Source organism: Lissotriton vulgaris, chromosome 6 (assembly GCF_964263255.1).
Source record: "Lissotriton vulgaris chromosome 6, aLisVul1.2, whole genome shotgun sequence".
Lineage (NCBI taxonomy): Eukaryota > Metazoa > Chordata > Amphibia > Caudata > Salamandridae > Lissotriton > Lissotriton vulgaris.
The window spans coordinates 625,179,455-625,251,543 of NC_141694.1; positions in this window are offsets into that span (position 1 = coordinate 625,179,455).

Here is a 72,089-nt window from a genome sequence, read left to right on the forward strand (position 1 = left end):
TGATTTTTCTGGACTTCCCCTTTGAGTTTCTATTTTGCTCAATAAAGCATGGTTGTTATCCTTGTGAATTTGATTTAGCTGTACATGATGTTGATGATGTTTACCATGAACTTGATGTTATGATGCAGGGTTTCCAATGTTGAATACTGAGGTGTTGATGTGATGTACTCCATGTGGTCCATGAGATATGTATCCTGTTCTGGGCAGTATCCATGTCATCCTTTGCAGCTAACTGGGTGTGTCACGATTAACTAATTTTGCATAGGGATGTTAAAATGCCATTTGCATGGTCACATCTGTGGCTTGCACCCATGCACATATGATGTGCTTCCCATTGTCCAATTTGTCTATTTCCCTGACTGTGGGCCCATCTCCACTGGACATGCAGGTGTGGGAATCATTGGTGTAGGAGCCAACTGTGTCCTCTATGCAACTAGCTAGACATATGTATTGAGTATGTTCAGAGGACTTAAGGCACACTACCATACCCAGGCTGATGTGACTAGTGCCTACATTGGGTGGTAAATGATGGTTGACTGAACAAGTGTTGTGCTGACATGACTGTGACCTGCTGGAACTGTGTTTGGCACAGCTGTGCTTCCACGGGAGTTGAGTCCCTTCAGGTTAGTGTGTTGTTCCGTGATATTGCCTGGGCCCAGGGTGTGTGTTGTGTGGGCATGTCTGTGTGTGTTCCTATCTCTTTCTCAACACAGGCTGTGTTCCCTTGATATGTTTGTGTTGGTGATGCTTGCTGAGTTGTCCTGTGTTGATCACAAATCTTTTTCCGGGGCTTCCAGATATGTGGGTGGATGACACACTTCTGTTCATGTGTGTGTCATCATTGGGATTTGTCAGTTATGAGTGGTGGTGATGATGTGGTCAGACTCAGATGGTACACAGTCAGGGCTCCACAGGGCACTTGTTTGTTAGCAATATCAAGTAGTTGTCCATAGGTGATTGGGAAATGTGTATGTGTGTGTGACTGCTCCCATTCATCAGGTTCAAAGGTGTAATGTTGGCAGGTTTCAGCGTGTGTGCCTTGTGGTGCTCCTTGGCTTCTGCATTGTCCTGGGACTGTGGCAGGGATTCAAAAGTTTACTTGAGATTTTCATGTCCATGTACCGCATACTGTGCAGTATGTCTGTCATTGACCGTGGTTGTAGACAGTCCTTGTGTGATGGGTCTGTGCACCTTAGACAGCCGCGGACGGTAGTAGGAGTTCCTGCAGGGCAGTAATGTGGGGAAGGGGAGGGGCAAGGTGGGGGGTAGTTATGTATAGATTATGGAGTTTAACAGGTAAGTAAACATATAAATGAATAAAATGAATTGCATTGAGTGCACTGCATCGCATTTGGTGATGCAGTGCGCGCAACAAATTTCGTTTTGTTTATTTATATGTTTACTTACCTGTTAAACTCCGTAATCCATACATTACTACCCCCCATCCTGCCCCTCCCCTCCCACGTCACCACCCTGCAGAAACTCCTACTACCGACCGCGGCTGACCTTAGATCTTCCCAACATCACTGTGTTTATCATGGGTGCCTGTGCAATGTTACCCGTCCATGTGGGCTTCACTTATATATACATTGGTGCAGTTCAGGGTGTGTGGTGTTGAGGGAGGACAGATGTTAATGTTTTCATGCCTGGGTCCCTACCTCCCTTTTGTCCCTGATTGATGGGCCATGCTAAGTGATTTGTGTTTGTGTAGGTGTGATGTACATTAGTGGCATAGCACACATGTCTGATTTTCCCAGTTTTAACGACATCTACCTTTGTCATCACAGTGGACGTTTCATGCAGGCTTGTTTCACCCCAATGTATGGTCGCTGGGGGGAGTGCTGTTGTGGCTCTGTCTCTTGATGTTTTAGTTGCTGTTCATTCCGGCTTGTGTCACATATGTCTGTTGGGATCCCTCTCATCTTAAAATGCCTGATTGACCACTGAGTGATGCCCAATCTGTGGGTTACTTTTGTATGGCACTGTGTCCACATATGTGTCATTGTGGTTCTGCCCCCCTCATGTGTTGTGTAGTTGCCTGTGAATACTGAGACACACACATACACATGTTGTGTGAGATGTGCAGTGTGAGGTTGGCTCTTTGTGTTTGTGCATCTGCACCACTGCATTAGTATTGCTGTTGTAGGCAATTGTCTGGATGTTGTTTGGGTGATTTTCCCTGCTGTCCCTGTGAGTCATGTCTCATCATTCTGCACATTGATCCTGGTTGTTAGGTCCCGTTGCTGCCATGGAATGGGATTCTGTGACCTGACACCTACAGTCTACACAGGATGTATTGATTTGTGTGTCTATTTCTGAGATGTGTGTATGCATTATGATGGTCACCTCTGCTTTTGTGTCATTGAACACTGTATGCAATGTCAGCCCCCATGGGTGGTGCTTGTCTGTACATGGGCGATAGTATGTTTTGTTTTCACAGCACTGCTTGCCTCACCACATTTCTGTGGGTATGTGACACAACCATTTCTTTGCCACAAAAGTGTTTCATGTGTTGGGACCAGGAATCATATATGCTGTTTGACATTTGCTGCTTTTACCATGTTGACACTTACCTTTTGGTTACTGTTAGCCCTATTACCACAATCTCAACTTTTGCTGCAGTTTGTAATCACACAACTTACATTAGATCTACACAGTGAGGGGGGTAGAGCACATTGACACAGTGCTATTGTGATGCTTGACTTTTGGTCACACATGTGTTGGTAGTTACAATGTATGCTCTAACTCAATTTTCAATTTCAAAAGCTTTTATTCGATTCGATATGCTCTAACTCATAATCACTGTTGGGGGCATTTGTCAAAGACTACACACTGTTGTCAAGATGTAAGGGGGGATGTATTTTGGTGGCATACCTGAGGTTGATGTATGATGGATGTGTGGCGCATCACCCATCCTATGGGTGGGGGTGTTGATATTGATAATCACACAGCCCTCTATGAGTGGAGGTGGCAGTAGTGAAAGGCAACATTGCCACCTATGGGTGGGGGTGGCAGTAGTGATAGGCAACATTGCCATCTATAGATGGGGGTGGCAGTAGTGATAGGCATCATAACCCCATATGGGTGGGGGTGGCAGTAGTAATAGGCAACATTGCCACCTATGGGTGGGGGTGGCAGTAGTGATAGACAACATAACCCCATATGGGTGGGGTGGCAGTAGTGATAGGCAACATGCCCCATATGGGTGGGGGTGGCAGTAGTGATAGGCAACATTGCCACCTATTGGTGGGGGTGCCAGTAGTGATAGACAACGTTGCCACTTATGGGTGGGGGTGGCAGTAGTGATAGGCAACGCTGCCACCTATGGGTGTGGGTGTCAGTTGTGATGGGAAACATAAGCCTTATGGGTGGGGGTGGCAGTAGTGATAGGCAACATTGCTCCTATGGTTGGGGGTGGTTGTGGTGATAGCCATGCAACCCCTATAGTGGCCTGTTGCTAGTGGCCAGAATATGGACCCCTGGTTGTGTGTGACTTTCACAGGTACGTGTCGTTTATTTGTGTGGTGGGTGTCTGACTTACCATCTGCGCCGTCCGTATCTGTTCCTGATCCGGTCAAAGATGTACAGTACTGGTATGACCTGCACAATGGAATTCATGATGCATTCATCTCGTACACGCTGCTTGTTGCTCTGTCTCGTACCCGTTGCTAGCTGGTCCATCTCATAGCTGTGTATTGTGTTCTGGCACGAATCGTATCTGATATGCTGCTTTCTTGGATGCTGTGATGTGCTGTACGTGGCAACCCGTCCGGCGTGTAGGAAGTACGCATCGAACTTGACCGGCCGGAAATTGCAGTGATAATGGTACTGTGCGACTCGAATTATGCGTTTACGGATCAGGCTCGTACGGAAATTGTGGATGGAGTCGGTGCCTACGTGTCGTTTGGGAATTTGGCACTTTTCCGCATCGTACTTCTTCGCCCGGGCGGTACGGCTCCTTGAACGTTTCGGTCGTGAGGTAAGGCTACGGACAGCTCTCGATGAGCTGTCCGCCTGAGATCAGAATCCGCCCCTAAATGGAGCAGATTACTCAAACCTTGATCCTGTACAAAGTTTAGAAATGGGATTTACTTTCCTGTGCAAATCTTTTTCTCCACTGGGGTGTCTAAATTTATGCAGAGTTGTTCTTGTGCTCCATTGCGTCAGGGTGGGATTCAATGGGTGGGACATGGGCAAACCCATGCAAATACACATGGTTTTTGAAGCAATGCACTAACAATGGTAGTCAGGGCCATGCGCCAAAATAATATGTTATCACAAAACATGCATTAAAAATGAGAAAAAAAATATTTCTCCAAACTTTTCACGCAATGCATTTGTTGCACTGTACAGTACACATATGACAAAAATGTAATGTACGCCTTAGCATAGTATTTTGTACTGGCAGGGTAAACTATGCTAGATAGCATGCATCCACGTTTGAACTATGGTGCAAAGGTGTGTTCGTGGTGCGAGGCAGCTAGTTTGTGCAACGGGGCTCAGGAAAAGAGCAAGAGACCCATATCTTTGTAGATATGGTGGTGTCTTGCTCTCTCTCCTTCGTGCAACACGGCACAGCAACTTTGGTTGGTGCATTGCATGAGAACTTAAATTCTGCCCCATAATCTCTCTGCACATTTTGAGGCTGCCTATCTTATACTGTGCATATTACAATTATACAATTATAAATTGCATGGTCACAATGATTCTGTCACAGGGTAGGACCTCATAGCACAATAAATAAATGTCACTATTCCATATTGCACAAACCAAAATTCAGTTCTGCGACTGTCCAGTTACACACAGAGACATCCTCAATGAACACATTAACCAAGTGTGATGTCTTAACATTAAATATGCACTCCCCATGATTGCTTTAAAAGCATTATATTTAATATGTATATATCTGAATTCAAAAGGCCAACAAACATTGTATTTTTGCTGTTTTGAATAGCACAAAGATGTCCCAATTGCATGAGAACAATAACATGAACAGCTTAAGAACCAGATTAGGATCCCCAGTTGCAAACTCGACAGCTCTGGTCTGTAGGCAACATCCCTGAGTTACAGAATCTATTGTTTTTTCCAAGCCACTAGCCGCGTCCGCTGCAGCTAAGCAAGGTGGGGTGGTGGGGCTGGGTGAGGGGTATTTCTACAGACGACCACGAGGAAAAATTAAATAAATAATTAATTTTCCCTTTTGGTCATCTCTCGAAACCCCCCTTCACCCGGCCCCACTGCTCTTACCTGCAGCGGCCGCGGCTGCAAGCCAACACTTTGTCTTCGGCCTGGTTGTACTCAGGATCGCAGCTGCGTTACTTTATTTATGCACTTCACCTTCTTGATTGACCTGTGAATTACTTCCTTTGAGGCTTTCATTGAGACCCCATCTCCAGTGTAGCCCAGAACACAGGAAGTAACGAAAGGTGAGTGTCTGGGAAGCTGTGGCAGCCTGGGCTATGTCACGCAATGGGGTGATAAGGGGGATTTGTCTAAAGTCCTTTTAGCCCAATGGGCATTGTACGCTGGACTAGGGGAGTATGTGCAGGGTGTGTAGTCTGTCTTTTTTAAAGGGGCTTTTGGATACCTTGGCAGTATGCATTTCAAGTGAATCCTGTTTAAGAACAATACTTTTTCTATTTGTTTGTAACAAAACATGTCTTTAGGGACTCCTTGCCTACAAGGCCCTTGTCATGGCCTCGTCCCATGAGCAACATTTGTTATCTGTTTTTGGCAAAACAAATATTTCTGTGCATTGAGTGACAGAATTGACTGACCATGCTAGAGGATTCATCCTTTTTTTAAAAAAAAAACTATTAAAGCTACTGAAGTTGAAATTGTTAGACTGTTGAGTCACAACTTCCTAACATCTGTGAGGTAGCTAACTCTAACATTTTATTATCACAGAGTTTAATGTTAGAGACTGGACCCAATTTTACTGTGAGTAAGTATGATTATACATTGTAGTATTCCTGACTTACTCCTGCATTCTAAGATTTAGACAAGTGTAGTCCTGGCGTGCATTTGGATTTCAGCAGTAAGGTAAAAGTACTCCATGAATAAGTCATGCCTACTTACAGCAAAAATATTTGTGAACCATGCTCAGTAAATTTAAACGCTGCTTCATATATAATGTATTCTTGCTCAAACTGCACATATGAGCTTCTAGTTTATCGTACCTATTTATTGCAACCATTTATGAATGAATTTATGCCAGAGCAGGCATAGGTCAACTACTGGTGGTTGCTTCACCCAATTTCGACACCACCTTGCAGAGATTGACAGTCTTGCATACTTAAGGGAGAGATAGACTGAAAGCACCAATGACAATGTGTTGGACCTGGCCCTTTTTGCAGGGTTAGCCCCAAATTCTTTGCCTTCTTCCCCCCATTTCTCTGGTCTTCTTTGTGTTGGCTTTAGGAATCTGGGCACTTTACCACTGTTAATCAGTAATAAAGTGCATGTGCTCTCTCCTTTAAACATGGTAGGATTGGTTTTCACCTGTTTGGCATATTTGATTTACCTTGTAAAATGGTATACCATAATCCCAAGGACCTGCAAATTAAATGCTATTAGTGGGCCTCCAGCGCTGCTTCAACCACCCAGAGAAGTAACGTCTCAAACCTGTCTGCATCGCCTGCATGCACAGTGTAGTGTCAATGTGAATTCACATTTAAAATTACTTGCCAAGCCTTAAACACCCCTTTTACTACATATAGGTCACCCCTAAGTAGGCCCTAGACAGCCCGATGGGCAGGGTGCTGGGTAAGTAAAAGGTAGGCCATGTGCCTTTATTGTGTGGCATGTCCTAGTTGTGAAAACTGACCATTTTGTTTCTCATTACTGTGAGACCTACTCCTCTCATAGGCTAGCACTGGTAATTCCCCTATATATTTTTAAGTGGTAAATCCTGGTCTAAAAGGAGCAGAATTGCCATGTTTGCTATGTTTAGAATGGTAGTGAGAAATCCTTAATTGTGCAGTTGGATTTTACATTAATATTTTAGAAATGTCACTTTTAGAAAGTGGTACAAAAGGGGGTGGTGATAGACCGGGCATCTGAACCAATCAAACACTCACACCCAGTCAACAGATCTGGGTTTAATCCATCCCCGTTCTTTAGCCCACTCTGCCACCCCAGTTCAGACATGGCCATATGCAAACCAGTGTGACCCTGTGCCTCATGGGAACAGTCCAGCCCGAACTGCCAAAGCATGCCTTCTCTGGACCGGAACCAAGCTTCCTATGACCGGTTTCTGGCATTACAGCCGTCTTCAGCCTGGCTTGCTTGAATCCAGTGGCAAAGTGAGCAAGGGGCTCACGTCTGAGCATACCCAGCCAATTTATGGCGAACAAAGCGGTACAAAAAGGGGGTGGTGATGGACATGGCATCGGAACCAATCAAACACTCACACCCAGTCAACAGATCTGGGTTTAATCCATCACGGTTCTTTAGCCCACTCTGCCACCCCAGTTCAGCCATGGCCATATGCAAATCAGTCTGACCCTGTGCCTCATGGGAACAGTCCAAACAGAAAGTGGGCATTTCTCTGTGCTAATAATTCTAATGTTTTGCAGCCTAACACGTTTAGGGCAGAGTGACAATTACACTATGTGCAGACTTTCTAGCAGCTACAACACAGGGAGGGCTGATGGTGAAAGGAGAGGCATCCGCATCCATCTGCATACTGATACTCTTTCTGGGCTGGGAGAGAGAGAGGTGGGACACACTTACATTATTATAGGCTGTATTCTGCTTTCACACAGAGGGCTGATTTGCCCCTACTGTACGTCTGTAGCCAGAGCTGAGTTAAAAGGGGGGTTGTGCAGCGCTAAAGGTTCTTTGAAGTCACCTCTACATCACAGACATTTGAAGTATAAGTACAGGGGCTCTGATCCCATGCTTTTAGAGCGCTTTTGGGACTGGGACTGAATCTCTGCCTCGGGGATTGCACAAAGGACTCATCTGGTCTGCTCTTCTGCTGTTGCCCTGCTGCCTGCTACTTGCTGGGTGGCCGAACGGACTCACTGGATTGCTTTTCTGTGTGTTCCCTTGTTGCCAGCTGCTCCCCGACTCTGTCCTACCAAGGCACTGGGGTGTTGTAAGGAGGAACTGCCATATAAACTCATTGCTCATTGTGTGCTGGCCAATATACTTGCCCTGTGCCCCCAAGTGTCCTCCAAGAAGTGCTGGTGTATGGAAATTTTCCCGGTCAGGTCAGAGCATGATGGGCACTACATGAGTCCCATTATGTATTCAAACATCGTTTGTCAAGCGCTTGGTACTTTCCTGCACCTCAGCACATGGTGAGTCTTCTAAATCCAAAGGATTTCTTTGCCCCATAAAGCCTCAAAAAGGCTTATTGAGCGCTTGCTTTTAAACCTCAAACCAAAGCGGTCCCCTGTTATCCGGATCGAGCCCCACTAGACAGGAGACTGTTACACATAACACGCTTGAGAGGAGTGCCATGTCGAAGACATTGCTACCCCTGCACCTCACCATGTAGCAGCCGGTGAGAACTCCTTGGTGGGGTCCCCCTTCACCACAAGAAACGTGGAAGGCAGGAAAAATGTCCAATGGCCTGGCACCCACGAAGGTACTGTGGGGCTGGTTGGGCCCAGAAGAGGTGGAAAACCATATTGTGCTCCTTCGGGTGCGGCTCTGTGTGCTGTACTCAGAGTTGTGTCCGAGTAGCTCCGTAGTTCAGTGATGGAGGTCACAAGGGCTACGGGCTCATCAGTTTGATACCGTGCACTCCCAAGTATATGTGCTTGGAGATACAGGGTACTTTTGCTACCAGTCCTGGGAGAAATCGTGATTGCCAGTACTGAGTGCCTTCCAATTGCTGGGCTTTGCATCCTACTGGTTGGGTGAAGCCTGCACCAAAGTCCCTGACTTGGAGTGCTCGTTTCTGCACTCCCTCAACCCATCACTGTACCTTGTGAATGAAGTGTGCAGGTGGTCCTGCATCCTGCAGGTTATTCCTGCATTAATCCGCACAGGGATTCACCATTTTACTGATTAACATATATTAGAGGCACAGGTGCACTACAACTATGTGTTGACTAAGCATGGGCGGAAAATCCGTTCCGCTCGCGGATTTTGCGGATTTTCTGTAAATTCGCAATCCGCGAGATTTGCGAATTTCCCGGAAAATCCGCAAATTCGCATTCAGCGGATTTTTTTTTTCTTGGTGATACAATTTTGCGGCGCGCGGCGTTTACTTCCCGTCATTCATCGTTTGCCGAGTTATTTTTCTTGATATTTTGCGAGTGCTGCGCCATTTTGGATCTTGCTGCGGGATCCCGCGTGAATTTGGCAAGCGCGATTACGTAATCGCGGCTTGCCAACTTTTACAGCGAGAGTTTGTCAACGCGAGTACGCCGTGATCACGTATCGCGGTACTTCGCAATTGCGAGCTTGGAGATGCGGCGAGCAGCAACCATCTCGCACTCGCGAAAATATAAAATTTGCAATTCTGCACAAGAAATCCACCAGCAAGCAGCATAAACCTTCTGGAAATGATGATTTTTATCTGAATAACTCCTCAGGTTGACATTTGCCTGCACTTTTTTTGCGAGGAGTCCATTTTGGGGAGGGGGGGGTGGGAGGAAGGAAGTGCCCCACAGTCTTCAACTTCCTGTTCCTGTCCAGCAGGCTCCTCCCAGTGCTTTGTCCATCTCCTGGTCACTTTTCATTTGGATCTGGAGCTGGAAGGATTACTTTTTGTGGATGCTGCTGGATATTTGGATTTGAGGCCTTTTTGACTTTCTTTGGATCACTTTTGGATTAGAAATTTCACAAGTAAGTTTGTTTGGGGCATTACAGTTGCTGCAACTACAGTTTTGGAATTTTCGATTTTTGGGCTGTTTTGGGGCCTTTTGCCCAGGGGTACTCAGTGGTGGGTGCACTGAGTCTTTCTGTGGGGTGTTTTGAATTTAAACATCATGGAGGGGCTGGATGGCTTTGGATTGTGCTCATTTTTCTGTGATTTTTGTTTTTTTGGCCTGTTGTGGCCTTTTCACCCGGGGTAGTGCATGGGCCTAGTCTTTCTGTGGGTTGTCTTGAATTTAAACATCATGGAGTGGCTGGATGGCTTGGGATTGTGCTGATTTTTCTGTGATTTTCGTTTTTTTGGCCTGTTGTAAACAGACCATGTGGTTGGGGGCCATTTTGAGTGCTGCTACAGGCCCTGGCCATGTGCTGTGATGGAGGGGGCCATTTTGAATGCAGGCAGTGTTCTCAGGCCTGCACCCATTTTGCCTAGCTTTCATCCATTATGCCCAAGGGTAGTGAGTGGTGCATGTGCCTAGTCTTTCTGTGTTTTGTCTTGAATTTAAACATCATGGAGGGGCTGGATGGCTTGGGATTGTGCTGATTTTTCTGCGATTTTCGTTTTTTTGGCCTGTTGTGGACAGGCCATTTGGTTGGGGGCCATTTTGAGTGCTGCCACAGGCCCTGGCCATGTGCTGTGATGGAGGGGGCCATTTTGAATGCAGACAGTGTTCTCAGGCCTGCACCCATTTTGCCTAGCTTTCATCCATTATGCCCAGGGGTAGTGAGTGGTGCATGTGCCTAGTCTTTCTGTGGGTTGTCTTGAATTTAAACATCATGGAGGTACTGGATGGCTTGGGATTGTGCTGATTTTTCTGTGATTTTCGTTTTTTTGGCCTGTTGTGGACAGGCCATGTGGTTGGGGGCCATTTTGAGTGCTGCTACAGGCCCTGGCCATGTGCTGTGTTGGAGGGGGGCATTTTGAATGCAGGCAGTGTTCTCAGGCCTGCACCCATTTTGCCTAGCTTTCATCCATTATGCCCAGGGGTAGTGAGTGGTGCATGTGCCTAGTCTTTCTGTGGGTTGTCTTGAATTTAAACATCATGGAGGTGCTGGATGGCTTGGGATTGTGCTGATTTTTCTGTGATTTTCGTTTTTTTGGCCTGTTGTGGACAGGCCATGTGGTTGGGGGCCATTTTGAGTGCTGCTACAGGCCCTGGCCATGTGCTGTGTTGGAGGGGGGCATTTTGAATGCAGGCAGTGTTCTCAGGCCTGCACCCATTTTGCCTAGCTTTCATCCATTATGCCCAGGGGTAGTGAGTGGTGCATGTGCCTAGTCTTTCTGTGTTTTGTCTTGAATTTAAACATCATGGAGGGGCTGGATGGCTTGGGACTGTGCTGATTTTTCAGTGATTTTCGTTTTTTTGGCCTGTTGTGGACAGGCCATGTGGTTGGGGGCCATTTTGAGTGCTGCTACAGGCCCTGGCCATGTGCTGTGATGGAGGGGGCCATTTTGGATGCAGGCAGTGTTCTCAGGCCTGCACCCATTTTGCCTAGCTTTCATCCATTATGCCCAGGGGTAGTGAGTGGTGCATGTGCCTAGTCTTTCTGTGTTTTGTCTTGAATTTAAACATCATGGAGGGGCTGGATGGCTTGGGATTGTGCTGATTTTTCTGCGATTTTCGTTTTTTTGGCCTTTTGTGGACAGGCCATGTGGTTGGTGGCCATTTTGAGTGCAGCTACAGGCCCTGGCCATGTACTGTGATGGAGGGGGCCATTTTGAATGCAGGCAGTGTTCTCAGGCCTGCACCCATTTTGCCTAGCTTTCATCCATTATGCCCAGGGGTAGTGAGTGGTGCATGTGCCTAGTCTTTCTGTGGGTTGTCTTGAATTTAAACATCATGGAGGGGCTGGATGGCTTGGGATTGTGCTGATGTTTCTGTGATTTTTGGTTTTTTGGCCTGTTGTGGACAGGCCATGTGGTTGGGGGCCATTTTGAGTGCTGCTACAGGCCCTGGCCATGTGCTGTGATGGAGGGGGCCATTTTGAATGCAGGCAGTGTTCTCAGGCCTGCACCCATTTTGCCTAGCTTTCATCCATTATGCCCAGGGGTAGTGAGTGGTGCATGTGCCTAGTCTTTCTGTGGGTTGTCTTGAATTTAAACATCATGGAGGGGCTGGATGACTTGGGATTGTGCTGATTTTTCTGCGATTTTCGTTTTTTTGCCCTGTTGTGGCCTTTTCACCAGGGGGTAGTGAGTGGTGCATGTGCCTAGTCTTTCTGTGGGTTGTCGTGAATTTAAACATCATGGAGGGGCTGGATGGCTTGGGATTGTGCTGATTTTTCTGTAATTTTCGTTTTTTTGGCCTGTTGTGGACAGGCCATGGGGTTGGGGGCCATTTTGAGTGCTGCTACAGGCCCAGGCCATGTGCTGTGATGGAGGGGGCCATTTTGAATGCAGGCAGTGTTCTCAGGCCTGCACCCATTTTGCCTATCTTTCATCCATTATGCCCAGGGGTAGTGAGTGGTGCATGTGCCTAGTCTTTCTGTGGGTTGTCTTGAATTTAAACATCATGGAGGGGCTGTATGGCTTGGGATTGTGCTGATTTCTCTGTGATTTTCGTTTTTTTGGCCTGTTGTTGTGGCCTTTTCACCAGGGGTAGTGACTAGTGAGTGTTGCATGTGCCTAGTCTTTCTGTGGGGTGTCTTGAATGTAAGCATCATGGAGGGCATGGGATTGTGCTGATTTTTCTGTTTTGTTCGATTTTTTTGGGGTGTATAACTGAACTGATGTTCCTCTGTCTTCCATTGCTTTTAGGTGCACAAGACTCAAGAGAACCACCAGTGCCAGGAAGAAGTCCTGCAGCGGTGTGTGTGTGCAGCATAACGTCACGCGATGTCACGTCTAGCCTCAGACAACTCTGCAATTCGTGCAACTGCGGCCTGCTGTCTGACCTGCTCTGAAGAAGATGGCCCCAAAAAAAGGTCTCCGTAGCTCCTCTAGCAAGAAAGTTGCTAGTAAGGAGCAGAAGAGGCAAGTTACCAAGGAGGCTGGTGTGCCGGCCGCCACGTTTTTTGGGAGCAAAAAAAAAAGTACGCCTGCAGCAGCAACGGGATCTGCTGGGGACCAAGCTGGGAGCAGCATCCCCGCTCCATTGGGTTCAGTGCCTCCACCACCACCATACCAACTTAAGTCAAAGCCCTTGAGTGCTTCAGAGGCAGTCAGTGTACTTCTTCAATCACCATCGACCAGTGATGTTGGCTCATCGCAAGAAAGTAGCAGCAATGTCCCTGAATCAACACAGGTTGTTGTAACTCATCCGACAAGTGTTGAACAACCACAGCCGCAACAACAACACCATGTGCAAGTACAAGCCCAAGTACATGTGGAAGGAGAGGCAGCGCAAGGAGATGCGCAAGAAGAGGTGCATGGAGGGTCACAAGTGCCCACAATAGTTGTTCCTCCCGAAGTAGGGGCACATCAGGAAATTGACAATCAAACCGAGGTATCATCTGAGGAAGCCACTCCTCCTGATGATCATTCATTGTCTTCCACATCCCTAGCAAGGAAAAGATCAAGGGGGGTGTCTATATCTTCTTCAAGCCCACCTCCTTCTGATGATCTTAATCTGGATGAAGATTGGGAACCATCATCACGGCAGTCTGAGAGTGAGGCACACCATGATCTGACAAAGATACCTAAGCGTAAAAGGAAGGTCGTCAAAAAACTCATAGCTATGGAGTGTGATGATGAGGCTCAACAAGAAGTGATGGATACTGCTGCTGATGAAGCCTCTCACGACGACGAGCCAGTCATCATAAAGGTCACTGCAGCCCCAGCGGGCATGCAGCAAAGAGACATTTTGACCCTATCCCGAAAAGCTGCTGAGCGTGATGATGATGTCGACGAGGAGGCAATGGAAACACAACAATCATTGGATTTGGAGTTAACTAGTACACCAACACCTACCGCTTCCATATTTCTTCCTCGCAAGAAGGGACCTCCATCCACCTCGACCTCAATTAGTGGTGGTGAAGGTGCAAAACGTACTGAAGTTCGGCAATCCACATCCTCCACTTCATCTGGCATTTGCAGCAGGACCCCCACCACTACCAGTATCGCCGCCTCCTCCGGCCCCCAAAGACATTTCAAGTCTGCAGTTTGGGACTTCTTTAGTGTTTGCCTAAAAAAGGAAAACGTAGCCATTTGTAGCATTTGTAAGCTTCGAGTTAGTAGTGGTAAGTTTGTTACCAACTATGGTACCGAAGGCCAGAGAGGTCATCTTAGGAGAACGCACACTGTCCAATGGTTTGCGCACCTAGAGGCGATCAAGGAAGCCCGAATTGCACGTAATGAAAACGTTGATGTTTCATCTGATGATGACGAGGAGGAAGAAGAAGACGTGTCAAACACTTCACTTACACCCAGTACCCCTGTCAGCAGCACACCCCATGTGAGCCACACTAAGAGTGTGGGAGAGAGTGAGACACCAATGCGAAAAAGTTCATCAGCGAGCGTAACTGGGTCGAAGATATCATAATTATCATCCCGTAAATCCTTGGTCCAGGGCAACATTAAAAAGATGTTGTTTACAGAAGCGCAATATAAAGGCAACCACCCACTGACGCGTCTGTATAACACTAAGCTGGCTAAAATGCTAGCTCTGGACCTTCTCCCTTTTTCTTTTGTAGAAGGGGTTGGTTTTCTAAAATTAGTGGCAGCGCTCTGCCCTAAATGGAAGGTTCCTAGCCGGTTCTATTTTGCCCATGTTGCGGTTCCAGCACTACATGAAGATGTTCTGGAGGTGATTGGGGCAGCTTTGCAGAAGAGTGCTGTTCACACTATACATCTGACAACAGACATGTGGACCAGTGGCGCAGGTGCTGATTACATGTGCATCACTGCACACTGGGTCTCTTTTTCAGGGGTTAAAGCAAAGCTAAACGCAGGTTTTGACCCGGACCAAGTTTTTAAAGCTGCTCGGAAACATGCAACACTAGCCATGTTTGGTTTGGAGAAACGTCACACAGCACAAAACATTTAGGATGTGTTTAACACAAAGGTCCTTGACTGGCTGTCCCCAAAAAAACGCCAGGTTGGTTATGTTTCCACGGATAATGGCGCCAATGTAGTTAAGGCCATGCAGCTGGGTGACTATTTCAGAGTGCCGTGTTTGGCGCACTGTATAAACCTGGTTGTCAAAAAATTCTTGAGTGATAAAGACAGTGCAGCGTACAGGGTAGTGGACACCTGCCGAAAAATGTGCAACCATTTCAGCCATTCTTTTAAGGCCCGGAAGCATCTGAGGAGCCTGCTATATGAACGTCAAATGCCAGTGAAAGCACTCATCCAGGAGGTGGCAACACGTTGGAACTCAACCTTCTACATGCTTGAGCGTCTGTATGAGCAGTATACGGTACTCGATCACTATTTCTTAACACAGAGTACAGCTCAGAAGGAGGACCTGAGGATGGGTGCGGCGCAATGGGACATAGTTAAAAGCCTGACACGCATGCTTCGTACTTTTGAGTTCTTCACGCGTGCAGTCAGCAAGGAGGACTGTAATTTGGGAAAAGCTATGCCATTGTTATACATGCTGGAGCACCAACTGAAGGAGGTGTGTTCTGTGTTTGAAAAAGATGAAGAAAAACAAGACCCTTTTGTTCTGGCGGAGAAATTATTAGAGCACCTACAAGGTGATGACGGTCTTAAAATTATCCACTCAAACCAGCATTACATTTGTGCTACTATTCTGGATCCACGCTACAAAAAGCCGCTGCCAGGCCAAGCATTCTTTCCTTTTGCTGATGAAGATGTTACTAAGTGCAAACAGTGGCTAGCCTCCTCAGCCAAGAGGTTTGAAAGAGAACGGCAGCAAATTGAAGGAAAAGGCAGTACATCAGCATCAGCAGGCCATCCCCAGTCACAACAATCCACTTCTGCACCTGTGGCTGCGGCACAAGTGACCTCTCAGCCGTTAAAGAGACCGGCAACCGGATCATCTGCTCCACCAGACACAACAGTAACATTGGAGGCTGAAGAGGATTGGCTAGCTCGGCTTGGGTTTGGTTCTCAAAAGGTCACAGCAACAGCTAAGCAAAGTGGAGGAACCTTGGAGGAGAACCTTTAGTCGATGGTGAAGGACTATCTGAATGACTCAACAGAGGTCTATGTTAATGCTGACCCATTGGCATATTGGCATGGGAAAAAAGAATTGTGGCCACAGCTCTCCAACCTGGCTTTAAACTACTTGTCTTGCCCACTCGCAAGCGTGTCTTCTAAACGTGTTTTCAGTGCTGCTGGTGGCATTGTGACTTCCAAACGGAGCCGCCTCTCGCCCAAAAATGTGGAGAGGTTAACAATGATCAAGATGAATCAGCACCTCATACCACCAGATTACAGAGTACGAGAAAGCGCGCCGGATGAAGACGAGGTGGACAGCAACATAGATGAGGGAATTTCTTCTCTGTCAGGTGACACTGAGCTCACCCTGCCTGAATTCGCAGAGTATGATGATGAAGCCTTATTCTTATTCGTGGACCGTGACACCGAGCCCTGAAAATGAGACAATGAATCAATAACTTTCTTTTTCGTCCTTATTCACTTTTATTCCTGTGTGTCTGTCTTTCTTTGTTGTGCACAGTTAATATAATTCAAACTTTAATCACCTAATCACAAAAACAAGCCCATCAGCAGAACTGTCTTCACTTGTTTGCTTATTGATTTGAAGGTGCCGCAGTCTGCATTCCTCAAGTTCACAAGTTCAGAAGAACATGCTCCTCTATCCTCCTCCTCCAGACTCCTATTTCCATCAAAGCAGAGGGCTGGTTTACGCCCAATGAAGAAAGACTCAGCACTTGTGGGGGTGTTGTTCTACCTCTTTGCGGGTGAGTTGACGGCTCTGGGGGCATTGCTGGGAAGCTCTAATACCGGATAAAAGTGGTTTGGACCAAATCCGAGGCAGAATTTTTTTTGTGTTTTTGCTGACTTGCTTGCCTTTGAGGTGCTCTTAGGGGGGGTTCCGGCTGTTTGTGGGTGAGTTTGGGGATCTGTGAGCACTGCTGGGACACTCTAATCTTGATTGCATTTGCTTTTCAGGAAATCCGTGGTGGTAAACCGGACTTATGGCCTAGCTACACAGCGCGTTTGGACCGAAGGCCGAGAAATATTGTAAGTATGAGTTTTTTACTTTTGGAGGTGTTATGCTTTTTGGCGGGTGGGTTGGCGGGTCTTGGGGCATTCCTGGGAAGGTCTAATACCGGATAGAAGTGGTTGGGACAAAATCCACGCCGATTTTTTGTTGTTGCTATTTCTGACATTTTGCTCAATGTAGCGTTTTCGGGGGCCTGTTTGGGGGGCTTCCTGGTGTTTGTGGGTGGTTTTCGGGGTCTGGGAGCACTGCTGGGACACTCTAATCTTGATTGCATTTGCATTTCAGGAAATCCGTGGTGGTAAACTGGACTTATGGCCTAGCTACACAGCGCGTTTGGACCGAAGGCCGAGAAATATTGTAAGTAGGAGATTATGCTTTTGGCCTGTTTGGGGGTGTTATGCTTTTTGGTGGGTGGGTTGGCGGGTCTTGGGGCATTCCTGGGAAGGTCTAATACCGGGTAGAAGTGGTTGGGACAAAATCCACGCGGAAAAGCCTTTTGGCACTTTCTGTAACTTAGGGTTTGTTAGGGTTAGCGCATGTGTTTGAGTGGGGGGGTTTTCGAGTCTTGGAGCGATGCTGGCTATGGATACTTTTGCTTGGTTGCTTGCAAGTGGTTTGAATACGATCCACGGTGGGTAAGGGGGTATTTGGGCCTACTTTTACTTTCAAAGTACGTTTTGTCACCAGTTTTCTGCTAGGCCTGGTTTTTTGAGATTTGATTGGGGGTCTTCTACATTTTTGCGACTGGCTTTAGTAAGGGTCTGGGTGGGAGCACTGCTGGGAAGATCTAATTTTGTTCTAAAACACAGTTTACAGTACACCTAGCTTGAGGGGAAAGATCCGCTACATTAATTTGCCCATACTTATTTATCCTTCAAAAGGTGACTCAGACAGAGTACGCACTTTCAAAAATATTGTACTGTCTACTAGGAAAATCAAAGTGTGACTTTTTGCACTCCACAGCCTACATACCTTATATTTATTTATCAGTGGTGTTGTAATATTATATTACTTCCTGTTTTTCGTTGAATAATTACAGGCCGGGTTTCAGTCTGTGCAATGGGGAAAAAAGGATGGAGTCAGGCTTCACATTAGCGAGCCGCAATTCAGCATCCGCCAGGCAGGCAGTGGACAGGGTGTCTTCTGGTCACCAACATTGATGGACGAAGCGTCAGATGGAATGGAGGAGTGCCGCTAATAAGAGGAATTTTTTTCTGCATGCAACTTACTTTCCAAATTCAACAGGACAACTACAACAACATACAGAATAGATACAGTATCCATTGGTTTTTTCTATGACTGTGACTGCATTTCTTGGATCTCTCTCTGCTTCTAAATTGATCCCTTAACACATCACTTAGTCCACTCCACTATCACATCTGCACCACACATAGTCATTTGTAAGTGCTCCTACGTAATTCACAAGTCGCAGCACGCCCCAGCCCGTAGAGGACTGGGATGGCCCCAATGATGAAGCATGTCACCAAGGGGCAACCCTGGTGAGTGAGGGGACACCTAGAAAAAGAGCAATTTCTCCTTTTCTATCTACTATACCTTCCAGACCAACCCCATTGAGTGTTGTGAATGGATTTATAGTGACCAGCAAGGCTCTCAGGTATCTGGCACCAGAGACCTTATGTTGAATATAGTTATCAATATTTCCACACACGCCCTGTACTGTCGCATTCTTTTTTCCACAGTTGTCGAAAGTACTACTTACTTTTCACTGACATGCATGCAGTAGTGCATGCACTTTCAAAGATTGATGGATAGGTTTGTACCCAAAGATTTGTTTATGTTCAATTGTTTGTCCATGCTGTGCTTTTTTTACAGGGTGTCTTCTGGTGACCAACATTGATGGACGAAGCGTCAGCTGCAATGGAGGAGTGCCGCTAATAAGAGGAATTTTTTTCTGCATGCAACTTATTTACCAATTTCAACAGGACAACTACAACAACATACAGATACAGTATCCATTGTTTCTTTCTATGACTGTGACTGCATTTCTTGGATCTCTCTCTGCTTCTAAATTGATCCCTTAACACATCACTTAGTCCACTCCACTATCACATCTGCACCACACATAGTCATTTGTAAGTGCTCCTACGTAATTCGCAAGTCGCAGCACGCCCCAGCCCGTAGAGGACTGGGATGGCCCCAATGATGAAGCATGTCACCAAGGGGCAACCCTGGTGAGTGAGGGGACACCTAGAAAAAGAGCAATTTCTCCTTTTCTATCTACTATACCTTCCAGACCAACCCCATTGAGTGTTGTGAATGGATTTATAGTGACCAGCAAGGCTCTCAGGTATCTGGCAACAGAGACCTTATGTTGAATATAGTTATCAATATTTCCACACACGCCCTGTACTGTCGCATTCTTTCTTCCACAGTTGTCGAAAGTACTACTTACTTTTCACTGACATGCATGCAGTAGTGCATGCACTTTCAAAGATTGATGGATAGGGTTGTACCCAAAGATTTGTTTATGTTCACAATTGTTTGTCCATGCTGTGCTATTTTTTCTTGTCTCCCAAAACCTTTCCCAAAAACCCCCGTACCCATCCATTTTTCAAACCCTAACCCTCTTCCCCCGGGCTGTGTGGTTTTGATTGATGTGTGACTAAATTACAGCAATAAATCCACACACTTGCTAGGGAGGATAAGGTGATAGCAACAGGCTGGTGAAGAAATCCGAGGATATATTCTTACTCTGCTTGACAAAGACCCATGGCTAATGTCAAAGAACTTCAACCGAATTAGTAGTTATACTTTACCATTTGTTAGGCTACAATGTGGCGCTGATCTAGTGTACTGTCACCTGCTATATTCTCTATTGTACCGTTGTATTGCTCAGGAGGACAAACCAGATTTCATTTTCTTTTTTTTCATAGGCATGCAACTGCCACTGTGTCACACCACTAGTACCAACGCTATGAGGAAATTGTATCCGCCCAGGATTGCCAACCTTATTCGCTGTTTCCCGTGGAGCCAGCCCTGGGTCTAGCCTTACTTTCAAACACAAATTACAGGTAAGATAAGCGTTTGGTGGGAGGGAGTATAATGGAGTATTAGGAGAGACGATAGACTGACGGTAGTACTACTAAAGTCCTAGGACTCTTGAATTCACTTCACTTACTCTGTGAGAGGCACTTAGTGTTGAAAACATTTGAGCATTTACACTTACAGGAAGAAAATGGAACTAAACTTTCAGGAAAACAAAGTTACTGTTAAACCCCCACCCACCAGGCAAGCAGTAAAAAAAAAGTATGCTCAGATAAAGTTTGAAAAAGTATATTTATATCCCTAACAAAATAATCTCCCGCAAGACCCTCCCTAACCCCAACGATTGTCCTTCAAAAGTCCCCAAAAACCCAACTCCCAATTCCCACCCCCCAAAAGTCTCTAAAAAAGGGGCAAGGGACACTATGGGTGGATGCTGTTTACTTTTTGGGCCAGGGCATCATACTCCTGGCGGAGCAAGGTGTGCTCTACGCGGAGCCCCTCCAACACGTTTGTAAAGTGGTGGAGCTCCTGCTGAAGGCGGGACACCCTCAGGGTACTGCGGCGCAGGCGTGCCTTGCAGGTGCAATGGCTGTGAGAGGCAGCTGTTGTCCTTGCTGCTCGGCGTTGGCGTTTGGCTTTGGCAGCCCGGCTCAGTCTGGCTGGAGCACTGTGCTGGGTGGCAGCCGGTGGGGGCACGGAGGCCGATGCAGACGACGTTCTTGTCGTGGTCGACTGCACACTTTCGTCGTCCTCCAGGGCCACCAGCCGCCGATATTCTGCAACAGTAGCATCGATCCTCCGTTGCTGGGCCGCTCTAGCCAGCTCCTTCCTCCTTGTTGGTTTGGAAGGAGCATCTATATGAAGAAAGAAAGACATAGTCTGTAACCAATGTTCTTTAAGATTAACTCAATCATTCAGCAGAAATTTGTGTTGCAGTACAACTAGCAACTTGCAAGCGCATTACATAACTATTGAGGCCAGTATCTATCTAACCTCCCACTTCTTCATCCTTGCTCTAACATTAGTGGGAGTTTAAGGAACAAATTCTACGAGCACTATGGACTTCCATTGGAGTCGACTATGAAAGTACACCAGTCTTATTCTTCTTCTTGTCTCTTGTTTAGGAAAATTGGTACGTTATCTTCTGCAAGCCGGCATAATGCGAGCGCAGTGAACTTGCACCCGAGAAAAAGAGACGCACGCCATGATGAGTGACCTAGACTTGCGTTACTGTACCGGTCCAGTACATGCAGGTGGTGAAGCTCTTACTTTTCTATTACGGGTGGCACTGAGAATACTCTGTTACAAGGGCTACTGCTTAATTAATTTAACTTTCACCCTACAGTGCAAATGAGTACTAGAAATGGAAAAATGAAGAAGATAAATAATCTGATTATCTATCACTTCACATGGGATGTTTTTGCTTACATATGGGATGACTTTAGGTGCTTTGCTTTTTATTGAGTGACCAGTGATACATCCACACATGAATGACTGAGTACTACTAAACTTATTAAGAGGGGTAGGGAGTGGCCACCGTAATAACCGGATCTATGCTGTGCTTGCAATACAAACTACTGCTACTATTGATGGTAGTATTTGGACAAAATTACAACTTCTTTTCCTTGCCTTTCTTACACTGGAACGGACGTGCGGGTGCAGTGTTACATGCTCTTCAAAGTTACACTTAGTTCATCCACTGACCGTCTACTCTCTCTAGATCATGGGTACTCACAAACTTTCTCTCAGGGGCTAAATTTACTGTGTAGTTTGTGGCCGAGGGCCGCACTGGTGGGGGCGGAGTCAGAGGGGGCAGGGCGAAAGCAAAACGAAAACTTGTGACCATGAGGTTGCACACAGGTCCCTGCAGCAGATGCCTTCATCCACTGAGCCACCAGACCCAGCATTTACATACATCTCTCTCCCTCCTGCTCTCCCTCCTGCCCTCCGTCTCCATCTCTCTCTCCCTCCTGCCCTCCCTCTCCCTCCCCCTCTGTCATCTCACTGTGTGTGTGTCTGTCTGTGTCAGCCTTCAGCCCGGGCTGAGACAGCTTCCTCAACGCGCACACACAGACAGCCACACCAAAGTACTTAACAGGTCTTTAAAAGACCATTAACATATTATTGAGGCTTTGTTTGTTGTAGCGCCCCTGCATCTCCACCCTGACAATCACTGCTTGCCCGGCCCCACAGAGCAGAGGCTTTGTTCTATTTCACCTCTTTGTGGCCCTGCATCTCCACTCTGCTCTGTGGGGGCCGGGGGAGCAGTGATTGTCATGCATGGTCTGCGCACCGCCAAGGAAGGCTTGCCGGGCCGCCACCGGCCCGCGGGCCGTACTACGAGTACCCCTGCTCCAGATACACATATGCTATCTAAGAGTCAGATAGTAGCATGATCCAGGTATATGGACACATACAGTTTCTGTGTCACCCACCCAGGCTGTTGTCCTTCCACCAATCATTGCTTCATCATTCACCCAGCCATGCATCTCATATTCTTTCCTTCCCAGCCACGTCTTCAATCTCAATAAGTAAGGAATATATAAGAGCTTACCTCTGCCCGCCACCACCACCGTCTCAACTCTCACAGCCGGCACTGCAGGCGCCGCCTCCTCCCCTGAAGAATTGCCCTCCGCCTCCGTGTCGAGCACCACCACCTCCGCGTTGGCCTCGCCACCACATGTTCCACCTACAAAGTACATTTAAGAATGTTAGAATAAACCACTCACTAGTATTTGGTCTAGGAATGAAGACATGTGAAAACAATGTAATTTGTGACTGTGTACTCTAAAGTAAAAAAAATGTCCCTTTTTCCAGGGAAGGGTGTTGTCTTGCTGCACTTTTTGGCACAACTGATGAAGGCTGGCTTTTTAACACGCACCATTTTTCTCCACACAGACAGAAGATGGACTTCTAAGATCAAGTTGAAACAAGGTGAGAGCTCGGCTCGACCACAAGAAATGTCTTCAATTAATCGTCAGCACTAACCACTTTTCCATTCTCAGTTAAACGTTTAGATTTTTTATTATGACTTCATTTTAATAAATGTGTTTACTTTTAATAAAGCTTTTAAACTTAAATAGACTCTGTGTTTTTTAGTCCAGACTAGAGAGACTGAGCGAAAGGTTTTGCAATTTTTGCAAGCATGAGTCCGTACCTCTGACACTTCTTGACTCTAACTCCGTACTCTTGAGCTACGTTGGATAATCATCATTGGGGATCAATCATCGATGAATTCGGGAGGTAAATGACTGTGCCACACTATGTAGTCAGTCAGTAAGGACATTGGGGGCTCAAAGTCTGTTATCACAGAGGTATGTGGAAACTCTAACAGCGCCTATTATAATTGATAAGCAATGCACTATTTATTGTCCATAGTTGTTTCTGCAGAAGAATTGTCCCCGCAACAGTAGTGGTATGGATTGTCCTCCTATCCAAACCAAAAGGTAGTATCTTATTCTTTCTTGGTGGTCATTCACATTTTATAGTTGGGAATTTCCAAAGCAGATAGAACACGTCAAAAGACATTATGGACAATCCCAGAGGTCTGCACTAAGTTGATAGACCTATTGCTGACTAGAATGGGAGTTTCGCCAACCGTGCAATCTTAGTTACCTACACAGACAGACTAATAAGAATAATCTAGTAATACCACAGGGAGTCATAGAAGAGGCAGGATAAGAATTTAGATACAGTCTACAAGAAGATCAAAGAAGATTTTGAAAAAAATCAAATGAGGAACGCTAGAAAAAATAGGTACTAGTCGAAAATGAAAACTTACTGGGGCCAGCAAAGGAGCCTTCACCTGCCCGATCCTGGCCCTGTTCAACAGCATCCGCCGCCGCCTGCTGCTCCTGTGTCCCCTGGCCCCTGGGGGGAGCTGACGTGCAACATCAAAGAAAGAACAGAAAACATGGATGATTGTTGCTTGTCAATGTCAACCAAATCAAACATTTCAAAACAACAATAACAAAATATTTCCGTGAAATTATATTGATTAGGGTTAGTTTTCATTGATTTGCGGACCTGCGACTTCGAAAGTCACGTAACTCACTAAACAAAGTACTGAAAGGTTCACCTAAGACTGGCAGGCAGCAGTCCGCAGGCAAGACGCAAAGTGACAGACAAACTCCATTGTAATTTCAGTCAGATCAGTGACAACACTAACAGTTGCCTGCTACATAACCAGTCATTTAAATAGTCAAACTATCAATCCACCACCTCTATTTTTCTTATTGTCAGGGGTACAAAGGAAGGGGCAGATTTAAGCCCCTTGCAGCTCTTTTGCTCCGTTCTTGCGTGACTTTTGTGACGCAGCAGCTAAACAAAAGAGGCGCCATGGTGCGGCGTATAATATTATAACAACGTGACGCATTTGGGAGATGCATCCCGTTATAAAGCCCTGCGCCATCAGGGGGCGTTCCGGCACAAGGGAGGGCATTCCTGCGCTGGAACACATCCTAAAAGTGGCTGAGGGAAATCTACAAAATTTCAATCAGTCACCTTTAGGACATTGATGCTCACACAAACCCTGCACCTGCTTGAAGCAGACGTACGGCTTGACCCAGCATTGGGGAGATAGGGTACCCCAGAGCATTGCTGGAGCTGCGCCATCATTGCGACGCAACTCCAGCAGTAAAGCTTCGGTGACGTTTTGGGCCCATGGTGCGCCGCATTGCAAATACGGCGCACCATGTTTGGTGGTGGTAACGGGCCGCACAATTACTGGCGCATCCCTGCTACTTTGCAGGGATGCAACGGTAATTGCAATTCTGCCCCTTAGGGGCATACTTACTTACGCGTTCTGGCGCATCTCCAGAGATGCACCAGATCAAATGCGTCACGCAAAACTACCCTTGCGACACGGCGGATGCGCCTCATTTACAATGCGGCACTCCCTGGCGCAAGGGTAGGCACTTGCGTGACGCATCTCATCACGTAAGAGCGGCGCATCGCTGGAGTCACGTCGCCAACGCAATGCAACTCCAGTAATACTCAGGGCCACCCAATACTTAACATGCTGTGTCAGTCCTAACGCCTGCTTCAAGCAGGCATAAGGAATTGAATTGACGTAGCAGCGTCGCAGAAGTGCCTGCGTTAAATCTTGTAGATTTCACGCAGGCACTTTTGCGAGGCGCACAGCCGCCGGACCGCCCACCCTGCGTACTAGGAACGCACCCATTGTGGCGCAGGCCCATGGCTTTATAACGTGACGCATCTCCCTAGATGCGTCACGCTGTAAATGACTCGCAGGGATGCGCCACGTTTACGCCGCTGTTGCGTCACGCAAGGCAACGTAAGCGTGGCGCAAGGGGCTTGTAAATGTAATCTGCCCCCTAGTGTCTAGCATTACGCAGTTCTGTAAAGTACACTCATACATAATAGTTACTCAGCCAATGAGACCACGAAATAGAAAACAAATAAGCATAGTAGCAACGCCACTGAGAAGGAGAGCAGTGCACCTGAAATGCACAGAAGATTTTGAAATATAATTTAACTACAATGTAATCGTCAGCAGCATTATTGGCTTGCTCCATGTAAAAAACAAATATTTGCAATACAACAACACAGAGCAGGAGAAAACATAGTAGTGAGTGATGAAATAGCTACTACTACTCACCGAGCCCGGGGATCTCCAAGCCGAGTTGGTCCTGCAGGTCGCGCTCCCGATCCAGGAGGTCCGTCCAGCGGTGGGTGACCTGGCTGTAGGTGCGCTGGACCCCGGAGAGTTGGGACATGGCCCAGCACACCTTCTGCCACCGCTTCTGGCGCTCCCGGATGTTGTAGCCGCCGGCCGCGATCCTGCCGCCTCCCGCGATGGTCCTGGGCAGGCGGCGCTGGACGAAGTAGACCAGCGCGCCCACTTCCTCCGGGCTGAAGATCTCCCGTCGCGTCACCTGCTCCCCCCTCAATCGCCCGCATGCTGTCCTGGCACAGGGTCCAGGACTCCTCCTCCCCGCCTCCGCTGCGGCCCTCAAGTGCCTGGGCAGCTTCACGGCGCCTGGCTTCACCATGGTCTGGGCAGGTAAGGTAGGAAGTAGAAAATTAAGAAAGAATAGGATAGGGAAGAAGAAAAGAAAAGAGTTTAAAAAAGTAGTTTAAAAGTAAACAAAAATAGCAGAAAAGACAAAAATATACAGCTAGGAAAAGAGAGGGATAGATAAGAAGCAAAATCGTTAGAAAAAAAGCTGAAAACAAGCAAAGGATGGCAAAGATAGCAAGAGGATAAACACCATCAACGAACACCATGGCCGAAAGCTACTAAATTCAGTCGGGAATATTCGGGATATATCATAATCCCATTGAAATTGTGGCCCAATTTGATGAATACTGAGCAGTAACTCCAATGAATTTCTGCATGTGATAGAAAGACAAACTACCTTCTGAACCTGACAAACATATTGATTGAAGTCTGAATATTTTCTATACATGCGTGAATGTACCCTCTCATATTTGCGCACTGAATGACCACATAAACCCGAGGGACATTACAGTAAAGGAAAAAAATTGTTTCCCCCATCTTGTCCAGGCCATTTAATCCAAATAAGCCTTGAGAAAGCCCAGAGGGCGAAACGCGCGTCGGCTGTAACTTGGAATATCACAAATTTGTGGAAATTAAAGACTTCAAGACAGAAGCTTTGATTGGACTATTTCTGGTTTCAATGAGATCTTTTATGGACTATGTGGACATAGGGTGCTATGAAAAAGAGTGATGTGTGTGTAAAGATATATATGCGCCCCTCCACATGACAATACGGATATTGGTGTAGCTTGGGTAGTATATTGTTTCATATGTGACCTGGATTCGGCTGAATCTCAGGACAAATCGACACTTTGGTGGGTAGGTGTCGCATACCGTGAAGCACCCAGGCCTTTGTTGCCATAGATACGATCAAAAAAAAAATAATAATAATTTTTTTCAGTACAACTGGCATTACTCTGAAGATAGTGCGGTTTACTATAAGCAAACCCATAACCAATGTTCATATTAGGATAAACACCATGCCCAGACACAGGAAATGAATGAAAAACAAGATGGCCGCCCGTTCACGAGCACGAAAGTAAGTTCGCACGCGATTTTCCTCGCGATCTCGTGCAAACTTGTACTCGCAATGCGCTTACTTCGCGAGATTATAGATAGCGGCCGGAAACGGAAATACGTCACGCAAACAAAATGGCCGCGCCCATACTCGACCTTGGGGTAAATTTGCGTGTTGCGCTGCAAGCGGCTCGCGAATACTGCAAAAAAACTCGCGAAATAACACGCCGCAAAAAAAATATAAAGCTCATTCGCACGAATTGGCGGCTTCCGCGGTCGGTTTCGCACGACGCCGAGCCTCGCAAATAGCGCAAAATTACCGAAAAACGATTTTTGCAAAAGCAAAACAAATGAGCAGGTGCAAAAGGTCAATCTCATGATTTGTAACAATTCCCTGTTGTGCTTCCTGAGGGGGCCCTCCAGAATTCGGTTGCCTGCTTGCAACTATTGTGTGACCCTGCTCTGACCTTAACTGTATGCCACAAAGATCCTGATTTACAGTTAAGGGAGCAGACAAGCAGGTGCCAGGCTGGAACTTCAAATTCAGTGACACATTAATTAGCCCCTAATTCATTATTGTCAGTTGGGGCAGGGCAGGTGTTGTTAATAAACTAACCCCAAATTAATTCATGTCAGTTGAAGCAGGGCAGGTGTGCCTGCTTTTCCCCCCCATCTTCTACAGTGATGATGAACCAGAGGGTGGCATTGATGTAACAGAGGGTGGCATGGGTCAAAGAGAGGGTGGCAGTGGTGAAACAGAGGGTGCTGGGAGGCTGTGATGATGAACCAGACGTAGAAACAACATAGTCGCGACCGTTGCGAGCCGACAAGTAAGTTTGCAATTGCGAACTAGTACCAAATCCTCGCGAACTGGCAGAAACACTTGCGAACACAAAAAAAAAAATTCGCGTGAATTCGCGGATTTTGCGGATTGCGAGTTCGCAAATTCGCTAAATTCGCGAACACCAGATTCGCAAAATTCACCCATGCTTAGTGTTTACTGCATTTATGGTGATACTAGCAGCCCGCCCCTGCGTTGCCCGGGGCAGAAGGGGGCTGGGGGCAGCATCGCAGCAGGAGAGGCGCAGCAGAGCGGCTGGGAGCAGCAGAGCGTACTTACTGTGTTTCCTTGCTCCCGTTCTGTTGGTCCTGGCCGCTTCTGCCCACGCTCATGTCCGCTGGTTCTCCGCGCTTGTTTTCTTGGTCCTGGCCGCTTCTGACGACTCTCCTGTCCGCTCTTACTCCGCGCTCCCCTGGGCATGTCGACGCTCCTCTACTCGCATCGGACCTTGGCGGGTGTCGCTTCCGCTGTTTCTCCGCACTTGTTTTCTTGGTCCTGGCCACGTCTGCCGACTCTCCTGTCCGCTCTTAATCTGCGCTCCCCTGGGCATGTCGACGCTCCTCTACGCGCTCCGGACCTTGGAGGGTGTAGCTTCCTTTCTACTGTCCGCTCCTCGCAGGGTGTTGCTTCCGGCTTCTGCACTCCCCCATGATGTCAGCACGCATCAGCACGCATCAGCACGCACGTCGTTAGCTGGCGCTACTTCTAAGGGACTACTTTCCCTTAAAAATTACGTTTCCTTTCTAACATATATATTTTGTTTTTATATAGCCTATGTCCTTCTGCTTGCCCTGACGTTTTCAAAGATGTATTGGGTGTTTGAATTGGTGGTGCACTTTTTGAGTTTACCTGGCTCAAAGGAAACAGTTCTCTCTTTATAATAGTAGTATAGATATGGTCATTCTTCTGTGGTCTTGCTCTAACCTAACTGTTGCATCTCCGGTGTTATAATGTATGTCATTTTGATTCTTGCATTCTAGGAATGAGGAGTGCTTTCTCAGGATTTGCACAGTATGCAGTATTTATGATTCATGTCATTTTGGGGTATGTTTTTTGTACAATTTATGATATATTTTTATATAATCCCATGTGGAATCTCTTTTGTGGTGTAATTATTGTGTTACTGGTGTGTGTGTTGCACAAATACTTTACAAATGGCCTACGATAATATACCTGCCTGCTCTGCACCAAACTATTAAAGGGATGAGCACAGGTTATCTTTGGTGTGTAACTTACTTGCCCTGACTAGAGTGGTGGGTTCTACCTTGCTTAGGTGCAAACCCTAGCCAACCAGAAACCCCATTTCTCACACTATTCATCAAAACACAATAGCAATGCATTTCAGAATCCGTCTCTGACGTTATGTTCTGTGTAGGTGTCAGTACTGGGATAACAGTAGAGAACTATCTATCGGTATAGCTGTGCCTTAGAAGAGCTGGCTCAGGCTTGTTCAGTGGCGTATAACATCCATCTTCATGGTCAGGGTTCCTTGGTCAATCAGAATTATGTTTTAAATAGTTTACAATTCAATGTCCATCTGCAAATGCGAGACCTATTGCATTTGCACCCATACACACACACAGAGCAAAACACAGAGCCACATGCACCCACACACATACAGAGCCACACACACAGACAGAACCCCACACACACAGACAGAACCCCATACACACAGACAGAACCCCCCACACACAGACAGACAGAACCACACAAACACACACACACACAGAACCACACACATACCCAGACAGAACCACACACACACACACAGACAGAGCCACACACACACACAGACATAACCACACACACACACACACAGACAGAACCACACACACAGACAGAACCACACACACACACACATACAGAGCCACACACACACAGAGCCACACACACACAAAGCCACACGCACACAGAGCTACACACACACACATTGAGCCAGGCTGCATCACGTCAGATTACAGGCCAGCGTCCTCGAGTCAATCAACTCTGAGAGACAGCTGGGGACCCCAGCCTACACTCCACTGTGCTCCCCAAAAGGACAGTGGCCACCTTGTGATACCAGAAAACAGCACCCCAAACCAGGTACCGCCTCAACGCTATCAGAACCCACATCACCAAACTGGGCTTAATTTGTATACAAAAAAAATGATACAGTTGCCCAAAATATTTGTTAGGAGGCTGCAACTAATTCCCTCCCAGTTCGCAATGCCCGCTACCTTCTAAAGGTCATTTCCCACTTCTCCCCACTGGCACCACTCACTTCTGTATAGAGAGTGTCAAAGCCAGATTGCAGCCAGCAGGCCAGCTTCCCACACAGTGTGAGTGTGTGTGTGGGGGGGGTGCGCAGGGGGCGGCTAGGGAGAGTTAGACAAATATTCCCATGGCACTTTCCATATTTTAAAACTTGTGCAACTCCTTTATAAAGTTTCCCATAGAAAAGTAATTACAATAGGCACACCTGAAAATAACTCTGTATGCTCTGCAAAGAGGCCAAGGATTGAATGGGCACTATTGAGAATCTTTATGGCACAGGGACTTTCGTTAATAGACACTCGCACTGCCTTCCCTCATCCTAAACTACAGAGTTCTTAGGCATGCTATCATTACCACTCAGCCACTTCTGGAACTCACTCCGAATCCTAAAGGCGGCTCAGTTTGCAGTATGTGCTGTACAAACGAAAAACAAAAGTGCAGAAACACATCATCTGGGAAAAAAATCACTCTCAGGAAATAGGAGTCCACAACCATGCATTTTGCAGTAAAGTGTGAAAGCATCACCAACTTGAATGAACATAAGGGTTGTTGCACATATTGTTGACAAAGAAATCATTTTCTTTCCTTTGAAACACAAGGGCTTTAAGAAAAGGCCCACTTTCAAAGTTTGTTTTTAATTTAAAAACTGTTGGTGCTAACCACCACCATCCCCCATAAAGCTGTCTCAAACACTTTCACACTCACATATGCTCTCTCTCTCTCTCTCTCTCTCTTTGTCCTTCACTCCTCTGTCTGCAAAGACAGGCAGCCCAATACGTTTTAATAAATAAGGCAGCACAAGTTTCTCACTATTTACAAAATACTACTGTGCAGACAAAAAGCATTGTTTAGCATCGAAAGAGTCGTCCTCCCCTACAATAGGAACAAATGAGCAGGGTCCAACGAGGGGGGGCAGGAGAGAAAGCACAACCAACGAGGGAGTGGGGGGCAGGAGAGCAAGCACAACAACTAGGGGGGGTCAGGAGAGCAAGCACAACCAACGAGGGGGGGTCAGGAGAGCAAGCACAACCAAGGGAGGGGGGGTCAGGAGAGCAAGCACAACCAACGAGGGGGGTCAGGAGAGAAAGCACAACCAACGAGGGGGGAGCAGGAGAGCAAGCACAACCAACGAGGGGGGGGCAGGAGAGCAAGCACAACCAACGAGGGGGGGCAGGAGGTCAAGGACAACCAACGAGGGGGGGCAGGAGAGCAAGCACAACCAACGAGGGGGGGCAGGAGAGCAAGCACAACCAACGAGGGGGGCAGGAGAGCAAGCATTACCAACGAGGGGGGAGGAGAGCAAGCACAACCAACGAGGGGGGGCAGGAGAGCAAGCACAACCAACGAGGGGGGGGAGGTCAGGAGAGCAAGAACAACCAACGGGGGGCAGGAGAGCAAGCAAAAACAACGAGGGGGGGCAGGAGAGCAAGCACAACCAACGATGGGGGGGCAGGAGAGCAAGCACAACCAACGGGGGGCAGGAGAGCAAGCACAACTAACTAGGGGGGGCAGGAGAGCAAGCACAACCAACGAGGGGGGGCAGGAGAGCAAGCACAACCAACAATGGGGGGGTCGGGAGAGCAAGCACAACCAACGAGGAGGGACAGGAGAGCAAGCACAACTAACGAGGGGGTGGGGCAGGAGAGCAAGCACAACCAACGAGGGGGGAAGGAGAGCAAGCACAACCAACGAGGGGGGAAGGAGAGCAAGCACAACCAATGAGGGGGGCAGGAGAGCAAGCACAACAAACGAGGGGGGTCAGGAGAGCAAGCACAACCAACGAGGGGGGTCACGAGAGCAAGCACAACCAACAGGGGCAGGAGAGCAAGCACAACAATGAGGGGGGCTGTAGAGCAAGCACAATCAACGAGGGGGGGCAGGAGAGCAAGTAAAACCAACTGAGGGGGGAGGGCTGGAGAGCAAGCACAACCAACGAGGGATGCAGGAGAGCAAGCACGGCCAACGAGGGGGGGTCACGAGAGCAAGCACAACCAACGAGGGGGGGCAGGAGAGCAAACACCACCAACGAGGGGGAGCAGGAGAGTAAGCACAACCAATGGGGGGTAGGAGAGCAAGCACAACCAACAAGGGGGGGCAAGAGAGCAAGAACAACCATTGAGGGGGGCAGGAGAGCAAGCACTCAACAAGGGGGCACGGGGTGGAGGGAGAGCTTACCTGCGTCATCCAAGCTGCGGGCCTCGACCAGGATAGACTCCACACAACCACATTTCCCCAAGGCAAAGCAAAAATGTCTCGGAGAAACGACCCGTGATTTTCGGATTCGGGTGTGGTTTTCTTTCTCTCCTCTTCCCATTGGCTGGAAGGTAAAATTCCAGCCAATGGGACGAGGAGAGAAAGAAAGTAAAAAACACACCCCCGAAACCCAAAAAGACGGGGCTTAAACGGAGTGCTGCCCCTCTCCTCCAATGGCTGGCCTCCGTTTAGGAAGCCACCCAATGGAGAAGAGGGGCGGGTTTAAGCTCCTTACTGAAAAACATAAGATCTCCCCTGCAAGACTGCGCAAGTGCAGCCTTCGCAGGCGGAGACCTAAAAACAAGGGGTCCTCACTTTAATGGGTATTCAGAGCACATCATAGATATGAGCACAGTCAATAGACGCATTTCATAAGCACTGTTTATTTCAAAATGCCATCTTATGGTGTTATTGTGCAAAGTTGTGCATAGAGCACTGAATGGCTGCAGACCATGCCCACCTGCAGGAGTAGTGGCGCCGCAAACAGGACTCCACTTGAGGGGCACACTTTAGCTGCCAGCGCTGATGGCACTACCAGTGTAGACAGGTACAGAGAAATACAAGAGCTTCATCCCTAGACACAAGCATTATATGAATGCCATGCACGTGTTTACATTTGGTTTTTTAGCACTTTTTTGTTTTAAAGCCACCAGAGACATGTTCATTGTGCTTTGTTTTCATGTTAATACATTTTCTGTACAATTGCTTTTGGCCTTTTGTTTTATTTCTGTCACAGGAATTAATCAGATCTTTTGATCACACTACCCTGTTTAAACAAGCCTTTGCAATGCAAAAGGTCTCAGATTAGTGAAAGTTTGAGCTATTGGCGTTGTAAATGATATTGCCTTAAGGATTCAGGACCTTCAGCCAGATTCATCAACCAAATTTGCAATCGCAATAGCTGCGAATTAGATATTGCGATCGCAATTAAAAGAAAAGCAATTTATGATCCAAAAAATTCCAAATTAGCTAGCTCGCAAAATATTTCGTAGAATCCTTGGATTCTCGCTATTTAAGAATCGCTAAAGGGGTTCCACCTAAATTCTGCAATTTATTTTGCGAATTCGCAAAATATTTTTTGCGATTTCGCAAAATAAATTGCAGAATCTAGGTGGAACCCCTTTAGCGATTCTTAAATAGCGAGAATCCAAGGATTCTACAAAATATTTTGCGAGCTAGCTAATTAATCACAAACGCAATTCATGTAATAGCGAAAAATCGGAAAATCGCTATTCGCGACACGCAATTTAAGGAGAACCCAAACCAGGTGCTAACCATGAAGTCAATACCAATAAAAAAAAAAAACTAAACTAGCCCCAGGTGCTGGCCTGACCAAACACACTTAAGGAGACACATTAGGAGCATGTGGACTCACACAATGCCAGGACTCTACATGGTGGTCAGGCGGCGAAGGCTCCAGGCTGCAGCAAGGATCAGACGCAGGATCCATGAGCGAATATTCCACCAGCGGATCACCCTTCTGGGCCAAACTGAGGCGCAAATCTACTCCAAGTACCGCCTGAATGGGGCAATGATCACCAAGCTGATCCGGGACCTAGACCCCCTGATGCAGCACCCAACAAGGGGGACCAATGCCGTGCCCACCCATGTCCAGGTCTTGTGCAGCCTGCACCTCCTGGCCTCCGGAAGCTTCCACGGGGTAGTTGCCGTTGCAGGGGGGATCTCCCAGAGCACCATGTCCCGCTGCCTAAGGAGTTTCCTGGAGGCAATGCTGACCCGGTTACACCATCACATCACATTCCCGACCACCCAACTGGACTTGAATCAAACCAAGCTTGATTTCTACAGCATTGCGCAATTCCCACATGTAATAGGATGCATTGACTGTACCCACATCCACATCTGCCCACCTGCAGAAACAGAATACATGTACCGGAACCGCAAGTCCTACCACTCCCTGAATATCCAGATGGTGTGCAACACTAAGACAATCATCACGGACATCGTGGCACAATACCCGGGGAGCACACATCACTCCTTCATATTCCGGCACAGCGGCATGCACACACGACTGGCATGGGGAGACTTTGGCGAAGGACACCTTCTAGGTAAGTACACATGCCAACAAATAGTACTTTGTGACCATGTAGCTGCGCATAACAGGCACTAACCCTCTGCTCCTATCATTCAGGTGACAGCGCCTACGGTCTCCGTGAGTACCTCCTCACCCCATACCTCAACCCTGCCACACGGCAGTAACGGCGTTACAATGCTGCACACATCCGCACAAGAAATTTCATTGAGAGTACATTTGAGCTTTTGAAGAGCCGATTCCGCATACTTTCATAATACCGGTTGGGCCCTCAAATACCAGCCTGAGGTGTGCTGCCGCATCAGGGCCGTGTGTGCAACACTCCACAACATTGCTACCAAGCCCAGGATCCCTGTAGAGATCTCTGGCAGTGAGTCAGAAGGGGACAACTGCCCACCTGCACATGTGCATCATGCACGCGGGGAGAATCCTGCTGAAGGACATAGGCGCCGCAACCAAATCACAATTAACTGTTTCTAGTGCACCCACTCTCCTCACCCAACACTTCACTCATGCATGACAATTGAAATAATGACATGAGTCAGATTAACTGGTACTGAATATATATTATTGTTAATTTCACAATAATGAGTCATTTTTTCTTACAGGTACATGAGATCTGTATTGAGTCATACATCCCCATGTATGTGAGGAGGGCATGCTTGTTTCATCAGCATGGCCCTGCATGGTACACAATAAATTGTCAGTGGCGCCTCCTGTCGGACGCTCCCAGTCGCCTTTCCACCTCTTCCTCAGCATTTGCTCGTGAGGCGGCAGTGGGCCTCGTGCTGCGGCTGGGTACTGTCGCCAGTGTCAACGACAGGCTGCTGTGGCTGGAATTTCCCTCACTTGCGTCATCCCCCCACCTACCTGGCCATGGCCAGTCGACTGCAGACTCTGCACTGCAGTGGTGACTTGCTCCAGTGCCCTAGCGACATCCTGGCAGCATTGCACCATTTGTATCTGCATCGCTAACGAGCGACGTGAGAGTTGGGAGGTGGCATTCCCAATAATGTAGTTCGAGCGTGTGTACACTGGCAGGCGGGTCAGCTGCTGGCGGTGGCGCGGCGGTTGACGTCCTGCTGGGCCAACATGACCTGGGTGTATTCCTCCACAGCAGCGGTCATCCTCTCCATTCAGTCTGAGAGCTGTCCCACATTCCATGCAGTCTTGTGCAGCTGCAGGTGGATGGCTGCAAGGTGACGTGCCTGCTTTTGGTGTACGCGGAGCATACAATGCTCAATTGACAGGCCAGGACCCGCATATTCCCCCCCCTGCCAGCGCGTGGTGTTGTGTCACGCGGCTCCCTCACCAGTCCACTGGACTGTGATCTCACAGTGGCCGTGCAGCCTTGTTTGCTTCCGTGCAGCATCTGAGGTTGTCAGTGCCACTGGCATGGGTGTTACACGGGTTGGTTGTGGCACGCCTGTTGTTGCTGGGGTGGCCCTGTCCACAGGGGCAGGTGGTAGTACTACTGCTGGTGCTGGCCCTGATGGTCCTGATTGAGGGGAAGGATGGACGTCTCCCTCGGTGTCCTCGGGATTGTCGTCTATTTGCAGGGCCTCAATATCAGTGCTGCGTTCTTCAGCGCCACCTATGATGTAAAGTGGACGGTGATAAATGACATTTATCTTGCACATGGAAGGTTGCTACATGCATGCAGGCTAGCATTCCCTGACTTGTGGTAAATATTTGATTTACCGTCTTAATTTCTATGCAGGTAAGTACTTAATCAATAATAACTCAATCGGAAAGAAAAAGGCAGAGTCCGTGGTGTTAGAGTTCTTAGGGGTTTTATTCCTTAAAAAGGAATGGTCAAGACCTGGATATCATGTTCCTGCAACCACAGGGGTTCAGGAAGGGATAGAGCAATATTTTATTGACAATACATAGCTTATATACTTAAATCACATCATAGAAACCAATATAGTAGGCGTAACAGCTGAGAGAAGACAAGATAACAGCACCCACGTGTTAGTAATACGTAATCAGAAGGCGTGAACTAGGCGTGAACTAGAGGTGTGTGCTAGAAACGTCATAGGTAGGTGTCACAAGTGGGTGGCACAAAGCAGAAATCTTGTAATGTCAGCAGAAATCTGAGGCTTGGATGCGCGCGCAGCTGCATGACGTGTGATTGACGTGAAACCAGAGGGTGCAGGGGGACTTGACATTTACACTGGCGGAAAGAGACAGAAGTCTGGCATGTCAGATCAACTCGTACTTCTATCATATCTGATATCTGATGTTTGGGAACCATATTATCTAAACGGAAAAGGTCTCTGGGGCAGAAGCTATTCTATACTGACTGTGAGTGCGTGTATAAGCGCCTAAGTGTCTACATGAGAATGCGAGGGGCATGGGCCTTCCATGGTAACAGGGGCTATGAATTACTTGCACGGAGACAGTGAGGCCGGGCCCTTTGCATCTGCAGCTGGGGGATGTTTACTTAAACTAGTAGGCAGGAATGTATTTTCGAGGAGCGGAACAGATAATTCGAAGGTTGAAGTCAGTCTTGGCAGGCAGCAGGCTGTGCTAAGCGCCGGGAGCCGCACAGTAAGTAAGTCAGAGGTCACGGGTACAGAGACAGCCTGGGCTGAGGCTTTCCGAGTCAGAAGGCAGGAAGAAGCTCGATGGCAGAATTCAGGGCCTACTTTGCCAGAGCTGAAAAACGTGTAAAGTACACCACAAAAAGACGTTGGCATAGCATACTTAGGAACGGACTATTCAACCCATTCAGGGTGGGTCTGAAAGAGGACATGTTAACGTTGGACGCAAATGTATTTGCGTCTTCATAGCTGGCACAGGAGGGAAGTTACATGCACTTTAAGCTGGTACATGGAGACGGTGGGGTACACGCTAGGGAACACAACTTGACCATAAAATTTATATTTCCTCAGACTGGCTGTAGGATTGACTCTCACTGGACAGGTCTGGCTGTATGGGGCTAAATGGAAATTGTGGTCAGACTACATGTCCCACAATGCAGTAGGGCTTTTCTGGTGTACATGGGCTGCATGACTGGGGTTTGGAATGGGTAGCTCTGGGGTCATGGCCATTGTTAGGGGACAGGGTCGCAGTCGCATGGCACTTGTCTTGGGATTCTTGGGTGAGTTGGGAGGAGTCAAGCCAGGTTACTCCCACGCATGCCTCGGGATTCAGCGTGTCCTCCACAAGGTCCTCCAGTGGGGTGTTGGGTGGTATGGTGGGCTCTCCTCCTCCAGTTGCAACATGCTCCCCCAGCCTCTCTGCAATCCTCTCCTTGGCATGCCCTCTGAGGTCGTACCACCTCTTCTTCAAGTCATCTATGGAGCGCTGGGTCACTCCAACTACATTTACTTTGGTGCGGCTGCGCATCCAAATGCCCCTTTTCTCCGCCTCCGGCAACCTCCTTGAGTCCTTCCCAAGGAGCCGGTCATGGTCTTTGCTCACTCCCTCAATTAAGTATTCCAATTCTTGCTCAGAGAATTTGATTTTACATTTCCTTCCTGTGGAACTGCTCCCTGCTGCTTCCTGGGACATTTTCTGCTGTGGGGTGTCTCCTGAATTTGAGCTGTAGGTGGTCTAGAGTGGAGCTCTGGCCAGTGCTGCTTCCACTTCAGGCTCAGTATGCAGAATGAGGGAGGGAACTGCCTGCTTCCTGGTTGTGATATCATCACTGTGCTCGAAATACGACATCCCGTTTTTGCGATCTTGCAATTAGCGAGATCACAATTTGCGATTTAGGTCATTGCGAGATCGCAATTTATTCTCAGAAAAAGGCAGGTTCTGCGATTTATTTCACGATTTGAGCAAAATCGCAAACGGCAATTGCGGCCGTTTGCGATTCACTTTTTATGGTCGCATTTGTTAATGAATCCCATTCTGTGAATTCTAAATTGCGATTCGGTTTTCCTCGCAATTTATAATTCGCAGAATTTGGGTTTCATGAATCTGAGGGCTAATGTGGCTAATAGAGGTCCCTTTTCAACTCCACAGGGGACACCTTGTAACAGCTTGTGGTACTACACCCTTTGGTTGCTTCATGGAATTTGTTTTATTGCTTATGCTACTGCTGGGTTATTTTTTGACAAAGAAAAATCTAACAAACATTATCATTTGTAACACCAATAGCTTATACTTCCACTAATGGGAGACCTATTGCATTGCAAATTCTTGTCATTGCAGGCTCTGGAAAGTCATCTACAATGTCTGAGATATATTGGATAAATAGGTGTTAATAGTGTCTGTGCTGGAAAGGGAAGGAAATGAATAGAAGGAAGGGCAGAAGATGGATGTGTTCAGAGCAGTCGATGGTGGTGTGTGGGGGGAGGTGGTGTAAGGGGGGCGGTACGAGGATTCTGACTAAATTACCGACGTTGAACTAAAGTTCAAAGCTTTCAATGAGCAGTTGAAGGTTTAATATTTTCTCAGTGATATTTCTGGTTCAGATTCACAAGAAAGCGAGGCACGTTTTTCTGTTTTATCTGATTTCATGAAACTACGAAGGCCAGCCCAGGAGACACTGAACTCCCGCTGAGGTAAATATTCTGTCACTGAACAACACAATTCTGAACTGGGGAAGGCTATTGTCATTGGTTGACTCCACATTGATGTCATTTACTGGATTTCGGTCAGTGGCTTTCAGAATGTGCTGCAGGAGTGTTACAAAAGGTTTTGTGACAAAAGGTTTAATACAGAAATAGCCTGCACGACAGCCACAAAAACGCATTTTTCTTGACTTCTTGCTGCTTGAGCAGGAAAAAAATCTTTTAATGCGTCTCCCCAGTGGTCTATCCTCTTCGCACTCCTCCTTTGGGGATGCGTAAGGCATTTTGTTTTTCACACCTTCATTATTATTTGCTTTGACGTTCATGTACAAGTGTGTGTAGAATTCGCGAAGGGTTTTTGTAATTCAGTACACGAATCATAATAAACAGTAAATTAAAGTGAGCTTTAACCCCTTCACTGCGGCGGCTATTCCGCCGCAGTGCTAAGGGGGCGGGGCGGAAGAGCGGCGGGCACATGCTGGTGACGGTACCGCTCCGTCACCAGCCGCGGTTGCGCTGTGCTCATGACGGAGCGGTTCCGTCACGGCCCCGCCTGCTCAATAGAACGTTCAGTGGAGGCGCGGTATCCGCGCCGCACAGGCGTTCCGAGCGGGCCGTGACGGAACCACTCAGTCATCAGCACAGCGCGACCGCGGGTGATGACGGAGCGGTTCCGTTATCAGCAGTGGAGGAGTTAATAAATTGGGCAGACAATTATTCTTAGATAAAATACACAGTTAACTGCTGAAAAACCGTATCCAGAGCTCTAACTGGTTTCACCGCAAATAAAGGACTCAATCTTGGTACACAGTTGTCAAGCACCAGTTTCTGGTTGGTGATGCTTCGCAGATATTAAAAATAAAAAACAGACACTGCCTGAAACGGACCAGGATGCGTTTTAGTAAAAGTAATATTTAAAAATGTAAACAATGCCTTCTATACACTGGTGGTTATTTTCTTATAGTTTTCCATCGGGGAGAACTGGATGTGTTGCTCTGCCTTTTGGGAAACATTGTGCTATCTGCTCTGGCCTATTTAACATAATAAAATAAAGTTACCACTCCCTTCATGCCAGAGACTCAGAGCTCCGAGGAGTACACTGGAGGACAGGATCGCTCTGCAGCTGAATACAAATCTTATTAAGCTAGCAACAAAGGCACAGGGTGGAGCGCAACAACAGAAAAGCCACACATAGTGCCCATGCAAGGCGGATCTTGACTTTCTTTTTAAAAATACATCTTAATTGACTGGAAGTCTTCTTTGAAGATGGGAACCCCTGGTACAAAGAAAACCAGTATGGCCATGGAGCAATACAACAAAAATAGTACCCAAGGTTCCCAACCAACATCACTTCTATGAGAGTAGGACAGACTTTAGTGACCTCAAAAATAACAACTCCACTAAAACTGGAGGAGCCAAGCAGACTGAGTGTGTATCGGAAACCCACTAGGGGACTGCAAGAAGTAGTTGACAGAAAAAGGAGCATCTATTGATAGACAGGGAGTGTGTGGATCCTCAATAATTCTATCAGTATTACTGCACAACACCAAGGTGGTTATACAAGTGCCAACAGACACTTCATTTACAACAAGGCTTCACTGCTTCTTCCATGGCAATGAGCAACAATGTGCGTATTGACCTCAGACTTAGCATAATGCACAAGCTCATCTTAATGCCAAAAGGCAAACTGAAGAGAGGATACCCATTTCAGCACACAAGCACAATCACATTTTGAACGATTTCCCCCAAAGGGAACTAGGACAAGCTCAAGACATACAATTATTTCTGACAAGCATCAACCGCAAATCCTCAGCGAAATCTTATAAGTGAACAGGCGTGGTACAAAACATTGAAAAGTACATCAGAACTATGATACATGAGACATGCATCAATCTGCTTTCTACTGGAAAGAGCAATAACAGATTAAGTAGACAACATTGGGTTGCCTCAGAAACCTAAATGCAAAAAAAACTTTCAGTGTTTAAGGGACAGAAGAGATGAGAGTGCTTGTGATTGAGTGACGAAGTTCAAAACTATTTATGTTATGTGTAGCCAATTCTTATGGTTTTCATGGTATGAAAGATAAATATTCAGAAAGTTATGGCGGGTAAAGGGTGATAAATTGTATGCACACTCTTCTTCATACTCTCTTGTGTGTGTTGTACCACTCAAGCCCAAGAGCATTAGCCAATGGAAATTGAATTCAACTAGGCACAGTTCCTGAATGCTTCAGAGGGATCCACTCAGACAATGAGGTGTTCCAGTTCTCTACACCAGAATATGTGTGGTGATCTGTTCTTAGTTCAGATTCTCAGTGGCCTCTCTGGGCACAAATGGCTTTAACTTCCTCTTGACTGACAATAGTCGGGACTCACCTTCCATCGTGGTCATTGAGGATTGTTTCTGTGCCATACAAATAACCTATAATCAATCACATACTTTTTGTTTAGATGTGATTTTCTATTTGCACATTTTTCCATACAAAGTTAAAGGGCTAAATACCTAAAACTTCTGTCTTTGATTAACGTTACAAAACAAATCCAAATAAGATTACAAAAGAATTGTTAATGTTGAGGGCTAACTGCAACCTTGTCACTTAAAGAAGAAGCAGTGATACTTGGCACACTGTAAGCCATCTGGCTTAGGACCCAAGGAATGCTGGACTCATCTTTTACCTGTCTACATAGGATACGTCGTTTTTTTCAAGAAAGAGAAATGTACATCTCTATAAACGAGTCAAATCTTATTGAATAACTAGTGCCAGTGCTAACCAAGAGAATGGATAGTAGTTAATAAGAGATTAGAGAATGGGTGCACAAGGGAGCCTTGATGTTCTTCCCTAAACTGAAGCAGGGTTATGGCTGTGCTGAGGGATACAGGGATGTTGCTCCAGCTCCTGGGTGATAAGTTGGAGAATGCCTATTGGCTTGCTTTTACTTCTTTGACTTCAACTGATGGTATGCTGGTTGCGGTATTTCTGAAAGAGCCATTGGAGATGATAATCCTGTCAGCCAGGTATGCTCAGGTGCCATTCATGATGGCTTTGTAACGCAGCTGGTTTTGAAGATAGTACAAACCGACTAGGTGAACCAGTGGACTTCCGTCCCGTGGTGTATAATGCTACCACCTTCCATCGTGGCCAATGAGGATTGTTTCTGTGCCAGACAAATAACCTATAATCAATCACATGCCTTTTGGTCAGATGTGATTTTCTATTAAGACATTTTACATACAAAATTATAGGGCAAAGTACTTCCAACATCTGTTTTTGATTAACGTTACAAAACAAATACTCTCTTGTGTGTGTTGTACCACTCAAGCCCAAGATCATTAGCCAATGGAAATTGAATTCAACTAGGCAGAGTTCCTGAAAGCTCAGAGGTATCCACCCAGACAATGAGCTGTCCCTATTCTCTGCCCCAGAATATGTGTGGTGATCTGTTCCCAGTTCAGGTTCTCAGTGGCCTCTCTGGGTACAACTGGCATTAACTTCCTCTTGACTGACAATAGTCGGGGCTCACCTTCCATCGTGGTCATTGAGGGTTGATCTGTGCCAGACTAATAACCTATAATCAATCACATGCCGTTTGGTCAGAAGTGATTTTCTATGAAGACATTTTTCCATACAAAGTTAGAGGGCAAAGTACATCAAACCTCTGTTTTTGATTAACGTTACAAAACAATTCAAATTAAGAATAAACAATTATTGTTAATGTTGAGGGCTAACTGCAACCTTGCCAGTTAAAGAAGAATCAGTGATACTTGGCACACTGTAAGCCATCTGGCTTAGGACCTAAGGAATGCTTGACTCATCTTTCACCTGTCTACATAGGATACGTGTTTATTTTCAAGAAAGAGAAATGTACATCTCTATAAATGAGTCAAATCGTATTGAATCACTAGTGCCAGTGCTAACCATGAGAATGGAGAGTAGTTAATAAGAGATAAGAGCATGGGTGCACATGGGAGCCTTGATGTTACGGCTGTGCTGAGGGATACAGGGATGTTGCTCCAGCTCCTGGGTGGTAAGTTGCAGAATGCCTATTGGCTTGTTTTTACTTCTTTGTCTTCATCTGATGGTATGCTGGTTGCGGCATTTCTGAGAGCCATCGGAGATGATAATCCTGTCAGCCAGTTATTCTCAGGTGCTATTCATGATGGCTTTGTAAATAACGCAGCTGGTTTTGAAGATGGTGCAAACCAGCTGGGTGAACCAGTGGACCTCCGTCCCGTGGTGTATACTGTTAAAAAATTGGAGGTCCAACTTGTCAAAAATTACACTTCTTTGGAAGAATGTTAGGTATCTGAGAATTTAGTTAATCAGTGAGTTTCAAGGTATTTTTTGGATTGGGTCTGTTAGCTAGGGTACATGTATCGACTGCATCAAAAACTGGAATTTAATGGCAGTGGCATCAAAACAGGGGGTATTAGATGTGACCTTGACTTCTTATATCTACAATTGGTGATGATTAATTTTCCTTATGGAATGTGAGTGGTCTACAATACTGCATTAATGAAGAATGGCTAGATTTTTGAGTTCTTGCAACTTATTCTGTCTCCAAAAGTACAATTGGCCAGTGGATATTAATCAGGGCATACAGATTTATTATCACAAAATATTATATTAAGTGGGTGTAGATTTCTTAGATTAAAGATTCCTTCTATATCAAATCTAGGAATTAAAGGAACCAAACCTCGTTAAACCAAGTATTTACTGCAGAGTTCTGGGTGGCAATTTGTTAAATAGACTGTTTTTAAACTGAATACTTTTCAATAAGTTGAGATATTCCATTCAGCTTTGATCACAGCTGCTTCCCTGGGGCTCAGACGTTAAAACTGGTCAGGTACCAACATGAAAATGTGTAATACTTTTTAAATTTGTATTACACCTGTCCGTTTTCAATTAAAATTTACACATTTCCACCTTTGTGGAGGAAGGTTAAAATGTGGAAAAATGTTGAGGCAGATCTTTTATTAACTACGTCACACTCAATTCCTTCCCCTGAGGTGAGAGAGGACAATTTGTATAACAAAAGTGAAGCCTTATTTACTCGGTTACAGCAGACAATTGACATAGTGGCACCAGATTGGAAAGAAAGGGATAGAGACAAAGGAAATGGGGCCCCATGGTTTCATGATACATTAAGGGAAAAGGAACAACTCCTCCCCCAAGCCGAGAGGCGATGGAGATATAACTTTGAGCCAGCAGAGTTAAAAACGTATAAAACCCTCTTCCCTACGTATAAATCAGCTATCCTAGTTAGGAAAGCAGAATTTTACGAAGAAAGGATTGCTTTGGCAAGAAATAAACAAAAGGAGACCTTTGCCATTTTGAAGAAGCTGAGTCAAAAAGCAGAAAAAAGTCCACAATTAGGTTCTCGAATGGACCCTTGTCCTCCGAGGCTTTTCCAAATGGCTCTACCTGGATTGGAAAAGCAGGCCTTGAGATTACTTAATAAGTCTCTACACCTGGGCTATCTACCAACTAATCTGAAGGAAGAAAGAGTTAGGTTACACCCCTGCTGAAAAAACCTGGGGCGGATACTTCAGCCTTAACCTCTTCAGTGCTCATGACAAGGTCAACTCGTCATGGGTTTTACCTGCCCTGTGCTTATGACGAGTTGACCTTGTCATGAATAATGGGAATCATAAAATGTCAGCACCCAGCGGGAAAACCCCCTAGCAGCCAAGGTGTTAAAAAACTATAGGCCTATCTCGCAGCTCCCCTTTCTAGCAAACATTTTGGAGCAGCATGTTCTGAAAACTCTTGCAAGATACCTAGATGATCATCAATTGATCCACACGAGACAGGCGGGCTTCAGAGCCCATCATAGCACAGATCTAGCGGAGGTGTCCCAAGTGGAATCTCTTTTGTGGTGTATTTATTGTGTTACTGGTGTGTGTATTGCACAAATACTTTACAAATTGCCTCTGATAATATACCTGCCTGCTCTGTACCAAACTATTAAAGGAATGAGCACAGGGTATCTTTGGTGTGGAACTTGTTTGCCCTGACTAAAGTGGTGAGTTCTACCTGGCTTAGGTGCAAACCCTAGCCAGACAGAAACCCCATTTCTCACACTATTCATCAAAACACAATAGCAATGCATTTCATAATCCGTCTCTGACGTTACGTTCTGTGTAGGTGTCAGTACTGGAATAACAGTAGAGAACTATCTATTGGTATAGCTGTGCCTTAGAAGAGCTGGCTCAGGCTTGTTCAGTGGCCTAATGTCCATCTTCATGGTCAGGGTTCCTCACCCAACCGGATTTATTTTTTAAATAGTTCACAATTCAATGTCCCTCTAGAATTTTCTGTATTACTAAATCTTTTTACTAAATTCATTTGAAATTTTTTGGGGAAAATACACAATTTTTAAAAATATTTCCTTGGTGGGGAATCCCTCACTTAACTCCTGTGGCAGGGGTTGGACTTGCTCGCATAATGCCCCTGAATATAAAGATTTACAACACTCCTGTTTGAAGGTAGACTAACAACTATCCAATTCAGACTGCTGGTGTGCCTTCCTAACACAACACTATTGGCCCTACTAAGGGCCTACTGTAGAGGACAGTGATAAAGGGACTTCCAACTAAATATTACACACAAGCACCACCTCCCCTCCTCTGCTTTGCATCGTTCTATTAAAAGGGGAGAGGAAGAAGAAGAAAGGTTCCCAACAGTGAAGCCACTGAATGTGGAGCCACTGCTGGTGTCATCATTGGGTGTTTACATTACTGGCAAAATTGGCACTGGACCAGCAGACAAATTTATGCTGGATAGTGCATCAACATGCTCTGTGATACCGCCTCATTTTTAAACCCGTATGATACTTGGAAAGAAATGGAGGTGCCCTTAACATGGTGGGAGAAAACTCTCAGGGTTATACAAAATGTGCACACTGAAATGTAACACCATTTCGAGCACCTACATGTTGTTTTTGCATTTCCCTCATACTGCCTGAGCATTGAGGATGTGCTGACACCAAGTTTTTTCCCCTCCATGAACATTGCCACAATGCTGCAAGAAGCCATCTCCATGGAAGTGTACCTGCAGTAGTAAAGTTTAAATGGGTTGGATATTCCTCAGCTGGTGGAGGGGAGGAGTTTCCTTCCTGCATTATTGAGGAAACCACCCAGTCTTCATTTCATAAGTCAGCCCCTATTGTCTACATGTCTGTCCTTAATCTTGCTAACAGTATATTATATAGAGAGACATATATCAATATCTATTGAAGAAGAAAGTGACTTAATTCATTCTGCCCATTTCCATGCTTGCTGCCAGAAAGACACACATCTGCCTAGATATGCAAATGAACTGTTCCTTTCTGCCCATTGTTCCTCATTTAATAGACAACTACCTGCTTTTTACAGTCAAAGCTTTCAGAATATCCACAATACTTGCTGATGATCATCCCACTACTGGTGCATTGCTACTGGTTCAGCCTCCTTTGGCCTTCCTGTGTTTCGTTTTATGCACTCACCTTTGCTTTTTCTCATTCATGTTGACTCTTGCCCACTTCCTCACTGTTACCATTGTTTACCCATTCTTTTCTGCCTCCTTCCCTGTCCACTATTGTTTACCCATTCTTTTCTGCCTCCTTCCCTGCCCACTATCTATTTTCCATTGTGCTTGATAAGACCACTTTCTCCCTATCTTGGGCTCACCCATAACTAGGTGGAGAGTCCTCCTTTGACACAGCTTACCCTTCTAATCTGTGATTTTTTTTAAACTAAAATCAAAAGGAAAAACCTTTGAAACAGTATCCTAAAATATGTATTGCTGATCACTATCATAGCATATTGCGACCTGAAAAAAGCAATTTTAAATGTGCAAAGCCCCATTTATGAGTTGGTAACTTATTACCGACTCACAAAATAGAGTTTGCGAGTCGCTATTAAGAAGGGGCATTCCAAGAGAGTCCCTTCCTAATAGCGAGTCACAGGGGGATGTACGATTGTTTTGCGACTGGAATCGCAGTTTACCATCTACTTCAAGTAGGTGTTAAACCAGTCACTAACAGATAAGAGTCCCCAAGGGACCCTTCCCCATTGTGAGTGGTAGCAAAATCTTTTTTTAAGGAAAACAGCCTGCAATTTAATGCTGCTTTATTTAAAAGCAAACACAGACATGATGGTCTGCTGGCCCCAGCAGCCAACCACCCCTCTGTTTGTAGCAATTCCCAATAGATCACAAATTACGACCTCATTAATATTGATGAGGTAGGTCAATTGCGACCTAAATAGGAATCGCTAAATGTATCTAAGACACATTAGTTCATCACATTTTGCAACTTCTTAATTGTGAGTCGCAAAAAGTAGCAAATAGGGAACTCGCAAAATGAACTGGTCGTACATGTGGCACCTTGTGTCAACCTCTTTCACCTTTCTTACACTTAGAAGCAACATGCGTTTACAACATGTGTTCAACATGCCTGTGACTCTAGGCCTTTTATCAGCGATGTAGCTTGTTCAGCATTTTCTCCACTTTTGACACTCATACCACTGGAAGTTCCCTTCCACTATCACCTTTGGAAATAGGGTGGACACTCCTGTTTCTTATCTTCAAAAGGTGCACTGTTTCTCCTTCGTTATCATTCCAAAATCAATGCCCAACCACCAGTCAAGTGAGACAACCAACTTGAGAAGTCGATTGGCTACATCAAAGAGGCTACACTGTGGTGAGATTCCCTCTCTTTCTCAAATAAGAAAAATATGCTAAGTCTTGAAAATAAAAGGCTTTAAAATTAGACTGTTTTCTAAGATGCTTTATGAGCACGCCTTGGCACAGTTTACCACACAGTGCATAAGTTAACATGCATTTACAATGCAATGGTCTCGCCTTTCCAAAAGTTAGAGCTATTGGCATTGTAAATGACAACATTTTTATTTATGTGTTGGTTTTGAAAACAGATAAATAAATGGCATTGTCATTTACAATGCCAATAGCTTAATCTCTCGCAAATGCGAGACCTATTGCATTTGCACCCATACACACACACAGAGCAACACACAAAGCCACATGAACCCACACACACACAGAGCCACACACACAGACAGAGCCACACACACAGACAGAACCCCACACACACAGACAGAACCCCACACACACAGACAGAACCCCCCACACACACACACAGACAGAGCCACACACACACACAGACATAACCACACACACACAGACAGAACCCCACACACAGACAGAACCACACACATACACATACAGAGCCACACACACACAGAGCCACACACACACAAAGCCACACGCACACAGAGCCACACACACACACATAGAGCCAGGCTGCGTCACGTCAGATTACGGGCCAGCGTCCTCGAGTCAATCAACTCTGAGAGACAGCTGGAGACCCCAGCCTACACTCCACTGTGCTCCCCAAATGGAAAGTGGCCACCTTGTGATACCAGAAAACAGCACCCCAAACCAGGTACCGCCTCAACGCTATCAGAACCAACATCACCAAACTGGGCTTAATTTGTATACAAAAAAATAATACAGTTGCCCAAAATGTCTAAAGGTAATTTCCCATTTCTCCCCACTGGCACCACTCACTTCTGTATGGAGAGTGTCACAGCCAGATTGCAGCCAGCAGGCCAGCTTCCCACACGGTGTGAGTGTGTGTGTGTGTGGGGGGTGCGCAGGGGGTGGCTAGGGAGAGTTAGACAAATATTCCCATGGCACTTTCCAGATTTTAAAACTTGTGCAACTCCTTCACAAAGTTTCCCATAGAAAAGTAATTACAATAGGCACACGTGAAAATAACTGCTATGCAAAGAGGCCAAGAATTGAATTGGCACTGTTGAGAATCTTTATGGCAGGGTGACTTTCGCTAATAGACACTCGCACTGCCTTCCCTTATCCTAAACTACAGAGCTTTTAGGCATGCTATCATTACCACTCAGCCACCTCTGGAACTCACTGCGAATCCTAAAGGCGGCTCAGACAAAAGTGCAGAAACACATCATCTGGGAAAAAAAATCACTTTGAGGAACTAGGTGTCCACATACCATGCATTTTGCAGTAAACCGTGAAAGCATCACCGACTTGAATGAACATAAGGGTTGTTGCACATATTGTTGAGAAAGAAATCATTTTCTTTCCTTTGAAACACAAGGGCTTTAAGAAAAGGCCCACTTTCAAAGTTTTTTTAATTTAAAAACTGTTGGTGCTAACCACCACCATCCCTCATAAAGCTGTCTCAAACACTTTCACACTCACATATGCTCTCTCTCTCTCTCTCTCTCTTTGTCCCTCACTCCTCTGTCTCTTTCTCCCTGATTGCAAAGACAGGCAGCCCAATACGTTTTAATAAATAAGGCAGCACAAGTTTCTCACTATTTACAAAATACTAGTGTGCAGTCAAAAAGCATTTTTTAGCATCAAAAGAGTCGTCCTCCCCTACAATAGGAACCAATGAGCAGGGTCCAACGAGGGGGGGCAGGAGAGCAAGCACAACAACTAGGGAGGGGGCAGAAGAGCAAGCACAACCAAGGGAGGGGGGTCAGGAGAGCAAGCACAACCAACGAGGGGGGGCAGGAGAGCAAGCACAACCAACGAGGGGGGGCAGGAGATCAAGGGCAACCAATGAGGGGGGGCAGGAGAGCAAGCACAACCAACAAGGGGGTCAGGAGAGCAAGCAAAACCAACGAGGGGGGAGGAGAGCAAGCACAACCAACGAGGGGGGGGCAGGAGAGCAAGCACAACCAACGGGGGGGAGGAGAGCAAGCACAACCAACGTGGTGGTCAGGAGAGCAAGCACAACCAACGAGGGAGGGCAGGAGAGCAAGCACAACTATCGAGGGGGGCATGCGAGCAAGCACAACCAACGAGGGGGGCAGGAGAGCAAGCACAACAAACGAGGGGGATCAGGCAAGCAAGCACAACCAACAGGGGGGTCAGGAGAGCAAGCAACCACAACCAACAAGGGGGGGCAGGAGAGCAAGCAAAACAAACGAGCGGGGGGCAGGAGAGCAAGCACAACAAATGAAGGGGGGGTCAGGAGAGCAAGCACAACCAACAAGGGGGGGGTCAAGAGAGCAAGCACAACCAAGGGGGCAGGAAAGCAAGCACAAACAACGAGGGGGTCAGGAGAGCAAGCACAACCAACGAGGGGGGGGCAGGAGAGCAAGCACAACCAACGAGGGGGGGTCAGGAGAGCAAGCACAACCAACAAGGGGGGGGGGGTCGGAAGAGCAAGCACAACCAATGAGGGGGGCAGGAGAGCAAGCACAACCAATGAGGGATAGGCAGGAGAGCAAGCACAACCAATGATGGGGGGCGCAGGAGAGCAAGCACAACCAACGGGGGCAGGAGAGCAAGCACAACCAACGAGGGGGGGCAGGAGAGCAAGCACAACCAACGAGGGGGGCAGAAGAGCAAGCACAACCAACAAGGGGGGGTCGGGAGAGCAAGCACAACCAACGAGGAGAGACAGGAGAGCAAGCACAATTAATGAGGGGGTGGGGCAGGAGAGCAAGCACAACCAACGAGGAGGGGTAGGAGAGCAAGCACAACCAATGAGAGGGGCAGGAGAGCAAGCACAACAAACAAGGGGGGTCAGGAGAGCAAGCACAACCAACGAGGGGGGTCAGGAGAGCAGGCACAACCAACGGGGCAGGAGAGCAAGCACAACAATGAGGGGGGGCTTTAGAGCAAGCACAATCAACGAGGGGGGCAGGAGAGCAAGCACAACCAACTGAGGGGGGAGGGCAGGAGAGCAAGCACAACCAACAAGGGGGGGCAGGAGAGCAAGCTCAACCAATGAGGGTGGGGCAGGAGAGCAAGCACAACAAAGGAGGGGGGCAGGAGAGCAAGCACAACCAACGAGGGGGGGCCAGGAGAGCAAGCACAACAAATGAGGAGGGGGGTCAGGAGAGCAAGCACAACCATCGACGGGGGGCAGGAGAGCAAGCACAACCAACGAGGGGGGGCAGGAGAGCAAGCACAACCAACTAGGGGGAGCAGGAGAGCAAGCACAACCAATGGGGGGGGTAGGAGAGCAAGCACAACCAACGAGGGGGGGCAAGAGAGCAAGCACAACCAACAGCGGGGGGCAGGAGATCAAGCACTCAACAAGGGGGCACAGGGTGGAGGCAGAGCTTACCTGCATTATCCAAGCTGCGGGCCTCGACCAGGAGAGACTCCACACAACCACATTTCCCCAAGGCAAAGCAGAAATGCCTCGGAGAAACGACCCGTGATTTTCGGATTCAGGCGTGGTTTTCTTTCTCTCCTCTTCCCATTGGCTGGAAGGTAAAATTCCAGACAATGGGAGGAGGAGAGAAAGAAAGTAAAAAACACACCCCCGAAAGCCAAAAAGACGGGGCTTAAACGGAGTGATGCCCCTCTCCTCCAATGGCTGGCCTCCGTTTAGGAAGCCACCCAATGGAGAAGAGGGGCGGGTTTAAGCTCCTTACTGAAAAACATAAGATCTCCCCTGCAAGACTGCGCAAGCGCAGCCTTCGCAGGCGGAGACCTAAAAACAAGGGGTCCTCACTTTAATGGGTATTCAGAGCGCATCATAGATATGAGCACAGTCAATAGACGCATTTCATAAGCACTGTTTATTTCAAAATGCCATCTTATGGTGTTATTGTGCAAAGTAGTGCATAGAGCACTGAATGGCTGCAGACCATGCCCATCTGCAGAAGTAGTTGCGCCGCAAACAGGACTCCACTTGAGGGGCACATTTTAGCTGCCAGCACTGATGGCACTACCAGTGTAGACAGGTACAGAGAAATACAAGAGCTTCCTCCCTAGACACACGCATTATATGAATGCCTTGCACGTGTTTATATTTGGTTTTTTAGCACTTTTTTGTTTTAAAGCCACCAGAGACATGTTCATTGTGCTTTGTTTTTATGTTAATACATTTTCTGTACAGTTGCTTTTGACCTTTTTGTTTTATTTCTGTCACAGGACATAATCAGATCTTTTGATCACACTACCCTGTTTAAACAAGCCTTTGCAATGCAAAAGGTCTCAGATTAGTGAAAGTTTGAGCTATTGGCGTTGTTAATGATATTGCCTTAAGGATTCAGGACCTTTAGCCAGTTTCATCAACCAAATTTGCGATCGCAATAGCTGCGAATTAGCTATTGCGATCGCAATTAAAAGAAAAGCAATTCATGATCAAAAAAATTCCAAAATTGCAAAATCGCCAAAAATATTTTGCGAATTAGCAAAATAAATTGCAGAATCTAGGTGGAACCCCTTTAGCGATTTGGAAATAGCGAGAATCCAAGGATTTGGCTAAATACTTTGCGAGCTCGCTAAATAATCACAAACGTAATTCATGTAAACTCGCAAATAGCGAAAAATCTGAAAATCGCTATTTGCGACGCGCAATTTAAGGAGAACCCAAACCAGGTAGTAACCATGAAGTCAATACCAATAAATAAAAAAAAAATAACTAGCCCCAGGTGCTGGCCTGACCAAACACACTTAAGGAGACACAGTAGGAGTATGTGGACTCACACAATGCCAGGACTCTACATGGTGGTCAGGCGGCGAAGGCTCCAGGCTGCAGCAAGGAACAGATGCAGGATCCATGAGCGAATGTTCCACCAGTGGATCACCCTTCTGGCCAAACTGAGGAGAAAATCTACTCCAAGTACCGCCTGAATGGGGCAATGATCACCAAGCTGATCCAGGACCTAGACCCCCTGATGCAGCACCCAACAAGGAGGACCAATGCCGTGCCCACCCATGTCCAGGTCTTGTGTAGCCTGCACCTCCTGGCCTCCGGAAGCTTCCAGGGGGTAGTTGTCGTTGCAGGGGGGATCTCCCAGAGCACCATGTCCCGCTGCCTAAGGAGTTTCCTGGAGGCAATGCTGACCCAGCTACACCATCACATCACATTCCCGACCACCCAACCGGACTTGAATCAAACCAAGCTTGATTTCTACAACATTGCGCAATTCCCACTTGTAATAGGATGCATTGACTGTACCCACATCCACATCTGCCCACCTGCAGAAACAGAATACATGTACCGGAACCGCAAGTCCTACCACTCCCTGAATATCCAGATGGTGTGCAACGCTAAGACAATCATCACGGACATAGTGGCACAATACCCGGGGAGCACACATCCCTCCTTCATATTCCGGGACAGCGATATGCACACACGACTGGCCAGGGGAGACTTTGGCGAAGGACACCTTCTAGGTAAGTACACATGCCAACAAATAGTACATTGTGACCATGTAGCTGCGCATAACAAGCACTAACCCTCTGCTCCTATCATTCAGGTGACAGCGCCTACGGTCTCCGTGAGTACCTCCTCACCCCGTACCTCAATCCTGCCACACCGCAGCAACGGCGTTACAATGCTGCACACATCCTCACAAGAAATTGCATTGAGAGGACATTTGAGCTTTTGAAGTGCTGATTCTGCATACTTCACAAGACTGGTGGGGCCCTCAAATACCAGCCTGAGGTGTGCTGCCACATCGTGGCCGTGTGCAACACTCCACGACATTGCTACCAAGTGCAGGATCCCTGTAGAGATCTCTGGCAGTGAGTCGGAAGGGGGCAACCGCCCACCTGCACATGTGCGTCATGCACGCGGGGAGAATCCTGCTGAAGCCCTACACCACTGTACTTGGGTAAGAGTGAAGCTGGGAAATGGTGGCAGTACAACCAGCAGCATCCAAATGCGCCAAGGCCTAAAGCAAGGCTGCGTATTGGCCCCCACCCTTTTTAACCTTTTTCTCTCCGACCTAACAAATGCGATCGAATCTGCAGACAGCCATCCACCATCATTGGCAAATAATCCAATACATTACCTACAATATGCGGATGATATTGTATTATTGAGCAAGACTCCAATCGGCTTACAAAGAGCCATTAATAAATTAACCTTGTATTTAGAACGGGAAAGCTTAGAACTCAACAAGGAGAAAACCAAAGTGGTCCGCCTAGTTGACCGGCAAAATCTAAAGTACAAATGGATGGCCCAAGGGGCACAAGTGAAAGAACAAGAGCACTATAAGTACTTGGGAATTACAATAACAAGAGGAGCAAACAACAAGGACCACAAAACAGCACTAAAAGCAAAAGCACAATCTTTAATCTTTGCGTATCGCTCCCTGAAAGAAAAAATGGATTGCCCTAACCATAACCATCTTTTAAAAGCGATGGCAGCGAAGATTATGCCTACTTTATCTTACGGCCTAGTCACGTGGTGTGGCAAGGAGGTGGAACTTTTAATGATTTACAGATCAAAATTTATAAAGCGGTTTTCAACCTGCCAAAATCCGCCTCAGCCTCCCAAGTAAGGCTAGAATTTGGTTTGCAAAACCAGAAGTTCCGTAGCATGAGCGGTTTCGTGAAATGCTGTTGCAAACTTAGATCTGCAGACCCAGATACATTGGACTGGCTAATCTGGGAGGAAATTAAAAAACGGGGGGAATCTGAATCTGTGAACAATTGGGGAAAGTATCTGATACTCTGCGTGGAAAAGTTAGAACTGGAAGCTGTCTGGAAATCTGGGACCGATAAGGCAAGTCTAAAAAAATTAGTTAACTCGGCAGCAAAATGGAAATCCTTTTTGGAAGACAAAGAGTTATTGTCAAAACGTCGGCATGCTTGGACCATCATGAACTCTTTTACAACCCCAAAAATAAACTCATATTTAACATCCCACTTCAGTGGTCATCTAAAAAAGGGTTTTATAGATTATCGGATGGGGATGCATGTTACAAAGGATTTACTACCGGCATGGAAAGCAACACACCAGACGACCCAATGTCGCCTTTGCGGGTATAAAAACGAAACCCTTGTCCACCTTTTCTGTATATGTCCGGCCCTGACAAGCCAGAGACGACTGTTATTGAAATCCGTCTTCAATGTGTTAAACATTCGATCTTGCAGACACGCAGTCACAAGCTGGCTCGGAGGTACCTCCACAATTCTGGCATGCCGTGGAGTTAAATTCTTGGCAGAAGCAAGAAAACTTTTAGAACTAACAGAACAGGAGGACTCCCAGTTGGCGGGCAAAAAGGGTAATTCCAACCCTGGGATTTCATGAATGCTACCACAAACAAAACAGAGGCCGAGAGATAATAATTTTAGCATTTTAATAATAAAATTGTACTGGTATTTATTATGCGAATTTTGTAACAATTTTAACAAATTATGCAAATAAAACCTTTTGAACCTGCTGAAGGACATAGGCGCCGCAACCAAATCACAATTAACTGTTTCTAGTGCACCCACTCCCCTCACCCACCACTTCACTCATGACAATTGAAATAATGACATGAGTCAGATTAACTGGTACTGAATATATATTATTGTTAATTTCCCAATAATGAGTAATTTTTTCTTACAGTTACATGAGATCTGTATTGAGTCATACATTCCCATGTATGTGAGGAGGGCATGCTTGGTTCATCAGCATTGCCCTGCATGGTACACAATAAATTGTCAGTGGATCCTCCGGGCGGACGCTCCCAGTCGCCTTTCCACCTCTTCCTCAGCATTTGCCCGTGAGGCAGCAGTGGGCCTGGTGCTGCGGCTGGGTACTGTCACCAGTGTCAATGACAGGCTGCTGTGGCTGGAATTGCCCTCACTTGCATCTTCCCACCACCTGCCTGGCCATGGCCAGTCGTCTGCAGACTCTGCACTGCAGTGGTGACTTGCTCCAGTGCCCTAGCGACATCCTAGCAGCAGTGCACCATTTGTATCTGCATCGCCAACGAGCGACGTGAGAGTTGGGAGGTGGCATTCCCAATAATGTAGTTCGAGCGTGTGTACACTGGCAGGCGGGTCAGCTGCTGGCGGTGGTGGCGGCGGTTGACGCCCGCTGGGTCAACATGACCTGGGTGTATTCTTCCACAGCAGCGGTCATTCTCTCCATTCCGTCTGAGAGCTGTCCCACATTCTGTGCAGTCTTGTGCAGCTGCAGATGGATGGCTGCAAGGTGACGTGCCTGCTTTTGGTGTACGCGGAGCATACGATGCTCAATTGACAGGCCAGGTACTCGCATATTCACCACCCTGCCGGTGCGTGGTGTTGTGTCACACTGCTCCATCACCAGTCCGCTGGACTGTGATCTCACAGTGGCTGTGCGCCTTGTTTGCTTCCGTGCAGCATCTGTAGTTGTCAGTGCCACTGGCATGGGTGTTACACGGGTTGGTTGTGGCGCGCCTGTTGTTGCTGGGGTGGCCCTGTCCACAGGGGCAGGTGGTGGTACTACTGCTGGTGCTGGCCCTGATGGTCCTGATTGAGGGGAAGGATGGACGTCTCCCTCGGTGTTCTCGGGATTGTCGTCTATTTGCAGGGCCTCATTATCAGTGCTGGGTTCTTCAGCGCCACCTGTGATGTAAAGTGGACGTCATTAATAACATTTATCTTGCACATGGAAGGTTGCTACATGCATGCAAGCTAGCATTCCCTGACTGGCTGTAGGATTGACTCTCACTGGACAGGTCTGGCTGTATGGGGCTAAATGGAAATTGTGGTCAGACTACATGTCCCACAATGCAATAGGGCTTTTCTGGTGCAAATAGGCTGCATGACTGGGGTTTCTAATGGGTAGCTCTGGGGTCATGGCCATTGTTAGGGGAAAGGGTCGCAGTCGCATGGCACTTGCCTTGGGATTCTTGGGTGAGTCGGGAGGAGTCAAGCCGGGTTACTCCCACGCATGCCTCGGGATTCAGCGTGTCCTCCACAAGGTCCTCCAGTGGGGTGTTGAGTGGTACGGTGGGCTCTCCTCCTCCAGTTGCAACACGCTCCCCCAGACTCTCTGCAATCCTTTCCTTGGCATGCCCTCTGAGGTCGTACCACCTCTTCTTCAAGTCATCTATGGAGCGCTGGGTCACTCCAACTGCATTTACTTTGGTGCGGATGCGCATCCAAATGCCCCTTTTCTCCGCCTCAGGCACCCTCCTTGAGTCCTTCCCAAAGAGCCGGTCATGGTCTTTGCTCACTCCCTCAATTAAGTATTCCAATTCTTGCTCAGAGAATTTGATTTTATGTTTCCTTCCTGTGGAACTGCTCCCTGCTGCTTCCTGGGACATTTTCTGCTGTGGGGTGTCTCCTGAATTTGAGCTGTAGGTGATCTGGAGTGGAGCTCTGGCCAGTGCTGCTTCCACTTCAGGCTCAGTATGCAGAATGAGGGAGGGAACGGCCTGCTTCCTGGTTGTGATGTCATCACTGTGCTCGAAATACGACATCCCGTTTTTGCGATCTCGAAATTAGCGAAATTGCAATTTGTGATTTCGGTAATTGCGAGATCGCAATTTATTCTCAGAAAAAGGCCGATTCTGCGATTTATTTTGCGATTTTAGCAAAATCGCAGACGGCAATTGCGGCCGTTTGCGATTCGCTTTTTTTGGTCGCATTTGTTAATGAATCCCATTCTGCGAATTCTAAATTGTGATTTGGTATTTCTCGCAATTTATAATTCGCAGAATTTGGGTTTCATGAATCTGGGGGCTAATGTGGCTAATAGAGGTCCCTTTACAACTCCACAGGGGACACCTTGTAACAGCATGTGGTACTACACCCTTTGCTTGCTTCATGGAATTTCTGTTATTGCTTATGCTACTGCTGGGTTATTTTTTGACAAATAAAAATCTAACAAACATTATCATTCGTAACACCAATAGCCTAAACTTCCACTAATGGGAGACCTATTGTATTGCAAATTCTTGTCTTTGCAGGCTCTGGAAAGTCATCTACAATGCCTGAGATATATTGGATAAACAGGTGTTAATAGTGTCTGTGCTGGAAAGGGAGGGAAATGAAGAGAAGGAAGGGCAGGAGATGGATGTGTTCAGAGCAGTCGATGGTGATGTGTGGGGGGAGGTGGTGTAAGGGGGGGCGGTACGCGGATTCTGACTAAATTACCGACGTTGAACTAAAGTTCAAACGCTTTCAATGAGAAGTTGAAGGTTTATTATTTTCTCAGTGATATTTTTGGTTCGGATTCACAAGAAAGCGAGGCACGTTTGCTGCTTTATCTGATTTCATGAAACTACGAAGGCCAGCCCAGGAGACACTGAATTCCCGCTGAGGTAAATATTCTGTCTCTAAACAACACAATTCTGAACTGGGAAAGGATATTGTCATTGGTTGACGCCACATTGATGTAATTTACTGGATTTCGGTCAGTGGCTTTCAGAATGGGCTGCAGGAGTGTTACAAAAGGTTTTGTGACAAAATATTTAATACAGAAATAGCCTGCACGACAGCCACAAAAACGCATTTTTCTTGACTTCTTGCTGCTTGAGCAGGAAAAAAATCTTTTAATGCGTCTCCCCAGTGGTCTATCCTCTTCGCACTCCTCCTTTGGGGATGCGTAAGGCATTTTGCTTTTCACACCTTCATTATTATTTGCTTTGACGTTCAAGTACAAGTGTGTGTAGAATTCGCAAAGGGTTTTTGTAATTCTGTAGACGAATCATAATAAACAGTAAATTAAAGTGAGCTTTAACCCCTTCACTGGGGCGGCTATTCCGCCGCAGTGCTAAGGTTGCTGGGCAGAAGAGCGGCAGCGCATGCTGGTGATGGAACCGCTCCGTCACCAGCCGCGGTTGCGCTGTGCTCATGACGGAGCGGTTCTGTCACGGCCCGCCCTCTCAATAGAACGTTCAGCGCAGGAGCAGGAATCCGCGCCCCGCAGGCGTTCCGAGTGGGCCGTGATGGAACCGCTCCGTCATCAGCACAGCGCGACCGCGGCTGATGATGGAGAGGTTCCGTCATCAGCAGGGGAGGGGTTAATAAATTGGGCAGACTATTATTCTTAGATAAAATACACAGTTAACTGCTGAAAAACCGTATCCAGAGCTCTGACTGGTTTCACCGCAAATAAAGGACTCAATCTTGGTACACAGATGTCAAGCACCAGTTTCTGGTTGGTGATGCTTCGCAGATATTAAAAATAAAAAACAGACACTGCCTGAAACGGACCAGGATGCGTTTTAGTAAAAGTAACGTTTAAAAATGTAAACAATGCCTTCTATACACTGGTGGTTATTTTCTTATAGTTTTCCATCGGGGAGAACTGGATGTGTTGCTCTGCCTTATGGGAAACATTGTGCTATCTGCTCTGGCCTATTTAACATAATAAAATAAAGTTACCACTCCATTCATGACAGAGACTCAGAGCTCTGAGGAGTACACTGGAGGACAGGATCGCTCTGCAGCTGAATACAAATCTTATTAAGCTAGCAACAAAGGCACAGGGTGGGGCGCAACGACAGAAAAGCCACACATAGTGCCCATGCAAGGCGGATCTTGACTTTTTTTTTTAAATACATCTTAATTGACTGGAAGCCTTCTTTGAAGATGGGAACCCCTGGTACAAAGAAAACCAGTATGGCCATGTAGCAATACAACAAAAATAGTACCCAAGGTTCCCAATCAACATCACTTCTATGAGAGTAGGACTGACTTTTGTGACCCCAAAAATAACAACTCCACTAAAACTGGAAGAGCCAAGCAGACCGAGTGTGTATCGGAAACCCACTGGGGGACTGCAAGAAGTAGTTAACAGAAAAAGGAGTATCTATTGATAGACAGGGAGTGTGTGGATCCTCAATAATTCTATCAGTATAACTGCACAACACCCAGGTTGTTATACAAGTGCCAACAGACACTTCATTTACAACAAGGCTTCACTGCTTCTTCCATGGCAACGAGCAACAATGTGCGTATTGACCTCAGACTTAGCATAATGCACAAGCTCATCTTAATGCCAAAAGGCAAACTGAAGAGAGGATACCCATTTCAGCACACAAGCACAATCACATTTTGAACGATTTCCCCCAAAGGGAACAAGGACAAGCTCAAGACATACAATTATATCTGACAAGCATCAACCGCAAATCCTCAGCAAAATCTTATAAGTGAACAGGCGTGGTACAAAACATTGAAAAGTACATCAGAACTATGATACATGAGACATACATCAATCTGCTTTCTACTGGAAAGAGCAATGACAGATTAAGTAGACAACATTGGGTTGCCTCAGAAACCTAAATGCAAAAAAAACTTTCAGTGTTTAAGGGACAGAAGAGATGAGAGTGCTTGTGATTGAGTGACGAAGTTCAAAACTATCTTATGTGTAGCCAATTCTTATGGTTTTCATGGTATGAAAGATAATTATTCAGAAAGTTTTGGCTGGTAAAGGGTGATAAATTGTATGCACACTCTTCTTCTTACTCTCTTGTGTGTGTTGTACCACTGAAGCCCAAGAGCATTAGCCAATGGAAATTGAATTCAACTAGGCACAGTTCCTGAATGCTTCAGAGGGATCCACTTAGACAATGAGGTGTCCCAGTTCTCTACCCCAGAATATGTGTGGTGATCTGTTCTTAGTTCAGATTCTCAGTGGCCGCTCTGGGCACAAATGGCTGTAACTTCCTCTTGACTGACAATAGTCGGGACTCACCTTCCATCGTGGTCATTGGGGATTGTTTCTGTGCCAGACAAATAACCTATAATCAATCACATACTTTTTGTTTAGATGTGATTTTCTATTGAGACATTTTTTCATACAAAGTTAAAGGGCTAACAGCCTGATTCATCAAGCTGAAATCGGCTCGCAAAGGGTCAGATTCTGAGAATCTGGCCCTTTGCGAGCGCTATTTTTGCATTTGGGATTCATCATCCCAAATGCAAAAATCGGTAATTGCTAATTCGCTAAATTGCGAGGAATTACATTTAAGGAATCTCTATTTGAGATTCCTTAAATGCAATTCATCAACCATTTTTAAATTGCTAATTCGCAATTTCGGGCCGCTATTTACCGAGAGGTCAGACCTCTCGGTAAATAGCAAAAACTCAGAAAAATGCTTTTAAAAGCATTTTTCTAAGTTGCATGTTGCACACACACATGTCCTTTGGACATGTGTGTGTGCAACACCTGTGTGAAATTTCATTTGAGGGGTGCTACAGGGTGTCCTGTGGACACCCCTGGCACCCTTCAAATCGCAATCTTATTTGCGATTAGCTAATTGCTAATCGCAAATAAGGAATACTCCCCATTCATTCCTATGGGCCTTTTGGCCCATAGGAATGAATGGCGAGTTATTCCTTATTTGCGATTAGCAATTTGCTAATCGCAAATAAGGAATATGTAGGAATCGCATTTTATTATGCGATTCCTACATGATTACCGTTTTGCGAGTCCTTAATAGCGAATCGCTATGATTCGCTATTAGGGGCTCGCAAAACGGCCCGTTGATGAATCAGGCTGATAGTACATAAAACTTCTGTCTTTGATTAACGTTACAAAACAAATCCAATTAAGATTACAAAAGAATTGTTAATGTTGAGGGCTAACTGCAACCTTGTCACTTAAAGAAGAAGCAGTGATACTTGGCACACTGTAAGCCATCTGGCTTAGGACCCAAGGAATGCTGGACTCATCTTTCACCTGTCTACATAGGATACGTGGTTTTTTCAAGAAAGAGAAATGTACATCTCTATAAACAAGTCAAATCTTATTGAATAACTAGTGCCAGTGCTAACCAAGAGAATGGAGAGTAGTTAATAAGAGATTAGAGAATGGGTGCACAAGGGAGCCTTGATGTCCTTCCCTAAACTGAAGCAGGGTTACGTCTTTGCTGAGGGATACAGGGATGTTGCTCCAGCTCCTGGGTGATAAGTTGGAGAATGCCTATTGGCTTGTTTTTACTTCTTTGACTTCATCTAATGGTATGCTGGTTGCGGTATTTCTGAGAGCCATTGGAGATGATAATCCTGTCAGCCAGTTATTCTCAGGTGCTATTCATGATGGCTTTGTAAATAACACAGCTGGTTTTAAAGATGGTGCAAGCCGGATGGGTGAACCAGTGGACTTCTGTCCCGCGGTGTATATTGTTACAAAATTGAAGGTCCCACTTGTCAAAAATAACACTTCTTTAGAAGAACTTTAGGGATCTGACAATAGTCGGGGCTCACCTTCCATCGTGGTCATTGAGGATTGTTTCTGTGCCAGACTAATAACCTATAATCACTCAAATGCCTTTTGTTCAGATGTGATTTTCTATTCAGACATTTTTCCATACAAAGTTAGAGGGCAAAGTACATCAAACCTCTGTTTTTGATTAACGTTACAAAACAAATACTCTCTTGTGTGTGTTGTACCACTCAAGCCCAAGAGCATTAGCCAATGGAAATTGAATTCAACTAGGCAGAGTTCCTGAAAGCTTCAGAGAGATCCACCCAGACAATTAGCTGCCCTTGCTCTCTGCCCCAGAATATGTGTGGTGATCTGTTCTTAGTTCAGATTCTCAGTGGCCTCTCTGGATACAAATGGCTTTAACTTCCTCTTGACTGACAATAGTCGGGACTCACCTTTCATCGTGGTCATTGAGTATTGTTTCTGTGCCAGACAAATAACCTATCATCAATCACATACTTTTTGTTTAGATGTTATTTTCTATTGAGACATTTTTCCATACAAAGTTAAAGGGCTAAGCGCATCAAACTTCTGTCTTTGATTAACGTTATAAAACAAATCCAATTAAGTTTACAAAATATTGTTAATGTTGAGGGCCAACTGCAACCTTGTCACTTAAAGAAGAAGCAGTGACACTTGGCACACTGTAAACCATCTGGCTAAGGACCCAGGGAATGCTGGACACAGCTTTCACCTGTCTACATAGGATACATGCTTATTTTCAAGAAAGAGAAATATACATCTCTATAAATGAGTCAAACCTTATTGAATCACTAGTGCCAGTGCGAACCTTGAGAATGGAGAGTAGTTAATAAGAGATCAGAGCATGGGTGCCCAAGGGAGCCTTGAACCTTCCCTAAACTGAAGCAGAGTTACGGCTGTGCTGAGGGATACAGGGATGTTGCTCCAGCTCCTGGGTGATAAGTTGGAGAATGCCTATTGGCTTGCTTTTACTTCTTTGACTTCATCTGATGGTATGCTGGTTGCGGTATTTCTGAAAGAGCCATTGGAGATGATAATCCTGTCAGCCAGGTATGCTCAGGTGCCATTCGCGATGGCTTTGTAACGCAGCTGGTTTTGAAGATGGTGCAAGCCGGCTGGGTGAACCAGTGGACTTCCGTCCCGTGGTGTATAATGTTACAAAATTGGAGGTACCACTTGTCAAAAATTATACTTCTTTGGAAGAATTTTAGGGATCTGACAATAGTCGGGGCTCACCTTCTATCGTGGCCATTGAGGATTGTTTCTGTGCCAGACAAATAACCTATAATCAATCACATGCCTTTTGGTCAGATGTGATTTTCTATTAAGACATTTTCCATACAAAGTTAGAGGGCAAAGTACATCCAACCTCTGTTTTTGATTAACGTTACAAAACAAATACTCTCTTGTGTGTGTTGTACCACTCAAGCCCAAGATCATTAGCCAATGGAAATTGAATTCAGCTAGGCAGAGTTCCTGAAAGCACAGAGGTATCCACCCAGACAATGAGGTGTCCCTATTCTCTGCCCGAGAATATGTGTGGTGATCTGTTCTCAGTTCAGGTTCTCAGTGGCCTCTCTGAGTACAACTGGCATTAACTTCCTCTTGACTGACAAGTCGGGGCTCACCTTCCATCGTGGTCATTGAGGGTTGATCTGTGCCAGACAAATAACCTATAATCAATCACATGCCGTTTGTTCAGAAGTGATTTTCTATGAAGACATTTTTCCATACAAAGTTAGAGGGCAAAGTACATCAAACCTCTGTTTTTGATTAACGTTACAAAACAATTCCAATTAAGAATAAACAATTATTGTTAATGTTGAGGGCTAACTGCAACCTTGTCACTTAAAGAAGAATCAGTGATACTTGACACACCGTAAGCCATCTGGCTTAGGACCTAAGGAATGCCTGACTCATCTTTCACCTGTCTACATAGGATACGTGTTTATTTTCAAGAAAGAGAAATGTAAATCTCTATAAATGAGTCAAATCTTATTGAATCACTAGCACCAGTGCTAACCATGAGAATGGAGAGTAGCTAATAAGAGATAAGAGCATGGGTGCACATGGGAGCCTTGATGTTCTTCCCTAAACTGAAGCAGGGTTACGGCTGTGCTGAGGGATACAGGGATGTTGCTCCAGCTCCTGGGTGGTAAGTTGGAGAATGCCTATTGGCTTGTTTTTACTTCTTTGTCTTCATCTGATGGTATGCTGGTTGCAGCATTTCTATGAGCCATCGCAGATGATAATCCTGTCAGCCAGTTATTCTCAGGTGCCATTCATGATGGCTTTGTATATAACGCAGCTGGTTTTGAAGATGGTGCTAGCCAGCTGGGTGAACCAGTGGACTTCCGTCCCGTGGTGTATATTGTTAAAAAATTGGAGGTCCCACTTGTCAAAAATTATACTTCTTTGGAAGAATGTTAGGTATCTGAGAATTAAGTTAATCGGTGAGTTTCAAGGTATTTCTTGGATTGGGTCTGTTAGCTAGGGTACATGTATCGACTGCATCGAAAACTGGAATTTAATGCCAGTGGCATCAAAACAGGGGGTATTAGATGTGACCTTGACTTCTTATATCTACAATTGGTGATGATTAATTTTCCTTATGGAATGTGAGTGGTCTACAATACTGCATTAATGAAGAATGGCTAGATTTTTGAGTTCTTGCAACTTATTATGTCTCCAAAAGTTCAATTGGCCAGTGGATATTAATCAGGGCATACAGATTTATTATCACAAAATATTATATTAAGTGGGTGTAGATTTCTGAGATGAAAGATTCCTTCTATATCAAATCTAGGAATTAAAGGAACCAAACCTCGTTAAACCAAGTATTTACTGCAGAGTTCAGGGTGCCAATTTGTTATATAGACTGTTTTTAAACTGAATACTTTTCAATAAGTTGAGATATTCTATTCAGCTTTGATCACAGCTGCTTCACCGGGGCTCAGAAGTTAAAACTGGTCAGGTACCAACATGAAAATGTGTAATACTTTTTAAATGTGTATTACACCTGTTTGTTTTCAATTAAAATGTACACATTTCCATCTTTGTGGAGGAAGGTTAAAATGTGGGAAAATGTTGAGGCAGATCTTTTATTAACTACGTCACACTCAATTCCTTCCCCTGAGGTGAGAGAGGACAATTTGTATAACAAAAGTGAAGTCTTATTTAGTCTGTTACAGCAGACAATTGACATAGTGGCACCAGATTGGAAAGAAAGGGTTAGAGACAAAGGAAAGGGGGCCCCATGGTTTGATGATACATTAAGGGAAAAGAAACAACTCCTCCGCCAAGCCGAGAGGCGATGGAGATATAACTTTGAGCCAGCAGAGTAAAAAACATATAAAACCCTCTTCGCTACGTATAAATCAGCTATCCTAGTTAGGAAAGCAGCATTTTACGAAGAAAGGATTGCTTTGGCAAGAAATAAACAAAAGGAGACCTTTGCCATTTTGAAGGAGCTGAGTCAAAAAGCAGAAAAAAGTCCACAATCAGGTTTTCAAATGGAACTTTGTCCTCCGAGGCTTTTCCAAATGGCTCTGCCTGGATTGGAAAAGCAGGCCTTGAGATTACTTAATAAGTCTCTAGACCTGGGCTATCTACCAACTAATCTGAAGGAAGCAAGGGTTAGGTTACACCCCTGCTGAAAAAACCTGGGGCGGATACTTCAGCCTTAAAAAACGATAGGCCTATCTCGCAGCTCCCCTTTCTAGCAAAAATTTTGGAGCAGCATGTTCTGAAAACTCTTGCAAGATACCCAGATGATCATCAATTGATCCACACGAGACAGGCGGGCTTCAGAGCCCATTGTGAGAAGTTGGCCTGATATATGATGTTTCCAATTCTGGAACCACCTTGTATCAGTCCAAGCAACCCTTATGGTGTCTGGTTGTAAGTCAACCTTATTAGACAAGCTATCTTAATGGTAGCATAGACTAAGCAGCCTTAAAGGCTAAACTCAAGAGGTTGTGTTAAGCGAGCTGTTTTACCAATCACAGTCCTGTAATATCAAATGAAAGGACACCACACAAGTATATATTATACAAATATATGTATTTATTTCTAAAATAATCCCCAGTACTCTTTATGAGCAAAGGGGCACAAGCGTTAAATCAAAAGCACAGTATAACATACAAAGTTGCACAATTATGGATGAGGGCGAGTGGCCACTCAAACCATATATTAAAAAAATGGTATAAGAGATACCAATCGAACAGTGGTTAGGCCTAGGGCCTAGGGAATCGCTGGGAGCAGTCGGGACAAGCAATGCTGAAGTCAGGAAAAGCCCGCGGGATTCAGGTGCAGCGCTTAAAGCACACGCATGCACCAATGTTAAGTCAATGGTGCGTAAAAGTTACACAGTTAGAGTTTTAGGATACTTCCGCTGAACCTAGATGGACAAAACTTTAGACACAGACCCTAGAGGTGTGTACCAGTGTGGGAACACCGGCGTTGCAATGTTACCTCACCCACAGGAAGCGGGTGCATAGGGTCGAAGTGGCATCGGGTTTCATCACGCAGGTTCTTGGTGCTTGAAGCTGAAGATGCTGCAGGCGATGTGAAGGAGAAGTGTCCGGTGTGATCCAAGGGTGGATCAGAGTAGAAAGGTACCTGAAAGCAGAGGGGACAGAGTCTGGGTCACTCAGCAGTGACCAGGGTGGAACCAGGACGGAACCAGGCAATGTTGGGCGCAATCAGGTGGTTGTCGAGGAGCTTCTCTCCGCTGCCACGTGGGCTCTGGGGCATCTGCGATGTCCAGAAGCGGGCCACGAGTTGTCCTACGCAGGCTCTCACCGTCGGCGCTGTCGGCTTCAAGATCGGAGCAAACAACACTTGGCAAGAGCAATCCACGCAGGATTGGAATATTGCTACTCACTCGGACCAGGAGGGTCAAAGTGGGTGCTCCTTTTCAGAGGAGCTGGTGCAAGTCTGGAGCAACCAGAATCGCAAGTCGTATTTAGGTTTTCGCTGGCACAGGGGCCACAAGCCAGCTGGCAAGTGACCGGGCCAACGCGCCGAGCCAAAGAAAGCAGAAGGGCCCTGCGCAGCACTCGTCGAGTGTAGAGGGGTAAGCTTCGGTGCAAGAGTGGCTCAGGGTTGGGGCTTCTCAAACCCCGGTGTACAGCTTCAAGGGTCACTTAAGGGCTGCACGGTCAGTGTCTCGTGGTCTTTTCAAGATGGCATGCCCCACGGTTCCGGTCGCCTCCACCGGTCTCAGCTCTGCAGAGACTGTGGATTGGGCTGTAAGAAGGCAGGCAAGCTTGATCTCGTTGATCTTTGTCGCTCGAGTTCCGGCGGGAACTGCAACAAAGCAGACGTCAAGGTATTGGATGGTGCCTGTTTGCACAGGGTGGTCACTCCTTGACCACAAGGGAGATTCTTCAGTCTTCTACGTTGAGTAGGTTGTCGAAGGGTCCAGAGTTTCATTTCAAATGTTTCATCAGGATAATCTGAGTGCGTTGGCACTGCTCCCATTCTTATACCAATCTAGGGGGCTGGATTACCTGCTACGTCCCCTCCTTTGGGTGGGACCCAGGAAGGGGGTGAATACACCCCTTTCCTTTGATCCAGGCCGTGCTGGGTCAGGGGCTTGTGTGCCCCAGAACCGGTTTGGCCGGATTATGCAAGGGGAAGCCTTGTGCTCCCCAGGCAGTGTCTGGTTTCTTTCAAACCTCCTTGCTACAATCCACTATCTCCTGTCTGGGGTGGTGTGACACCTCCCTGTGACAGGAAAGCCTTTGTCTAGGCCTCCTCTGCAGAGTTTCGGTCAGCAGCAGGAGGTCAGACTTGGGTCTGTGGCAGAAGCATCCATTTTGTGGATCTGAGGCTCTTTTAAAAATCAACCGCGTTTCAGTAAAGTAACATGTCTTCTCCCTCTAGAGGGGTGGAATGCTATCCCCGTCAACAGAACTGTCGAGGGGATAGTATTCCAAATCGTGTGACACCTTACACAACATGTTTTGATAAAGCCAAACCAAAGTTGTTATATAACCGCGAGGATTATAATGCACTTAATAGTATATCGTTTGGCATTATCTCGGAACAGCTTAGGGAGTTGTTCCCGACAGCTGCAGACAGGCTCAGCTCATGCCAGAGCTCCATCTCACATTAAACCACACACTCTGCCTCCAGGATTGATGAGGCCTTCCATAGGAGTGGCTCACAGGTTTATATGTGTCCAGATATAGGTTTAGATATAGGTATACTATATCTAAGCAAGGGGTGATTACACCAACTTGCCCCAGCTGAGTGATCAGCCAGTTGTGTCAATTTAAGAACCAGTCAGGGGTGGCAAAAGCTATGCTTCAGCCCCTGGTAGGCCTTGGTGGCACCTATGCCCTGAGCACCTATAATGCATGGTACAGGGGCTGACAAGGAGTCCATTTCCAATTGTGGTATGTAGCTATAGCACATGTATTACGAATTTAGAGAGAGAACAGCAGGCTGGGGGTCTGATTAGCAGGCCCACAGCCTCAGTAAGTCGAAAACCAGTGAAGCAAAAAGCAAAAATTGGGGTGACCATAGGATAGCAGACCCTACTCTCCTACACCCATCATAGCACAGATCTAGCGGTGTTGTCTGTTTTGGACGAGCTCAGCGTTAGGGCCGATAGTAAACAGCCGAGTGCCCTGATTTTATTAGACCTGTCAGCAGCATTCGACACGGTCAGCCATAACATACTGCCGAACCGTCTTTCGAATCTGGGTATAAAGGGGCAAGCACATCAATTGCTAAGATCCTTTTTGTCTGATTGCATTCAGAGAGTTCAATTGGATGATCAGCTGTCAGACCTGGGCTCCCTGACCTGCGGAGTACCTCAGGGATGAGTTGACATTAGTGCATTGGATGAATTTGATATGTATTGTTTTTTTTTCTTTTTTTAACAACTGTGATTTTACCTGAACTTTTATGGTTGTTTTATTTTAATAACCAAATAAAGTAAGAATTGAATTGAATTGAATTGGGCACTGCAGTAGGGACCCTGTCCAGTACATCTGACTTGCCCACTCCTGTTGTTCCGGCACCCACACCATTAGACTTGAGCCCCTCAGTTGTGACGGAAAACACCATGTCAGGCACCTCTACTGCAGTTGCCAGTGACTCCCCTGCACCCACCACCCCTTCACTGCCTCCTTCTGCTGAGCCCTGATCCTATCCCTGCGGTGCCTGGCATGTCCCCATGTATGCCCCTCAGAGTGGATGTCCCCTGTTATTAGCAGTGCAGGCAAGCAATGGGTGACAAGTGGCTCGCACTCCCTATTTTGACTTTGGATATGGACTGGACATTGGCCTTTGTTTTTTTCTGGACTTTACCTTTGAGTTTCTATTTTGTTGAAAAAAGCATTTTTTGTCATCCTTGTGAATTTGATTTAGCTGTACATGATGTTTACCATGAACTTGCTGTTATGATGCAGGAATTCCAATGTTGAATACTGAGGTGTTGATGTGATGTACTCCATGTGGTCCATGATATATTTATCCTGTTCTGGGCAGTATCCATGTCATCCTTTGCAGCCAACTGGGTGTGTCATGATTAACTGATTTGCATAGGGATGTTAAAATGTAATTTGCATGGTCACATCTGCGGCTTGCACCCATGCACATATGATGATCTTCCCATTGTCCAATTCGTCTATTTCCCTGACTCTGGGCCCATCTCCACTGGACATGCAGGTGTGGGATCATTGGAGTAGGAGCCAACTGTGTCCTCTGTGAAACTAGCTAGACATATGTATTGAGTTTGTGCAGATGACTTAAGGCACACTACCGTACCCAGGCTGATGAGACTAGTGTCTACATTGGGTGGTAAATGATGGTTGACTGAACAAGTGTTTTGCTGACACTGCTGGAACTGTGTTTGGCACAGCTGTGCTTCCACAGGAGTTGAGTCCCTTCAAGTTAGTGTGTTGTTCTGTGATATTGCCTGGGCCCATGGTGTGTGTTGTGTGGGCATGTGTGTGTGTGTTACCATCCCTTTTTCAACACAGACTGTGTTCCCTTGATATGTTTGTGTTGGTGATGCTTGCTGAGTTGTCCTGTGTTCATCACACATCTTTTTCCGGGGTTTAGAAATATGTGGGTGCATGACACACTACTGTTTATGTGTGTGTAATCATTGGGGTTTGTCAGTCCCGAGTAGTGGTGATGATGTGGTCAGAGGCAGATTGTACACAGTCAGGGCTCCCCAGGGCACTTGTTTGTTAGCAATATCATGTAGTTGTCCATAGGTGATTGGGAAACGTGTGTGTGACTGCTCCCATTCATCAGGTTCAGAGGTGTAATGTTGGCAGGTTTCAGCATGTGTGCCTTGTGGTGCTCCTTGGCTTCTGCATTGTCCTGGGACTGTGGCAGGGATTCAAAAGTTTACTTGAGATTTGACGTCATGGCCATGTACCGCATACAGTGCAGTACCGTGGTTGTAGACTGTCCTTGTGTGATGAGTCTGTGCACCTTAGATCCTCCCAACATCACTGTGTTTATCATGGGTGCCTGTGCAATGTTTCCAGTCCATGTGGGCTTCACTGATGCACATTTGTGCAGTTCAGGGTGTGTGGTGTTGAGGATGGACAGATGTGAATGTTTTCATGCCTGGGTCCCTACCTCCCCTTTGTCTCTGGTTGACAGGCCATGCTGAGTGATTTGTGTTTGTGTAGGTGTGATGTACATTAGTGGCATAGGACACATGTCTGAGTTTCCCAGTTTGAATGACATCTACCTTTGTCATCAGAGTGGACGTTTCATGCAGGCTTGTGTCACCCCAATGTATGGTCCCTGGGGATAGTGCTGTTGTGGCTCTGTCTCTTGCTGTTTTCGTTGCTGTTCATTCCGGCTTGTGTCACATGTGTCTGTTGGGATCCCTCTCATCTTACAATGCCTGATTGAGCACTGAGTGGTGCCCAATCTGCGGATTACTTTTGTATGGCACTGTGTCCACATCTGTGTCATTGTGGTTATGCCCCCCTCATTTGTTGTGTAGTTGCCTGGGGATACTGAGACACACACATACACATGTTGTGTGAGATGTGCAGTGTGAGGTTGCCTGTTTGTGCATCTGCACCAGTGCATTGGTTTTGCTGGTGTGGGCAATTGTCTAGATGCTATTTGGGTGATTTTTCCTGCTGTCCCTGTGAGTCATGTCTCATCATTCTGCACTTTGATCCTAGTTGTTAGGTCCCATTGCTGCCATGGAATGGGATTTTGTGACCCGACACCTACAGTCTACACAGGATGTATTGATTTGTGTGTCTATTTCCGAAATGTGTGTATGCATTATGATGGTCACTACTGCTTTTGTGTCATTGTACACTGTATGCGATGTCAGCCCCCATAGGTGGTGCTTGTCTGTACATGGGCGAGAGTATGTTTTGTTTTCCCAGCACTCCTTGCCTCACCACATCTCTGTGGGTATGTGACACAACCACTACTTTGCCACAAAAGTGTTTCATGTGTTGGGACCATGAATCATACATGCTGTTTGGCATTTGCTGCTTTTACAATGATGACACTTACCTTTTGGTTACTGTGATGATGGGGGGTTTAGCCCCATTTCCACAATGCTCAATTTTTGCTGTAGTTTGTAACCACACAATTTACATTGGATCGACACAGTGAGGGGGGTTAGAGCACATTGACACAGTGCTACTGTGATGCTTGACTTTTGGTCACACATGTGATGGTAGTTACATTGTATGTTCTAACTCATATTCACTGTTGGGGCATTTGTCAAAGACTACACACTGTTGTCATGATGTAAGGGGGGATGTATTTTGGTGGCATACCTGTGGTTGATGTATAATGGAAGTGTGGCGGATCACCCATCCTATGGGTGGGAGTGTTGATATTGATAGTCACACAGCCCCTATGAGTGGGGGTGGCAGTAGTGATAGGCAACATTGCCACCTATGGGTGGGGGTGGCAGTAGTGATAGGCAACATAACTTCATATGGGTAGGGGTGGCAGTAGTGATAGGTAACATGCCCCATATGGGTGGGGGTGGCAGTAGTGATAGTCAACATTGCCTCCTATGGGTGGGGGTGGCAGTAGTGATAGACTATGTCGCCACCTATGGGTGGGGGTGGCAGAAGTGATAGGCAAAGTTGCCACCTATGGGTGGGGGGCAGTAGTGATAGGCAACATTGCCACCTATGGGAGGGGGTGGCAGTAGTGATAGGCAACGTTGCCACCTATGAGTGTGGGTGGCAGTAGTGATGGGCAACATAACCCCTATGGGTGGGGGTGGCAGTAGTGATAGGCAACATTGTCCA